The 54,034-nt window shown below is 40.8% G+C and overlaps 1 protein-coding gene across 2 annotated transcripts; it reads left to right on the top strand.

Moving 5' to 3' along the window:
* Positions 1-2,521: 2,521 nt before the first annotated feature.
* On the top strand, positions 2,522-53,345 carry PDXDC1 (pyridoxal dependent decarboxylase domain containing 1). 2 transcript variants are annotated; one of them, XM_044980397.1, is made up of 23 exons: positions 2,539-2,700; positions 18,032-18,105; positions 18,718-18,783; positions 20,578-20,661; positions 21,876-22,022; positions 25,996-26,185; positions 28,105-28,173; positions 29,073-29,151; positions 30,124-30,208; positions 31,046-31,094; positions 31,196-31,297; positions 31,514-31,639; positions 34,294-34,344; positions 36,962-37,025; positions 37,416-37,504; positions 39,827-39,932; positions 41,033-41,204; positions 41,937-42,055; positions 44,437-44,558; positions 47,594-47,686; positions 47,785-47,881; positions 48,811-48,915; positions 51,451-53,345. In XM_044980397.1, the coding sequence occupies exons 1-23, from the start codon at positions 2,680-2,682 to the stop codon at positions 51,720-51,722; spliced, it is 2,382 nt and encodes a 793-aa protein (XP_044836332.1). In that variant the 5' UTR covers positions 2,539-2,679; the 3' UTR covers positions 51,723-53,345. The 2 variants fall into 2 exon arrangements, with proteins under 2 accessions (XP_044836333.1, XP_044836332.1); XM_044980398.1 differs by lacking the exons at positions 41,033-41,204; positions 41,937-42,055; positions 44,437-44,558; ... (2 more) ...; positions 48,811-48,915; positions 51,451-53,345 and having other exon boundaries at positions 2,522-2,700; positions 37,421-37,504.
* The last annotated feature ends 689 nt before the right edge of the window (positions 53,346-54,034 follow it).

Below are 54,034 nucleotides of genomic sequence, written 5' to 3'. Positions count from 1 at the left end.
TCTTAAAGGCTAATGACAAAACATTATTTTATAAAATACAGTTTGTTTCCCAAAATCCATAATAATAATAATACTCTTCTGAAAAGGAGGTTGTCTTGTTTTGGTCTTTTGACAATATTATGAGCACCCTCAACAACATTCTCTCTCATGCTGGCAGTTGTGGAAGCACTAGTCAGGTAGGAGAATGGGGGGGGATACATTGACAGAAAGAAAGCTGCTAATATGTTATTGTTATATAATTATCATTTATATTTATATTATCATAGTACCTAGGGGCCCATATTATGGGCCCATCCACACTGGGGTTTAACAGAGTTAGTTTCTAAACACTGGATAGGCTGCACGGATGGCAACCAACCATATTAGAACCATGTTTTAAAATGTATTCCATTTAGATGGAAATATGTTTATGAAATTACTTTAAACATGGTTCCCAGTGTCTGTTTAAAGATTAGTGTACGTAGGGCTTAAAACAGCTCCTAGTTCTTGCATAATAAAATACATAAGCTAGGAAATGAAAATGTTTTGTTATTCATGATACAGTTACAACCATGTTAATTTCAGCTTCATTGCCATTACAGAGAGAGAAAAATCAGTGTTGCCAAATTTTGAGAGAGAATAGAATAACAGAGGCACCAATTGTAAAGGAATCCAAGTCGATAGACCCCGAAGGATGGGAAATATCTTCAGCTTTCAAAAAGTATGTTGCAAACCACAGCCCAATTTTGCAAAGATTCACACATGTGATTTTCCCACTGACTTCAATGAGAATATTCAGAGTGTGTAAAATTAAACAGATGCCTAAATATTGCAGGATCAGGCCAGATCCTCATAAGAATTGAGTGCCTGGAATATGAACTCAGGACCAGGCATTGAGGGATCAATCCTGTATTCCTTGCCATCCAAAACTACCTTTGAAGTCAACGGAAGTTTAGCCTACAAATTACAGAATTGGGCACAAACAACAAATTTTAAAATAGAAAACTAAAATCCATTATAAAATTATTCAATAGTGTCCTTTAAAATTACAATAAATGTTCTCCTTCAAAAAAACAGTAGAGCATAGCAATAAAACCTTGACACATTTCTGTACTTAATGACTTTAAAGAAAAGAATTCAAGCTTTTAAATGTTTGATAAAAATCTGCTAGAGACAATGCTTTCAGCCTATGGGACAAATCTCTTTTCTTTTTTTGGATTAAGTTATTATTTCAATTTAAACTATTCTAAATGCTCTACTTTGATCTAGCCCTTGACATTGTCTGCACAAGCTTTGAATGTTATGATTTTGCTAAATGCTGGATTAACTGCTCCAGAGGATCTGATGCATGGACAGCAAGTGTCACCTTCCCCAGCCAATGTGGGGCAAAATATGGACAGGAGGCAAACATCTGCAGGTTGAGAGGGATAGTTCAGTGTCTTGTTTCCCATTTAATCATAGGTACATAAGACTAGAAAAGATCACCTGGGTCACTGAGCCCATTTCCTTGTTATTGCAGGCGACTCCCTATAATCCACTTTATAAATCTATCAAACTCCATCTTTAAACTAATTAGAGCAGGGGTCGGCAATCTTTCAGAAGTCGTGTGCCGAGACATCATTTAGTCACTCTAATTTAAGGTTTTGCATGCCAGAAAACATTTTAACATTTTTAGATCTATTTCTCTAAATCTATAATATATAACTAAACTATTGTTGTATGTAAAGTAAAGAAGGGTTTTAAAATGTTTAAGAAGCTTCATTTAAAATTAAATTAATATGCAGAGCCCCCCCTGGACCGGTGTCCAGGACCCAGGCAGTGTGAGTGCCACTGCAAATCAGCTCATGTGCTGCCTTTGGCATGCAGGCCATAGTTTGCCCCCTGAATTAGATTAATCCCGGCATCCTCTGGGAATAGCAAGGATAGTACAGATTAATGCCGACTGCGGCAATGACAGTTTGTGCACTGACAAATTCATTACACACACACACACACCTCTCAGTAGCAACAGGTTCCGTGCAGGCTCCCCCTGGGCTGGGCGCCGGGGCGATACAAATACCTGTCTCCCGACCAGCAGCCGCCCCTCAGTCTCGGAGGGATTCACGAGAATCCCTGCAGCCCTTCGCCCCGTTAGTCGCACTGCCACTGCCACGACCACCCTCCCTGCCGGGGCTAGATTCGAACCGGCAGCTCCACGGGGCGCTCTAGAGCTTTTAGTGGCCGCTGCCTGCCCAGCAGCACCCCCGCCACCAGCCCGGTCCTGGGCACGGTGCACTGCAGAAGCGTTGCGCATGCGCAGGCATCCTCTCTTCGGCGCCGCTCGCCTCTGGAATGTTCCATTGTCTAAAAAGAGGGGGGGAGACAATCAGAAGTGAAGGGGTTACTTTTGGTGTTGAAGACGGAACTCAGTTCTTCCCGCATTTAGCCTGCTGGCATAGCAGCTTGTTTCCGGGTCCGCTGAAGCGCGGCTGCCCGGTCTGCCTTTTGTTCCACCCCTGTATTCTCCCAGCTTGGTACATCCCACGTCTGTCACAGACGACTACGGGTGCTTGGAAGGCCCTGTCCCTCCGTCCCCTCGGCGAGCGCGTTCCCTCCCTTTTCCCTCAGCTGGTCTCGTCAGCGCTGCCAGCGTGGAGCCGGCCGGCCGAGAAGCCGGAAGTGCCCGGAGGGGAGGAGTCGCACCCAAGAACTCGCCTGGCCATGGAGAGCTCCCTGGAGAAGGTCCGTGGGTGCGGGAGGGGGCACGGGGCGTGGCTGGGGGCGCCGACGCCAGGGGGCGCTGAGGGACGAGGGGGAGAAGCCTTGAGGGTGTGTCTAGTGTGAAGGGGCACGGGGGGGCCTAGGCCGGGAGGGCTGATACAAGGGGGGGGAAGGGAGACTGGGGGCCGGCCTGAGACGGGGTGAGCGGAGGCAGGTGGGGGGGGGGGGAGCCGGGCTGACACAAGGGGGGGGAGCCGGGCTGACACAAGGGGGGAAGGGAGATGGGGGGACCGGGCTGATACAAGAGGGGGCAGGGAAGGGAGGCTGGGGGGCGGGGTAGTGTTTTGCTAGTGAAGAGCGTATCCCCCCCACAGGGGATATACTGCCCTGCTAAGAGGCACTCAATGAGCAGTGGAAGTGCTTGGTAGATTAAGGTGCGGGGAGAGTCCTACCGTTTTTACAGGATTATCTTGCAAGCCACAGAAAAACATCCCCTCCTCCTTGGCTGAGAAGCCATGGAGCGTCCGGAGCCAGGGTGTGCAGGTTTATGGTGAAGGATGGGGAGAAAGGAGGGTGAGGATTCCCCCCTCCCCCCATTGCCTCCCTGTAACTAAATATAAATTAAATAATGTATTTACAAGCAAGAAGCCAGGGCTCATCTTTCATTCTCCCCTCAACAATGTATGTTGGAAGAAGAGGGGATTAATTGGGTGACTGTTGTTTGGTGTTTTGTTGTTCTGTGTGTCAGATGATCTGATGACACAGGGCCCTTTATGGTGTCCCAGAGCTACCTAGTCTTCTCAATGGAGAAAGGGTGAGTGACATTGGTTCAAGCGTACTCTAGAACAATGGCTCTCAACCTTTCCAAACTACTGTACCCTTTTCAGGAATCTGATTTGTCTTGTGTACCCCAAGTTTAACCTCACGTAAAAACTACTTGCTTACAAAATCAGACATAAAAATACAAAAATGTCACAGCCCACTATTACTGAGAAATTGTTTACTTTCTCAGTTTTACCATATAATTATAAAATAAATCAATTGGAATATAAATATACTTTTACATTTCAGTGTATAGTACATAGAGCAGTATAAACAAGTCATTGTCTGTATAAAATTTTAGTTTATACTGGGCTTTACTAATGGTTTTTATGTAGCCTGTTGTAAAACTAGGCAAATATCTAGATGCATTGATGTACCCCCTGGAAGACCTCTGCATACATCCATAGGTACACATGCTTCTGGTTGAGAACCACTGCTCTAGAAGGGACCACCTCAAACAAGAAATCATCACATACTCCCACAAACCAATGGAAAATATCAGGAAACCTACCTGGAGATCATGTAAGAAACCCCAAAATGCACTGGTCTCTCAAATATCCTGAGTCCAGTGCCATTGCAAACAACTTTGGTATGACAGTCAGTTCATGTCACGAAGCATTGAGTCACAGACAAAACAAAAAACAGTTTCCAGCCATGCTTCTTAGAGCTCAAAACACTTGTGAATCTGCTTATGTTTTGAGATACCTTTCACTATTCTTCCCCCTTTGGGAATATATCTGTGTGTGCACTTAAAAAGAGGTGACGCTTATTTCCTGAGAATGTTGGTCTTGAAGAACAGGATAGTGGTGGGAATGTTAGTTAATCCCTTTCTCCTTGTGCACTTGATGTGATGTTTTTTTCCTTTTCGTGCTTCCTGTTCTGCTGTCCTACATACTGAACACACAAGTGTGAACCCTGTAAAGCCCACAGGTCACTGTTAAGAAAATTCTATGCCCTCTGTCACAGTCTTTAAGTGGGTTCACCAAAATAAACCAGAAAGCAGGTCCAGAATTAGACTTGCTGGGGCTCAGGGCAGAAAGCTGAAGCCCAAGTCGCACGGGGTTGAAGCCAAACTTAGCTTTGTGGAGCTCTATGTGGTGTGGGGCCACAGGCAGTTTCTCCATTTGCTACCCCCTAATGCCAGCGCTGGCTTTTAATCTACTGGGTATGCAGAAAAACAGTTGTAGCACAGGTGGGCCGTGGAGATTTTTATAGCATGCTGGGGGAGGTGGGCTCAGAAAGAAAAAGGTTGAGAACCCCTGTTCTAGACCAGTGGTTTTCAAACTGTGAGTCACGACCCAATTCTGGAATGGAAGGGACTGGATCGCAGCTGCTCTGGTCAGCACTGCCTACCGGGCTGTTAAAAGTCCCATCAACGGTGTTGCCTGGCTAAGGCAGGCTAGTCCCTACCTGTTCCGACACCGCGCTGCGCCTCGGAAGTGGCCAGCAGCAGGTCCGGCTCCTGGGGCACAAGAGGGGGGGATGGCACAGGGCTCTGCATGCTGCTCCCACCCCGAGCTGGGGGGGGAACACGGTGTCTGCGGGCAAGAGCTGTGCAGAGCTGCTTGCGCGCCTCCACCTAGGAGCTGGGCCTGCTGCTGGCTGCTTCTGGGGCGTAGTGCGGTCTGCGGTGCAAGGACAGGTAGGTAGCTTGCCTTTGCACCCGTGCTGCGCCACTGACCGGGAGCCACCTGAGGTAACCCCACACCCCAATCCCCTGCCCCAGCCCTGATCCCCCCCCCAAATGTGGAGCCCCTTCCTGCACCCCAAACCCTTCATCCCTGGCCCCACCCCAGAGCCAGCACCCCCAGACCAGAGCCCTGACCCCCTCCTCTACCTTAACCCCCTGCCACAGCCCTGAGGCCCCCCTGAAACCCAGAGCCCCCTCCTGCACCCCAAACCCCTCATCACCAGCCCCACCCCAGAGCCGGCACCCAGAGCCCTGACCCCCTCCCACACCCCAATCCCCTGTCCCAGCCCAGAGCCCCCTTTCACTCCTTGAACCCCTCATTCCCAGCCCCACCCCACAGCCCTCACTCACCACAGCACCCCAACCCTCTACCCCAGCCCTGAGCCCCTCCCATACCCCAAACCCCCCATCCCCAGCTCCATTGGGTCGCAGGCATCAACAATTTTCGTCAACTGGGTCACCAGGAAAAAAGTTTGAAAATCACTGCTCTAGAAAACTACTACAGAGTAACACTCATGGTAGCATGGTACACCACTGAAATACAGCAAGTGCATGAATGGTAGCAGGAGACCTGTTCTACAAGTCACAAGGGAGTAATTGTATTACATGTTTAACCAGATGTCTTCATATCATTCACTGATATTTATCACCAGTTTTTGCATAACTTTATTAAGAATATTATATATTTTACATGTGGTTAAGAAAAGTGTAGGCAGTTTTTCTACTGCTATATAACATATACTGTATACACAACACAGTAACTTTGATACTTCAGTTTTATAGCTTGTTTGGGTATCAACTAGGTGAGTAAGGTAGTGAAAGCCAAAACATATATTTGTGGTGTTTGCTAAGTGTTCATTTCACACAATTTGACTATATTTTAAAATCTGTTGAGGAGAGTAATATTGTGAAGGTTATGTGGTAGGCCTGGAGAGCTCAACGTATTTATTCCAAAGTGCCAACAAAAATTACAACACTTGATCCTGGTTCTAAAGGATTCAAACTGCTTGAGTGAGGTTTAATTACAGTTAGTAGTTCATAATGCCATCTACTTTCTGCCTAAGGCTAGTTGACTGCATAGTAAACTATGCAGTTATTTAAAGAATGTGCCACATTATGACAGGAGTTTTCTTCACATCTTGTAAAGTCAATATCCTACACTACTGCCAAACTAATGGAAAACTTCTTTTTACCTTATTTATTATGCTACCACAGTAGAACCATAAAAAAGATAGTTTTGGGGTTAAATGTTAAAGGCTGCCATAAAGATGGTTAGAGTTTCTTCTGTATTTGTTTTTAACCTAAGGACTTGTCTCTACTGAGAGAAAGCACCATGTTAGAAAAAGTATGAGCTAAGATGTGAAAAAATTATCTAAGTTAACTCCTTATGGAGGACCCTATGATTAACCAGGACCAGTTAGTTCATTTTTAAACATAACCATCTGTACCCACATTAGGTTCAAAATCATGTTTAATAATGTGTTTACACAATGTGGGTTGCTTTTTTTCAGAATAGATGAAGTTTAGGAGAGTAATGCTCAGATCCTGTAAAGAATTAAGCTTGTGCTTAATTATAAGCACAAGACTATTCCCAAACCCTTCTGAAATCTTTCCATTATATATGTAAAAAAAAATTAGATTGATATGGAGAGTCTTACTCCACACTCCTCCTTTTGCATATCTTGTTTTCTTTTGTTGTTGTTTTTGCATGGTGAAAGCCCTGCACTCTTTTATGTGATAAAATCTTGTTTTCCCTGGCTTAAAACTTGCTGCTCTTCTTGGAAAACTTCCCAGTGGCCAGATAGGTAGAGAAGTCAGAAAATGGTGGATGAACAAGTTGTGTGTGCTTTGTTTAGATGTAATGGTAAATAGTTGTTAAAAACATATTGGAGCTGACCAAAAAAAACTTCGCAATTTGTTGATGAAAGACACATTTTCTACTGTACATTTTCACCAGAAAGTATTCCATTATTTGACCATCACTCACATATATAATATGGTAGTACTTATAGGCCCCAGTCTTGTTTGTGCAGGGTACTGTACAAACACAGATGAATCTCAGAGGCCAGATGAACAAACTTTAAGAACTGCAGAAATTGTCCTCTGGTGCTTCATGGGAGATCAATACAGAGTAGAGCCTCAGACACAACATGTAGAACAAGTAGGGTGACCAGATCACCCAGGTCAAATATCGGGACGCGGGGGGGCGGGGCGGGGGCAGAGGGGGAAAAAATGGCGGCAGAGAAAAAAAAAATCCCCCACCCCCGATTCCTCCTCCCTCCGCAAGTGCTGGAGGGAGGCCCGGGAGACTCAGGGGAGCACGGGGCCGGGGTGAGTGTGAGTCCAGCCTGGCCCCGAGCAGGCAGGACTCAGGCGCGGTATCTGGAGGGAGAGTACGGGGTGGCCTGCAGGGCCAGGCAGCGGCTGTTCTCCCCACCTGGGCAGCAGGACTTGGGAGCAGCCGCTGCTGCAGCTCCCACTGCTGCGGGGGGAGGAAGCGGCCGCTGGCCAAGCTCGGCAGCTGCGGCTCTGGCGCCCACGAACCCCCCGAGCCCAGGCCTGCTGCGGGGACCCAGCGCGCACGCTGCGCATACCCAGCCCCTGGCCACTCGCGTCTGGGCTGGCTGCCCAGCTGGTGCAATCCTGTGGGCGGCCTCGGAGTGGGGGCAGCAGGCCCCAGCCGCCGCATCCCGCTCGGGTCCTGCAGGGGAACGAACGGGACTGGGCTGCCGATGCCTCCGCCACGGGATTGCAACAGGTGGGCAACCAGCCCAGACGCGACTGGCCAGGGGCTGAGCGCAGTGTGCGCGCTGCCCCGCAGCAGGCCCGGGTTCGGGCCCGGGCACCAAAGCCGCAGCCGCCGAGCGCCACGTGCTTGGCCACTTCCTCCCCCCGCAGCAGTGGGAGCTGCAGCAGCGGCTGCTCCCGAGTCCCCTGCCCAGGTGGGGAGAACAGCCGCCACCTAGCCCCACGGGCCGCCCCCCTACTCTCCCTCCAGGTACCGCGCCCGAGTCCTGCCTGCTCGGGGCCAGGCCAGACTCACACTCACCCCGGCCCTGCACTCCCCTGAGTCTCCTGGGCATGGCATGCTTGGTAAGAGGCGGGGATTTGGGGAGGGAGACAATGGGGCAGTGAGGGGGCGGGGATGGGGGCGAGGATTTGGGGAAGGATCCAATGGGGGAAGGAGGGGGCGGAGTCGGGGCAGGGGAGGGCGCGAGCCCTTTGGGCTCCGGAGCCTTTGCTTGTTTGTCCAGTGTCCCGACCTAACATTGGTCGGGACGCGGGACAAACAAGCAAATATCGGGACAGACCCGATAAAATCGGGACGTCTGGTCACCCTAAGAACAAGACAAATGGACTTTTGGGGTGAGGAAATTCCCAGGAAAGCTGGGGGATTCTTTTGCTCTATCGTATGACACATTTCCTGAAAGATTTGCTGTTTGGAACCTCACAAGAAGTTGGGGTTAAACTTGGAAACATGCAGTGGGTTTAAAAAATAGTCTGACTAACACAAATTTGTAACTTTTTTCATTTGTACCTTGATTATTCCAACACTCTCCTCAAAATTTACCTTGCTAAAACTTCAGTCGTGACTGGTACACAAGTGGCCAGGTTCCTTTTGTGGGATTTTCACCTTCCTTTGTAGCTTCAGAGTAGGTGGCTCAGTAGTCTGTAACTATATGGCAATGTCTGTGTTTAGAATTGCTCATTGTTTCCCTAAACATGGAAAATGTATTTTGGTTCCATGTCCATCCTGTGACTTTTGACTCTTCTGTTTGTTATCACTACAATATCCTGGTAACTTTTGCTGAAAACTTGTGATCACAGACTTGGGCGTAGGAAAATAATAGGGACCAAAAAAACCCAAAATACACATAAGTAAAAGCAAAAAAAAAAAAGTCCGAATGAGCTTTAATTGTGAAGTAGATAGATTGGTTGTCTTCCCTTTCCTACCCTCCCCACCCCTCTCCCCCATTTCCCTGCAAGCTATTTTTCATGTACCTGCTTTGGTGGCAAACTTGACTTGGTCTAGTGAATAAACCTTCAGGATACTATGACTTTAGCTGAGAAACAGATCAATGTTATAAACAAAGCATCATTTATCATTGATGATAAAACAGAGAGTAACCATTTGCAAACAAGGCATTTCTGAAGAGAAAATAACATTATTTAATTAAAATAAATACAAATACACTGCATGTGTCACAAATTATGATGAATGGGTTTTTTTTGGAAGCATTTACAATACTACAGCTTGTTCTTATCTATATTCATAAAGGAATAGTTTGTGTTTTTATGAATTGTGTTGAGCAGTTCTAGGCGGAAATTCTGCTGGCCTGTCTAAAACTGTACTAGGAACGTAAAATGAAAAAAGTGAACAAAAATGAGAGATTGGCTTGACACACCGTGATTGTTTTTCACAAAGCTTAAGTCTCATCCCAATTAGAAAATAAGATTTCTCACACTTCAGCTGTTGCCAAGGGTCTGAGGCACTAGCTACACAGTTGGAAACAGTGTAAAGCCTTAAAGGAAGGCCAAAGCAGGATGTCTTTGCAGGAAATGCAGACATAAACAAAAACTGGATTATTGAAGCAGAGAATGGGATGATTATGATTTGAAGGAAACAAATGATAAAAGGCGAAATAGGCTATGAACTCTCTGTATTTTGGTGGACTGAAGGAGGAGGAAGGCTCCAAACTGTTAAAATCCCTGTTGAGGGAAATGGTAGTTGATGAGCTGTATGCTTTCAAGCTTCGGTGCTGTTTGTTATAACCCAAACAACTAGAGGGACAGAGACCTAGTATGATCAAAGTAAAATGCCTCTGATTCAAGGGTAAGGAATTTGGGCTGAAAATAACAAGATTTTCAGGTAGTGTGATCTGAAAGGGGAATCCCATTTTGACTTTCCCCCTAATAGCTATGATGAGACATAGACACAGATGCTGATCTCATTCTATGTGCACTCCATGTTTTTGTGACAGTAACAGCCATACTGGGGGAGACCACTGGTCCATCTTGCCCAGTATCCTGTCTTCCAACAGTGGCCAATGCCAGATGCTTCAGAGGGAATGAACAGAACAGGCAATCAAGTGATCCACCCTCTGTTGTCCAGTCCCAGCTTCTGGCAATCGGACGGTTAGGGACATCCAGAGCATGGAGTTGGGTCCCTGACCATCTTGGCTAATAGGTATTGATTGACCTATCCTCCATGAACTTAACTAATTTTTTTTTTAAGCCCATTAAATTTCTGGCATTCACATCATCTCCTGGCAGTGAGTTCCACAGGCTGATTGTGCATTGTGTGAAGAAGTGCGTCTTTTTGTTTAGTAGGCAGCAGGTTTAAAACAATTTCATTGGGTGACCTCTATTTCTTGTGTTATGTGGAGGGGTAAATAACCCTTCCCTATTTGCTTTGGCCATACCATTCATGATTTTATAGACGGCTATTGTAATCCCTCATAGCTGTTGTGACGGTGCTGCCCGTGGGAGCCAGCTGAGGTCACTCAATCAGGGTGAACTGCAAACCCCAAACGCTGGTGGTTATTCCAATACTTAGATTTACCAACCAGCACAAAACAGCTTCTCTAGTACCTTACTGGTTACTCAGAAGTCCAAACCACACAGTTCCCTTAAAGTGCCCAGCCTCAGGCCTCCATCCAGACACACCTGTCAGATATGAGAATCTTACTTCATCATATAAAAGAAAAGGTTCTTCCAATTCCAAAGGATCAGCCACACACCCAGGTCCAATTATAACTTAGATCTTACCCAAAATACACGCTATAGCCAATTCTTATTAACTAAGCTAAAATTTATTAAAAAAGAAAAGAGAGAGAGAGTGTTGGTTAAAAGAGCAATATACAGACAGACTTGAATTCAATTCTCGAGGTTCAGATACATAGTAGAGATGAACTTGTAGTTGCCAAAAGTCCTTTTAGAAATAGTCCATAGGTTATAGTCCAATTTCCATATTCAGGGTGGCTCCAGTCAATGACTGGGGATCTCAATCCTTATGGCTTAAGGTTTCCCCCTCTTGAAACCCAAAGCAGATCTGAGATGAAGAAGGATTCCTGTCCCAGGGTTCTTATACATTTCCAGCAGCCTTTCGGCCTGAGAAAACAATAGGCTTAACTCCGTCTCCCAAATATCCTGGCACTTAGCACAGAGTAATTTATCCATTAAACAGTTCAGATACAGGTTACCACAACCTTCAAAGAGACACATAGACAATACTACTATTTCACTCAAGTATCATCATAAATGTTAATATTCCTTTTTTGATCTTTGAATTAAAACTATAGCAATAGACAAGACTTGTTTGCTGACATCACAAGCCCTGAGCAAACATCTCCCCTTCTACGTCTAACAATGCAGACTTGCATTTCAAAGCTCTAGTCATTTACATATCTTCCTAACCAGTCCTCAAGGTTCACCCATGGGTCAGGTCAGTCTATGAGTCATAGACTCCCCCTGGCCCTGTCATTTTCCAATGAAATATTATATTACACTCATAACGTCACAGCTGTCTCTTTTCCAGGCTGAATAGTCAGTCTTTTTTTAATCTCTCCTCATATGGAAGCTGTTCCATACCATTTTTGTTTCCCTTCTCTGCACCTTTTCCAATTCTGCTATAACTTTTTTGAGATGGCTCAAACAGAACTGTATGCATATTCAAGACATGGGCATACCATTGATTTCTATAGTGGCATTACGATATTTACTGTCTTATTATCTATCCCTTTCCTAATGGTTCCTAACATTCTGTTAGCTTTGTTGATTGCTGCTGCGCATTGAGCAGTGGTCTACTCCGTTCATTCCTATATATTTTGTTCTCTGGTATTACCACATCCCATTTATCCTCATTTCACCAAGCTTTTGGGATGCCTATTTTATAAATATCCTCATTTAATGCCAGGCACTATAAACTTCTATCATTTGTATATAAGCACTTGCAGGGCCAGCTTTATGAAGGGCAGGGGCCTGATTTGAATACCTGGCAGCGGTCCAGGGCTTCGGCGGCACTTCAGCGGTGGGGGATCTGCTCCGGGTCTTCCATGGCACCGAAGGACACCCCTCTCCCCCACCGTTGAAATGCTGCCGAAGACTCCCGGAGCAGACCCCCCACCGCCAAAATGCCACCGAAGCCCCGAACTCCTGCCAGGGTAAGTAAAAATTAATTAATTAATTAAAAAGGCGCCTAAGGCGTGGGGCCCAATTCCGGTGAATCGGGCAAATCAGCCTAAAGCCGGCCCTGAACACTTGTACATTTTGTCAATCTGCGTTCATATTATAGTTACATGGGACTTTTACATTTGCCTGTTCATTACTAGCTCATATCTGTACGTTATCAACTTCTTTCCTATCCCCTTCACAAGGATATAGAGTTCCCCCTTTAAAAAATTGATCCCTGAGGGGTGGCGGCACTCTAACCGTGTGCTCCTCCACACCTATCAACACTTCTGCCAGCCCCGTTTAAAAAATCTTCTACAACCTTTTTAATTTTACATGCCAGCAGTCTGGTTCTGTTTTGATTTAGGTGTAGCCCATCCTTACTGTACAGGATAACTTTCCCTTCCATCAGAGGACCCTGAAGTGCTTTACAAACAGTAATTAAGATCCCTGTGAGAGAAATATTATTATACCCATTTTATGTATGGGGAAACTGAGGAACAGAAGTGTCTTGCACAAGGTCACACATGAAATTAGTGGAAAGAGACTCTGACTTTAGTGGGCTTTGGATGAAGCCTGTACTCAATCTGTGTCGGACTAAAGAAAAGAGCCCATGTTGGGCTTACTTCCAGTCCCATTCTCTGTTAGAGGACACGCTTGCCCATGTTGGAGAATGGGGATAAGGAATGTCATCACTGGATGTGGTTTCAGTGTCATTGGTAGGGAATTATGCTTGATTTTTCTGAATCATAATTGAGTAACTTTCTTTAATTTTTAATCTAAGTTTTGTATTGTTAAAATCACGTACCTAAAATATACTTTGAAAAGTTCAGAAAATAAATATTTCTTATCCAATTAGCAATCAAAATAAGCAATTGCGGATTTTAGTTCACAATGAAGTCCACTTAAAAAAACAAAGGCTTTTTGGCTTTTATGACATCTCATGTAACTTAGAATAACTTTTTTATTTCATGATGACAGAAAAGTAGCTGGAGCAAACACAAGACTTCACTGGCTACATAATCTACTAGTTGTACTGGCAAAAAGCTTGCATATATGATAGCTATAGTTGAAAAAAAGACAATGTGTTTGTGTGTAGGCAGGGGTGAGCTGGAGCCGGTTCGCACCGGTTCGCCGAACCCGTTGTTAAATTTAGAAGCGGTTTTAGAACCGCTTGTTAACTAGCTTCCCTGCGAGGGAAGCTTTGATGGGCTCTGCCTGGGAAGCCTGTAATTCCTCCTCCCGGCCGCCGGGGGGCGCTGCGCTGTGCTGCGAGAGCCATGTGAGCTGCCTCCTGGCCCTGTTGCTGCTCCTGCTTTTTGGACCTCTGGCCCTGGGGCTCCTGCTGCTGCTGCCTGGTGAGTCCCCGGCTGCCTCCTGCTGCTCCCAGCCGCTCCCCCTGTGTGAGTATCTGCGCCCCTCCCCCGCCTTCCCTGCCCCCACCCCCCAGCCACCCCCTGCCAGCCCCAGCCACCCCCAGCCAGCCCCAGCCAGCCCCTGCCCCCAGCCAGCCCCAGCCAGCCCCTGCCCCCAGCCAGCCCCAGCCAGCCCCTGCCCCCAGCCAGCCCCAGCCAGCCCCTGCCCCCAGCCCCGCCCTCTGCCCGCAGCCGCCCTCTGCCCGCAGCCAGCCTCTGCCTGCAGCCCCTGCCACAGCCACCCCCTGCCTGCAGCCAGCCTCTGCCCACAGCCGCCCGCAGCCACCCCCTGCCCACAGCCACCCGCAGCCCGCCCATCTGCATCACCTGCCCACAGCCAGCCCGTGTCACTCCCTGCCTCCAGCTAGCCCTGCCCCACGCCCCTATCTGCAGCCAGCCCCACATCCACTGGTGCCCTGCAGTTTCCAGGGCAGTAACCCTGCACACGTGCTTTAATGAGGGGGAGGCAGGGAGCAGCTGGGACCCACACATGTGCACACCCTAGAGTGACCAGACAGCAAGTGTGAAAAATCGGGACGGAGGTGAGGGGTAATAGGAGCCTATATAAGAAAAAGACCCAAAAATTGAGACTGTCCCTGATCACCACCCACACATTTGAAACGGAGCTCATTTCTAGTTCAGCCCCATCTTTTTAAAAAAGAACTTTAGGTAGGGTTAAAATACATCTGTATTTCCCTGGACATGTCAGGCTTTTCGGTTCTTAATCACCTCCTGGGAAAATATGGACATATGGTAACCCTATTGGTACAAAAAATACATGCTGTCGCACATCCCTTAAATCAGAACTTTTTATAGGGAACCCGTTGTTAAATCAGAACTTTATAGGGAACCCGTTGTTAAGATTTTGGCAGCTCATCACTGTGTGTAGGTGGAAAGGTAAACATTGCTAAGTTTTTACTTAACACATAATTGCAGCAGAGAATTTGTGAGCTGTTTTGTTTGTTTATAGCTCAGTATCACAATGGCTGTTACAGATCATTCCATAAATGTCACCATTCAGGACAGATCTGTTCAAGTATTTTGCATGCAATGCCAGAAAAAGATTTCTAAGGTTGTTTAACACAAATTATTTCCTTTCAGTGAGGTATTTTTAATGTTTTGTGAATGCCACTCAGGCTTTCATGACTCCAGTATATAGGCTTCTATAATCAATAATATTCTTCAGTCAGTTACTCTGCATAAATATTCACTTATGGATTTGGAAGTTATTTTATTTAAGTGTGCGAGATCGCTGCAAAAGTTTTTGGATTTGGTGCAAGGAATGCTATGAAAACATCAGTGGAGCAGCGTGGACGTTTTACTAGTAAATATAAATAGCATAACTGGATTCAATTGTTGTTTCTCTATCGTGACTCTTATGCCCATCTATTAATGTTATCTTAAAAACTTGACTACAAATCAACACTCTGATGTTTTGAATGTCAATTATGTGTCAGTTGCTATTTCCATGATAAAATTTTTGGAACTTTCATTTCATTTTTATAGGTGTGGAGTCTTTTACCCACTCCACCATTATCACTGCTTGCCTCCACATACGTGGGTTAAATACCTCTCTAAATATTGTCATAAAAGTAGTCTTTAAAATGAGATAACTGTAAACTGAATTTTTTCTGAGTTAGTCCTTGAGAAGGAAATGGCATACAACACATACAAATTAATATTCCATCCATCTTTTGCAGTAATAAACATGCCTGCATTCTGTTCTCCTTCCCCCACCCAAGTGTGCCAGTATTAGTGATGATGGTGGGCATGTACAAGCCAGTGGGAGTACTGTTTCTCAGCTACTGTAGCAAAAGAGTAAGAGTCAGTATATCCCTACAGTACTATTAGTACAAGATATTTGTTGTTGTTTTTTATTTTTATTTTTTTTTAATATCGCTGGATAAAAATGATGGACAAAAATGTTGAAGGCTAAACTACTCCAGTGGTGGAAGCTTTGAGCTCAAGACCAATTCTGTGAAGGTGGACTAAATCTCAGTTTTTAGATGATGCAGCTTTTGCCTATCATTTTGGGAGGGTGGGGATGGGAGTTGATAAGTTTGGTCTGCAGAGGAAAAGAGAGAGCCCCTGTTACAGGATCTCCCCAAGCTCAGCATCAAAACCTGTCTTTGCCTCAATTTCCCAGCTCATGTAATTTGGCTGGCTGGCTGGCTGCTTCAGTGAAGTTTTCACCAGTATCAGTGTTTCCTTTCCTTTTCCTAGGGATGCATATGTGGTTCAAAAAGAAACACAGTTTGGCATCAATCAGAACAGGTCCTGCCACCTGGCTAGTCCTCGGCCTCTGCCTAAGAGGGCTTCTGCTGCTGCTAGCTGGTGTGGGAAGCCCCTTTTCAGCACCTTTTTCTGACCCAGAGTCTGCTGCAAGAGCTTCCCCAATCCCATCCTTAATTGAGCTGTGTGTTGGCCTTTTATCTCATCAGGCTGTAGGCAACTGGCACAGTCACAGGTAGGGACTATAATCCGAAGGAACTTGGGCTATGTTTACATTGCCGCTGGGAGAGAGCCTCCCTGCCCAGATAAACTGATTTATGGTAGTTGGGCTCATGCTGGTGCACTAAAAAATAGCTGTGTGGACTTTGCAGCACTGGTGGAGCTTGTTTGGCTATCCCAAGTCTCTGCTGGTGCTTTAACGTCCACCCAGCTATTTTCAGCATGCTAGTGCAAATCTGTTTGCTTAGGCTGGGAAGTTCTCACAGTTGCAGGGTACATGTATCCTTAAAGGGCCTTTACACTCTGTGACAAACCCTTCCACAAACATCCATTGTAGGCTAATTCATGCAACAAGTTCAGGCTTTGTAGAGACTATTTGCCTATTCTGATAGGAGGAAAAGTATAATTACAACTGTTGGAGGATGAGACCACTCTGGCAATACTACTAGTCTTGGTTGGACCAGACGAAGATGTAACAAGTTCTTAGCCTTTGTCAACTAGAGGGAAAATCTCATACATAAATCAGCATTGAAAATCAGGTTAAGAGTATATCATGTTAAAAAATGCAAGGAAATAGAGTTAAGGTTTTTAGTCTGTTTTGAAAATTAGGGTAGTATAGAGGCACATACTATAATCTTTCAGATTTGTGTACGGCTTTTGAGCCGTAGTGTGAACTTAAGGACAGAGTGACAGCCTTAAATTGAAACTTCCTTTTTCTTTACAGTTGTTAAAATTAATATAAAAGTTTAGCCTCTTGTTTTTGACTGCCCCTATAATTGATAGCTTAGGCATGTTTAAGGGCCTCTCAGTTTAACTCTCAAACTAAATATATGAATAAGATTACGTGTGTGTGTGTGTGTGATTTTTTTTTTTTCCCCTGAAGTTGAAGTGAAACACTACAGTCAGATTTTCAGTCACTTACCAAAACTTTTAGTATTTGGGGTCTTCGGAGGAGGAAAGTTTCCTTTTCCTAGGGATGATGTTCATATATCCAGTGTTGTGTCTCTGATTCCCCTATTCCTTCTTCCTGTTGCTCTGAACCTCTCACTGTTGTATCATTAGTTTTTGGTGAGGGTGAGAGCCTGTGTATCTGAAACTAAGCTGAATTTGTTACTCTAGTTTCTATCCTAGATTTTGCAGAAATTTTATGATGCATATCCCTTATCAGGATTTTTCAACATGATATTGTATAAATTCTACATATAGACATTTTTCTGTAAATTATATGATCTTGCAAAGGCTTATATTTTTACTTTACATACACAGGTTCATAGAAGTTGTAAGTGAGAGGTTCCTGGGGCTACAGAATGACTGTCAATAATAGCTACAGTTGGGACTGAAGGATACCACAGAGATTAATTTGCAGATCCAAGCTATATACAGTGGGCCTGATTTGACCACCATGATCTTTCCTGAAGTTTTTTCAATCTGGATTTCAAACTAGCCTCCTCCCTCTGCTGCCTCTTCTTGCTCCACTCCTTCCTCCCCACCCCAAAAGACACAACCTGCAAATTTAAGTGTTTGGAATGAGTTTTGGTTTGCTTGTTGAAGAGAGGTTTGAATCTAGAGGTTTGCTCTGGATCTACCTGTAATAAAATCCATGTTGCTATCCAGTATAATTTTTTACTTCAATACACAAATATTTATTAATTTAGTATATTTTGAGTTGAAGATGCAATACTTGATATTTGTTACCGGTATGTAACTTTAAATCTGAGCTTATTCTGAGTGGTAAAAGCAACTGTGGGAGTAGTTAGTAAGAGTGACATTTGGGATTACTTTTTTTTCTCTCTCCCAATAATAGATGGTTGACCCTACCTTAGCAGAAATGGGAAAGAATCTTAATGAGGCCATGAAGATGCTAGAAGATAATCAAAGGTATCTACAAAGAATAATAGCTGGTAGAACAGCAGATATATGTTACACATGTAGATACTGATGCCAATGTCTTCAAGCAAGTGGAATGGGTTTTTTTCTACTAATTCTAGGACCGATCATTATCAGATATTTGTACTTAATTTCTGCCATATTCAAATCAAGAATGTTTCCTGACTGAGGGTGTTTGTTGTTAATGAATATTTTGCAGGGCCAATCCAATACATATTTTGTAGCATTCAGTCTAAATCCAACCAGGACACATTTTTCTAAAGGCTTTGACTTGTTCTTAGCATGTGAATCATGGCTCCACAAGTAACTTTTACTTCCATCTCACATGATCTGCTGATAAAGGTTTTCACCAGCCTTATAAAGCATAGTCTTTAAGTTTTTTCTTCTTAATCAAAGGAAAGTCAAATCAACAACTCTTTTTAAGGCCATCCTTAATTAAATCTTATGTTAGGCTTGTTGATCTATTCAAACTATATTCAGTGATTTTTGTCTCTTGTGAACATGCCAATGTATTTTTGAGCGTCAAACAGCACTAGGAATTTCGTTGCTATGCAACAAAAAGTTAAAATGTAAGTAACTCTTTTTCTTGTGTGTTTAAATTAGAAAAATGGAGGAAGAAAATGAAAAGAAGTATGTAAGGAACGATATTCCTGGACCACTCCAGGGGAGGTAGGTAACAATGTATTCTTCATATTTAGTGTACAAACTCCAGGGGCAGCTCCAGGCACCAGCACGCCAAGTGCGTGCCTGGGGCGGCAAGCAACGGGGGGCGCTCTGCCGGTCACCGCGAGGGCGGCAGGCAGGTTGCCTTCAGCGGCATGCCTGCAGAGGGTCCGCTGGTCTTGCGGCTTCAGCGGACCTCCCGCAGGCGTGCCGCCGAATCCGCGGGACCGGGGACCTCCCGCAGGCAAGCAGCAGAAGGCAGCCTGCCTGCCATGCTTGGGGCGGCAAAATACCTAGAGCTACCCCTGACAAACTCTTAAGTAAAACGTTTGCAATAATTTTGCAAGGAACTTATAATATATACTATCATGAAAATTTACTTGTCCAGCCACAAAATCTGGTCTCCTGACTATGCCCACGATTGATATATTTTATTTATGGATCAAAAAAATTACTTGCCCTTTGTGAGTAGGATTTTGTGTCACTGGTAGCTAATGAAGCATTAGTTGTTTGCAATGTTGTAGTTGTGTTGATCCCAGGATATTAGAGAGAAGGTAGGTGAGGTAATGTCTTGCATTGAACCAATTTCTGTTGGTGAAAGAGACAAGCTTTCAAGCTACACAGAGCTCTTCTTGAGTTCTAATAAAGCCTTAGAAAAGATAATTTAATGGAGTTTTATGTCTTTATTATATAGCATACTTTTTATGTAGATTTACTTTTAAATCTGAAATATTGCATTCAATGAGTTTGAGATGCACATTCAGACAGGAAATTCATACTTGAGAATGATATTCCACACTATGTGAGGCACAAAGCACCATGTTGAGGCATATGGTTGGCCTTCACAGAAAACTATACATCACTCAGCATAACAACCTGAAAGTTTACGTGCTATGATTTGTGCATTAAATTGACTATTGCATCTGAAAAATAAGATTCAGGATTGCATTGTCATAATCTTTTTTCTGCAAAATCATTCATGAGCCCAGACTAAGACTGCAGTTCAGTTTCCATTCTAATTTAACATGGGTTTAACAGCAGAAGAATATTGTGAACACACAACTTGTTTTTATTTAAAAAAACAAACAAACTTGTCTTTCATGGAAGTTAATGAAACTGGTATGAATCAATGAAGTTGAACAGACTTGTAAGAAGTTGGGAATGCTTTTTATTAGTGTAACTGTTACCTCTTTCATACTTGCATTATTTTTCATTTTATTAATATAGGTTTTAATTTGATACTATTTCAAGTTGGGTTGGTGTGTGGTGGCTTTTATTTTTGCACTTCTAGCATTTGTAAGGCAGCATAGTTCCAGAAATGGTTTCAAGAAACACTTTCTAGTCACTAAAACAGATGTTTGTAAGTAATCAGTGTATTTTAGAGATAATCATATTACTGAGAGATGTGCTCAACTTTGTGAGCTCGTGATTGGATCCTCTGAGTTTGGACATCCACTGGCAATGTCTTCACCTACAATCCAGCACTCCAGGGCTGAACGATTGCTTAGTTAAGCTTGTCAGTCCAAATCCTCAGATTTCAAGGGAGCCTCTATGTGGGCCAGTTCTTTAGGCCTGTTGAAATGCCCCATGCATAAGTCAAGAGGATCTGGACTCATTGATACAGCAGCCTTCCCACTATGATCCTGTTAGGTCCTCCACTGATAACTTTTCCCCACCATCCCAACATTCTACAGAGCAAAACCCTTGTGTCTTGTTGCAAAACAGCTGTAAGTGGCCTTTAGGATCTGTATCCTGAGGTACTAGAGTTGCTCATCTACTTACCATTTTTCCTTTTCCTAGTGGGCAAGATATGGTGAGCATTCTACAATTAGTACAGAACCTCATGCATGGAGAGGAGGAAGATGAGTCATCACAGTCTTACCGGTAACGCTAAATTGTATTGTTCTATTTGGAAGATTATAACTTGATAACTATATTTGCTGTGATAATTTTTGAAGCCACAAATTGTACACTTAAATTTTTTTTATTAATTTTAAATTTGCAACAGTGTAAGCTGTTTTAACTAAACCTTTGTTACATTATACACTGAACCAGGAGAAAAAGTAAAATGTGGAACATACCTAATAGGAATTTTTTTAATAGTCCTGATAGCAAATTGAAATTGGGTTGAAATTATGTAACTATCCATGACTTGGTGGTACTGTTTTCCTCAAAATAGCCACACTCTTTACTGCAGTGAAGTATTAAAAGCAGTTGTGTATAGCAGGGAATTATTCCTGGCTGACAACTCAATTTCTTTGAATTGTCCTCAACTTTATGAGCATTGCTTATGCTGCCTGCATTCTGTGGAAGCCTAATTTTTTGACTTACCTTCAGAATTTTTAGTTGCATCAGATATAGTATAGTTGTAAATTACAAGTTGCATAGTCAGCTCTGCATATGGATTTTTTTTTTGTTTTGTTTAAAGTGGGGTACTCTGAGCCTGGGAATGGGAGTCACTGAATTCTAATCCTTGCTCTGGAACTGACTTATTTGTAGCCGTGGGCAATACATTTAACCTCTCTCCTTCCATTTCTCCATAAAATGGTGATACTACTAGACTCCCTACCTGCACAGGAGTGTGGAAGATCAATATTTGCAGAACAGTTTGAAGATTTAAAATGTTATGTAAATAATAGTTATGAGAAAAGATATAGTTTAAACTTCCAAGTTTCATAGCGTCTACTTTCTTTTTTTGTGTATACCAGGCCTAGGCATATGTTTAATGCACACTAAAATCTTATTGTAAAAGGGCAGTTGCAGTTTTAATATGTTAGTAGGTTGAGATAAACTCTATGCTCCCTTTTAGGATTTATCTCAGGCAGCTAAAAGGTGTCTAAACTACAACTGCCGTGTTGTATTAATGTGTATTAATTAACACATGTTAATTAATGTGTTAAAATTCACCTTTTCTCCTAGTGTAGACATGGCTCTTTTATACGTCATTCTGGTATATATTTGAAGAAAATATTGCATCTTAACCAGTTCTATGACATTCTGGGCATATCCAGTAAAAGGAGAAAACATAAACCCATCCTAAATATGCATGACATGTATCAAGCTGACAGTTATTCTCATACGATGTTTCTGGTTTGCAGACTTCAGAATGTTGGAGAACAAGGTCACATGGCTTTACTGGGACATAGTCTAGCAGCTTATATTTCAGTGCTGAACAGGGAACGGCTGAGAAATCTTACAACTAGAATCCTTTCGGACACCACTCTCTGGCTTTGCAGACTTTTCAGGTAAGTCATGAATTGCTTATTTATTATGCAAGTTACATAGTAAAAATGGATTAAAAAAAAAAGTCTGAAGTACGATTTGTTATCTTGATAGCCTTATGCCTTAAATTAATGGTACAGTGAAAGATCTTAAATACAGCACACTTGTTTACAGGGTGCTGTTCTTGAAAGCCGAGAACTTGTCAATAATATACCAGTCATAAAAGTGTGTTTTTTTTATAAGGAATTTTCAATGGAGTTAGGGGTCAAAGTACAATAGTGGGTAGACAGATGGTTGAATATCCATTTATATAAGCATATATATGCTGTTGAGCCTTGTAGCGCTTTTAAAAGAGGTCTTCCAGCGAACCTCTCATTGGTTCTGCCTTAGACTTTGTTTAGTTTTTATGTATAGAACAGCTGAGGAATTTTCAGTGTAGCAAGTATATTTCCTGAAGGTCTACCTGAACTTGTAATTTAGATCCAGCACTGGAGGGGAAAGAAAAGTACAAGAAATACTTCAGGTGAAAAGAAACTTAGTCAAACAGCTAGGTTATTTCCTTGTACGGCTTAATTTCATGTAAGATTCTTACTCAAAGTGCCTTAGTCTTGAGATAAGCTTTAATATATGTGAAAACAATGCATTCTGGTGCCAGAGCTGGCTGATTTGCAGATTAAAATGAAATCTGGCTGCTGCTAATATGGGAAATATTTCCCATTTGGTAAAGAAATAACTTTGGGTGAGACAAAGCTTCACTGATATCTCATTTAATGGTAATCTAGAGGTATTCCCTGTCCCCACAGTTCTTTGAGACCTGGGTTGAATGACTAACCCTGGATTAACATGGTTTGGACATGATGTAAAATACAGGATGTTAATTTGCAGACAGCAGGAAGGGTAATGGGGATAGCACATGGTGTTCAGTGGGACCCTTGACGGAAAAGTATGTTGACTGGCTCCAAAGAGTAGCTTATGCCAGTCCCCTGTCATGAAAGCACTGGCTATTGTAGTATATGGCTATTATATGCTGTATGCAGTGGATGGTCAGTGACAAACTGATAACTGGTCTCTGTCCTGATAGGATTATAGTCTAGAGTGCTGACAAAGACAAATGGTACAACAAAGCGGATTTACACAGAGGAGTGATTAGCCATGAGTGTCTGCAAACTGAGTTTTAAAGTATTCATACTATAAAAGCCAAGGCAGCAATGGGACGGGAAATTAATGATACTCAGGGCTTTTATATGAACACGCACCAAGAATCTGAAGGGAGCTTTAACTTAAAACAAATGTAGTCAGGAACTGTTTCACTTTAATATCACAACGTTTTTTTAGGTTTTGGGGGCTCTTGATGGGAATCTTAGTCTTATGTGAAAAGGATATATTGTCCATTAGATGTCTCAATATCCAATCATTTGAGCCTTCCTGTAGGAGGAAGGAATGAGGCACGGGCGTTTCATTAAATTAACCGATGAAGCGATAAAGGAAATAACTAAAACTGACCCAGCCATAGAGCTATTAAAGTTACAAATTATCCCCATCTATAGATGATAAATGAAGGCTTGTTTTAGCTGCATACAGTGACAAATGGACCTTCTGTAGAGCCAATATAATCAGCATTCTCTAGTTGGTAGAATATAAGATGAATGAATATCTGTATTTAGCTATTTAGTAAACTCTTGTGTGACTTTAAAAGTTTTTGAAACCTTACATGGATATGAGGCTAGGTTTCATGATTCAAAGATGAGATGCAGATGGGTTAAGCAGAAATCCATCTATTTGACAGTTTATGTAGTGATGGTCCTAATACCCAGTCTTAGAGGACCAGTTGGTCCCATTCTGACACCTAATATGCACGTTAGCAGTGATTTCACATCAAGCGTGAATACCTGCTGGACCTTGGAACAAGTGTGTAGGGTAAAATGTGTGGTATATTTGGTTTTACAACTGCATTTATATGATATATCCCAAAGAGTCTATGAATAATTTTTAAAATGTTTCTAAACTTACGTTTAGCTTACCTTATAGTTCAGCTCCAAACAGGTTTCATGGCTACCATAAAGCATGATGGAATGTCACTCATTAGGAGTCATTTGGGTAATTTATGGTGAGGCTGGATGCTGCAGGATTTAAAAAATTTAAACTGAGGGATGGACTGAGCGACTCTTAGATTATTCAGGATTATTGATATACATACTGGACATAAATGATGTAGCAAAACTCCTACTTCCTTGTCACTTAATAAATCCTGACCTGTACTACTCTTCCTCTTGTTTTCCTTCATTTTAGTTAGGTGGCTATATTTCTTTACACTGGAACTGTCATACCTTTATTAGATACCTAATTCCACTATTGTCTCTTCTTGGCTTTTAAACATTAGTGTGCATATCACTGCTGAAGCTGAAATCCTTCGTTCAGAGAGATGAAAACAAATTAACTGCTAGTACAGATTTGTAGTCCAACTTCCTGGGCAGTAGACATGGCAGTGTACTAAATAAACTGCACTAAATGGCAGTCTATTTGTTTGTATTTCAAGGAGTGTTAACATAGGACATGAGTAACGTTGGGTATTATGGATTTGTTTGCTAGTGGCTTCATACTAAAGTTTGCAAGATCCTGTCCACGTTTAACTCTATTTAAAAAAAATCTATTTCACTCTGATTTTACAATATTGTGCTTTGAAACTGCATCCTCCTCACTGACTCATGATTCTTACAGATGTGAGCCATACCCACTTGCTGAGGTTTTTTTATAATGGAATTTTTTAAAAGTGTGAAATCTTTCCTGTTCCTCAAATGTTTCCATCTACATTTTATGATTTGGTGGCTTCACTCAGTGCATATAAGTCTGAGAAAATATCTTTGCAAACTTTGAGGATTTTAAAGAGTGGTTTTCTTGCCCAAGTCCCCTCATCAGGGGCAGCAAGCCGCAGGGGTCGGGCTGCTGGTCGCTGTGAGGGTGGCAGTCAGAAACGCCACCGAAGGCTGCCTGACTGCCATGCTTGGGGCGGCGAAAAACATAGAGCCAGCCGTGCCCCTCATCTACTTTGTTGAAACTGTAAATAGAAATAGAATGTAAAGTAAGCTTTCATAGTTACTAATCTCTGTCTGTGCCAACATAGTTTACTGTGCTCTCTCTTATCTTAGTAAATAATTTCTTTTTTCCTTTACCCCTCCAAAGGTCACTTCCACTATTTGTGTCAGAACCATGATCCACTGAATCTTTTTTCATAATCTTTGTCTCCTGGAGTCACAAACTCCTATGATATAATAACGTGTCTCTTGACTGGATGGGGGAGATCAAATTAAAACCTTATAAAACTAGAATTAACGATTTACCCTTCATCTGATTTCTATCTTGGCTTTGTTTTATTTGTAATGTTCTGGGCTTGGGTAGAGCTTCTAATTTAATGAGGAGCCAGAACATACTAACATATAACAGCACTTAGATACTTTTGTTTCAGATGCTATTTAAACCAATAAATGTAATATAGCAGAGACAAAGCAGAAGATTGGAAGCAAGGAATTCCTGAGGTCTAATTTTGACTCTGGTCTTGGGCAAATTACTTAGCTTTTCTGTGCCTCAGTTTCATATGCCCAATGATTATACTGATGTACCTCTTCATAGAGTATCTGAGGGCAGGTCTACACTACGGCAGGGATCAATGGCGATCAATTTAGTGGGTCTAGTAAAGACCCGCCAAATCAATTGCAGCTCACTCTCCAGTCAACCCCTGTACTCTACTCCCGACAAGAAGAGTAAGGTAAGTCGACGGGAGATTTTCTCCCATCGACCCCCCACGATGTAGACCTTGCGGTAACTCAACCTAAGGTATGTCAACTCCAGCTACATTATTCACATAGCTGGAGTTGTGTAGCGTAGGTCGACTTACTGTGGTACTGTAGACATAGCCTGAGATAGAAAGCACTTTTATAACTGCTCAGTATTTACACACACTAACTAAACTGGGACTGTTTCTGATGGTTTGTCTTACAGGTACGAAAATGGGTCAGCTTATTACCATGAAGATGATCGTGAAGGTCTCTTAAAAGTCTGTAGGCTTGTTATTCACTCTTGCTATGAAGACTACACAGTAGAAGGATTCAATGTGTTATATAATAAGCAGCCTGTTATATACATTAGTTCTGCAGCCAGAACAGGCTTGGGCCAAACTCTCTGCAATCAGGTAAGTAGTTTTAGTGTAAAGTTTGGAGTCTTTGCTGCATATAGAAACTTGCAGGTATCATCATGCCTAGTGGCATCCTAGCTAGATTTTGAGAATGGATCTAGAGGTTCACAGGTAGAAACTGGTATGTTGCAGAAGCAGCACATTTTTTGTGTGGGTTGTTGCGGGTGAGTAATGTGGAGGATTGCTTTTCCATCCCATTGTAACTAGAAGGTCCTTCATTTATCTCCATTCTGGAGCATCCACTGCTGACCTCTCATTGGGGCTTTACTCAGTTTGCCAGTGATACTCTGTCAACCAGAGAGGATCTTTTTGAGCAAAGTGAGGTTCTCTGACTCTCAGGCCACTGAACATGCTGTGTCTGCAACAGTGCTATTTGTGCATTCACATGGCTCTCATCATCCTGGTATCTGAGCTTCTTCCGAGTTGTTAAATAACAGAAATACCCTTCTCCCTCTCTCTTCCTTCCCGGCTTGTCCAAGAAATAGTGTTTCTAGAATTTTTTTTTAAAAGTTTGTGTATGTATGCGCACACTGAACTTAAGTTTTCTTGTACTATCCTAATGGTCCCATTTTTTTTTAGTTTTTTTTTTTAGTTTTTTAAGCACAATTTCCTTGATACTTCTAAATTTTATCTTTTAACCAAAATTAGTAACAACTGATGAATAAACAATGAAAGTCACAAATAAGATTGTCCTGAAGCCAGCCAAGGAAGGAGGAGAAACCATGCCCTGAAGCCAACCAAAAAATCTGCAAAAACAATAATATAAAACATAATGTTACGGTTTGTAAGACTGTTTTATTAATTATAAGATTCCAAAACATAAAAAAGAACATAAACATATTGGGAATAAACTAAAATAACCCAGAATGGAGCTATAGGGTTCTAGTTTACAATATACATCTGGACAGCAAGATGATGTTTTCTGATTGCACACAGTTTGTATATTCCAGCAGTGATGATGTGAGAGTTGTAGACAGGAATTTTCTGAACTTTTCATATGAAACAATTGCACCCGGTATCTTTTTTTAAGGATGATTGTTCCTGGTTTCATGTAGACATTTCAGTATAATAATAATTTTCTTTTTCATGACAAGCTTCTTGTTTGAAATGGTGGTATTATCACTAAAGCATTACTGAAAGATGTCTCAATTTACTGTTGAATTTTGCTTTTTCCTAGGAATATTTTTCTGCATCCAAGTTCTTTGAAAAAATTAATCTCACTGAATTTTACTTGGAATAGCGAGCTTGTAGATAGGTCCTGAATAAGAGAAATTGTGGTTTTTAAATTTAATCTTTGAAAAAAGGCCAACATTATCTACAACAGCATGTTGTAAAAATATATGCAATATATTGCATAAATTGTATGAAAATTGCTTGTCTTAACTCTCTACTATGCAATAATTTGCATAAGTGAATATATATATATAATATACACCTTCAATAGGCCTATTCATGTGCTTAAATGTTTGCTGGATTAAGGCCAAAGTGCTCTGGACTGGGCAGGATTGAGTCCATTGTGAGCAGCCTCATTTCCTTGGTGAAGATTAGTGTTTTATCTGTGCCCACTTGTAGTGCAGTCCTGCAGACAAGATACAAACTCTGAAAAATGTCCAGGTTTGACTTGTTGTCTACTTCCCCTTACTCATGTTAAAAGCTAACTGTTATTTTACAACTTTTTTGTTACTTTACAGTGGTCTCACTCTCTTCCTTTTCTCCACTCTTAGTCTGATCAGAAGTTCTAGCAGAAAACTCATTTTTAAAATGCAAGGAAAATCACTGGTAGCAGAGCCTCTGTCACTATGTGTTTGCTTCTTTCAATGGCTTTTTTTTGATCCCTCCTTGTAGTTCTGTGAGCAGTTTAAATAAGTAACATAAATCATGTGTGAGTTGTTCAAATTCCATCTTTCTCGTTGCAGCTTGGGTTGCCCCTTTCATGCATGTGCCGCGTGCCTTGTAACACCATGTTTGGATCCCAACATCAGATGGTAAGTTTTGGGGCATTGTCTTTTTAAACTGACCTTTTCTTTTTGCTTTGCAGAACACTTATTAAGGAATGATTTGAGAATGTTGTTAGGAAAGAGTGGTATATATTTGACTTTTTCATCCTCTGAGCTTTCTCGGTGTAGATGTAACAGAACATTGGCTATTAATTGGCCTTAATCTCTTAAAAGTAATCAAATCAGAAATATGTGTAGCACTTGTATCCTGAACTCGGTACTTATTATCTGCAGTGTGTATTTTGGTGCAGTTATTAAGGGCTTTCTAGTTTGAGTCTCTGGAAATATGTAGACCCTGAAGGTAAATTTTTAAAGGAGAAGTTTAGGCTTGAACACTAAACTTTTTTGTTGCTGTCTGACACTGTGATGAATGATTAAATTTTTCCTTGTGTTTTAATAGATTCACACAGATAAGAGTCCATGGAAGTTTGTTTTACAAAAGCCTGATTTTTAGAGTTGAAATATGAACCCTAAGTAGACCAGGACCCAATATAACGCCCATTGAAGGCAATAGAAAGACATTCTGAGCTTGTAGCATTGGAAAGTACTGTTGAGTCCATGCTTCATAAGAGGAAGACTATACATTAAATAGGTTTATTCAGTAGAATTATGTCCAGTGTAAATTCAAAACTCTGAATTTAAAAGCACCTACTTTATCTGTGTGTTTATGCTGTATTTGACCTTTTTTGTCTTTGGGGCTATGCGGAAACGGGGAAATTGAAAACTCAGACAAGAAGGTATTAAGAATTTAATCAGTGGATTAGCTTTTAAAATATCAGGATACTATCCTGTGCTACTTTTAGAAACCCCAATTTTCTAGTTCAACAGGAACATATTATGTACTGTCTGTCTAATGCAGTGTTTATATTTTTTCTTATTGGTGACAGGATGTTGCTTTATTGGACAGACTAATTAAAGATGATATTAACTCTGGAAAGCTGCCACTATTACTAGTGGCAAATGCTGGTAAGTATCCTGAGCAGATAGTAGTAAAACAGTATCCTAGAAAAAATAAGTATTTATTTTTTAGAACTTGGAATTGTAGATAATATTGATGACTTGTGTTAGAATAGATCTGTTCCTTGATACAGAATATCATAGTGACTGCATAATATTTAGCTGTCCAAGAAGTTATTTAAAGGAGTGACTTAGGACCAGATTGTACAACATTATTAACACTCATGAGAACTTACTCATAAAAGTAGTTCTATTTATGTCAGCGGGCGTGCTTGCATGACTTAAGGCTCCACAGTTTGTTCTTTAGTGAGCACAGCTTAGCTTTTGAAAAATGGGATTCTAAAGCTGACCAAAAACCTTTCTATGGTGTTGTACATGCCATTAACTTAAAAAATTAACTTTCTTTGAATGAATAATTGAGCAAATGTTTCAATTCTTCTTTAGTGACAAAAGTTTTTTGTTTGTTTTTTTGGTAAGTGGAGGTGGGAAGAAAGTGCTGTGCTTGCTTTTTCCTTTTAGAAATAATAAGGGTTTTCTTTATTTTGGCAGAGGTCATTCTTTGATGAATTAGGTGTACTGAACTTTTTTTAAATAGAAATGGCTGAGTTTCTGAATGCCTATGACATCTAGTCTCCCAAGTACTTTTAATTAAATAGATAAGAAAACACAGAGCTTTAAATACTATGAATAAAAATCACATTCTCAGTCAATCAAGTTGAACTTCTATGGTATCCAATGTCATAACTTCACTAGCGCTCTCTCCACTTCTTCATGAGTCCATTCAAGATAAGACCTGAATTTCTAATGAAAAGAAAAAAGACACCAAATGTTTTCCCCTGTCTCCCTTGCAGGTGACCTTTTAAACAGTATTTGGGGTTATTTATTCATGTTGAGCTAGCATTAAATGCACAATCAACGTTTATATGTTTGCTGAATTACACATTTGATATTTAAAGTGACTTTTCTTTATTTTCAATTCAGGTACACCAGGAGCAGGTCATACGGACAAGCTTGGGCGACTGAAAGAACTTTGTGAGCAGTATAACATGTGGCTACATGTAGAAGGGTACAGAACTTGAGACTTCTTTCTGTGTAATCATATTCACTAGTGAAACTTCTGATAATGGTGCAACTTGTAATTCCATAGCTAACATACTCTAATGTCCACAGCTGTTTTGCCATTATTAAATGTTTTATATGCCAACATAAATTTGCCACTCTACAAAATTTAGAGCCCTGCAGATGTCACTTTTTTGTTGTAAAAGGTTATTCATGTATATGTAATTATGAGCATGGAGTCAGTGAGTAACCTGCCTCTGCTTTGAAGTGCTTGGAATCTAAATGATACAAGACACAAGGTAACAGTTAATAGGGATTATTGAAGAGGTGAAGGGAGGCTGGAGTGCTTGAAGAGATGAAATTTAGAGGAGTAGAGGACATGTGGTGGCTAAGGAAACTGGTGCAATAGGCAGCATGATTGAGAACCGGAGTAACAGAATAAGTAGTGTTAATAGAGGAGCCCCTGCTTTTAGCCCTTGAGTCCCTCCGAGCAGAGCCTGTTACCTATTTGGCCCTGAGCTACCACTGTACACAGCTGTGTACCATACATTTATGACATGCTGTGAATTATTGACAGAATGCTACTGATGAAGCATGATTAGCACAGGACGGATTAATATCTCTAAAAAGTTGGACTGATATCTAGACTAAAATGAAATTTTAGTTTGAATTCTGGAATATTAAATTGCAATCTTTACTTCATGTATTTTTATTGCACATAAACAAAAATGACTTCCCTTTTATACAACTGCATGAAATATTTAAAATGAAGATTAAAGTGCTACCTTTTAATTGAAGAAAAGCTGTAAATAATTAATTTAGCTAAGACTGTTTTCCTTTCCAGAGTGAATTTGGCAACTTTGGCTTTAGGTTATGTCTCCTCTTCAGTACTGGTATGTACTGGTGTGTCATAAGTATAATGTTCTAGACTTTAAAGTTGTTACATAATTAAAATCTGGGTGGCCCATAATAAACTTGAATGTTTCCTCTTTAGGCTGCAACAAAATGTGACAGCATGACTCTTACTCTGGGTTCCTGGTTGGGTCTCCCAGCAGTACCTGCAGTGACACTCTACAGACATGAGGATCCTTCTTTGGTAGCTTTTTTTTAATGAACGTTTAGATACTAGAGACTTTAAACTGCAACCATGATATGATCCTTTGTTCCTTTATAGATTCCTAAATAAACAATAAGTTGCAAAAGATCCTTCTGTTAATGTTGTGACATGTTTTTGTGCTTTCATAGCGTTAGAATGAATCAGATTGTGTTGACATTTTAGTTATTCAATAACAGTATTCTTTCTTGCCTTTAGTCCTTAGCTGCAGGCCTGACGTCAAGTCAGCCAGTAGAGAAACTCCGTGCCCTGCCCCTATGGCTATCCTTGCAGTACCTGGGACACGATGGGATTGTACAGAGAATAAAGCATGCATCTCAGCTGGTAAGAAGTAGTTCGTCTTCAAATGATGCGCTAACTTTTGCTTTTCTGAGTGTGGGCAGGGGGATCTTATTAAGGATCTTTCTACCATCTTACTTGAATAAGTTCATTCTCCATACAGAAAGTTAGTTTAAATGGCAGTGTCTGGTTTGGTTACTGTCATCTGGGCATCAATAGCACTATATAAATACTCACCTCTTTATTTAAGACCACTTTAACCATTTTAAAAGAAATCTTTCAATATGATGAAGCATCTCAAAAACAGGTGCAGCAGATCTGAAATAAAGTGAGAATTGTTGCCAAATATGCTGAAGGTGTCATAGTAGTGCATACTGTACTAAGACCAGCCATGTTGACAGCTACAGTATTGGCACTTCTTTTTAGGCTATGTTCTCTTTACGGGGAGGGAGGGAAATCAGGAATTGCAAAGTGAAATCCTAGTGGATACAGGTCACGGGTAGTTTTTACCCTGACTAGCTACATCAAGGTAAAAAACCCAGGTGAGGAGTTAGGGGTAGACCTTGACAAGATACACTGAGATAAAAACTAACCGTGTCCTGTCTCCACTAGGATTTTGCATTGAGATCGCTATCTCAAGGTAAAAAAACACCACTCTTTACAGTGAGGCATTGCCTTAATATGCCCACTAGAAAAGGATCCAGATAGGCGGTTATAGGTTTTACATTTTTGTTGTTGTTGGACGTTGTTTAAGAAGCAGTTGTTAGTTATCAAAACTATTTAAAGGAATCTAAAGACGTAGTGGGATCCTTACATGCTGAAAACTTACACCAAGAATATGGAATCAAATCAGATTTTTAAAATTAATTGTAAAGTTTACTTTCAAGGCAGCCCTTGAGTATCTTTACTTTTAAAGGAAGGATGGCCTTTTGTTTTATGCACTGGATTAGGACTTAAAAGGGTCAGTGCCTGGCAATGCCACAGACTTCCTCTGTGACCTTAGGCAAGTCACTTAATCTCTGTGCCTCAATACCCCATCAGTAGATGAAGATAATCATTCCTTTCCCCCATCCTTTCTTTTCTATTTAGAATGTATGCTGCTCAGGGTATATAATATCTCTTACTATGTATTTGTACAGAGCCTAGCACAATGGGGATGCGTAGGCTTACTGTAATGCAAATAATAAGTAGTAATTTATAAATCACTGAGACAAGGGGTTCCAAATGGAAGTACTGAGGGTTTCTCAAATGCAGTGGCAAGAACTGTTTGGAAGTTATAGCTCTTCAGTGAAAACTGAGAGAGCCTCTCTCATGTATAGTATTTGACCATAACTAAGGCTGCGACTTTGTCACGGAGGTCACGAATTCCGTGCCGGTCCGTGACCTCCATGACTTTTTTTGCAGCGGCTGGTGCACCTGGTCAGGTGCAGGGGCTGCCTGAGCTGCCCCAGTCGCACTGGTCGCTGCTGGGGCAGTCTCGGGCCACCGCGCCCACCCCACTCCCAGCAGCAGAGTTTGGGTGTGGGAGGGGGCAGGGTGTTCAGGCACGGGACAGGGTGAGGCAGGCTCTGAACGGCGCTTACCTGGGGGGCTCCCCGGAAGTGGCGACATTCCCCTCGCTCAGGTCCTAGGCGGAGTTGTGGCCAGGCAGCTCTGCCTGCAGGCACCACCCCTGCAGCTCCTATTGGCCACGGTTCCCAGTCAATGGGAGCTGCAAAACCAGTGCTCTGGCTGGAGGCAGCACACAGAGCTGCCTGGCCACACCTCCACCTAGGACCTGAGCTAGGGGGATGTCGCCGCTTCCAGGGAGCCCCCCAGTTAAGTGCCACTCGGAGCCTGCCTCATCCTGTCCCGCGCCCCAACTCCCTGCCTCCTCCCATACCCAAACTCTGCTGCTGCTGGGGGAGGGGAGGTGCAGAGCAAGGTAGGGAGCCTGCTCCCAGCACCAGCGGGGGTCCCAGGCCATGTGCCGCTACCTGCCCCTTCCCTCCCTCCAGCACTTGGCTGGGGTCCCACGCAGCTGGCCGCGTGCCCTCCCAGCACCAATGGGGGACCCGCAGCCTGCCCCCCCCCACCGTCTCCCCAGCATTGGGCTACCCTTCCCGAGCACCCACGGCACCCCCGGGCAGCCCCTCCCCCAAGTTTTAGTCAAAGGTATATAGTAAGTCATGGACGGGTCACGGGCCGTGAATTTTGGTTTCCTGTCCGTGACTTTTACTAAAAATACCCATCACTGAACATAGCCTTAGCTGCAACCAATTCATTACTATAATCTTCCTTCACATAGATGCTAATTCTTCTCAGGTTTTTGAAGTTGAAGTTAATGGGAGCTGAATACATGCACCCAAAGGCTGACTGTTGGCCATAGGTGCTAATCTATCCCATTAGTATGTGGGAATTTATACATCCAGTCTTTTGAATGGACTAAATAAAATGTAAATTGTATCTACAAAGCTTTAGGTGTATACATATATGCACATGTTTGAGTCCTACAATAAACTATTTTCCTAAATAATATACTGTTACAATTCCATGATATTGGTAATATTAATTAGACAGAGATTCTTGTTTGTAGCATCCTAAATTTAAACTTTGTAAATATAAGTTCACATTTATGGATGTTGAGTTAGTGTTGTCTCTGTCCGTGAACAGTAATTTTTAAACCAAAAAATCTTTGTTTTTTATCCTTTATTTTTCAGAGTCAGAGATTGCTGGAAAACTTGAAGAACCTGGATTTCATTAAAACTTCGGTACAACCTGCCTTTCATACTTGGAGTAGTTTAGCAACTGGTGGTTATTAAATATCAAAAATTGTGTGAAACAAATTATCTTAAAAAAAAAAAAATGTGACCCTGCCCACAGCCATGGTGGTGGTATCATTCTGACTACTGAAATTACCCCTTAAAGTGTTAGTGGAATTGTATAAATTTATTCGCATATAGCAGGACTTGGTCCCTAGATTGTGTTCCTTGTCCCATTGCCGTTTCTCTCTATGCACACTCAAGCTATGGATATAATGCTCAGAGGCTGCCTCTGTGTTGCTGAGAAGCGCTTAATATATTAAAACTTATTCAATATTCTTTTATGGTGCACTTTTTTATATTTGAAATTCATTCTTGACTATGGATTTAGCAGCACCCTGGCCAGATGTTGATATAGTGTGGATGTTCTTACATCTGTAGACAAAGTAGTTGTCCTGCTGTGAGGGTGTTATGATACAGGAGAGTGATGTTTGTTTGTTTTTTTAAAAAAAAAACAACAAAAAAACACTGCTCTTAATTGAACATTCTAGTTTTTAAATTAGTTATGTCTAATGCAGCTGCTTCTAATCCAGTTTCAGTCGAAAAGATGCCCTGTTCAACAGATATTTTTATTGATCTGACCCTTGTGTATTAGAATAAATACTATATTCACGCTAGTTTTCATGGAAAACAAATGACCACAGATCACTGAGTGACAAAGTAATTTTATTTGTGAAAATAATCTTTTAGAACTCATGAGTTATGGAGATCCACTGTAGCCATTCCACCTTCCCATTATATATATTCTTGATAGCTTCTACTTATGTCATTGAACAGCTCAATTATCTGTTCAGAGAGATTTATGCAAGAAACTTTGTTCATAGAGCACCAAGGAAAATTAAAGCTATTTAAAAAAAAAATGCCTGTCAGTGAATGTATTCACATTTTTCACTTTATAGTGCCCAAAATTCAGTTGTATGTAACTGAAATAGAATAAAATCCCTTTTTATGTGAGGGGTAATTTACACAAACATGGCAAAGTATATATTGAGAATATGAGTGGTTATACTGCCAGGGGATAGCTCAGTAGTTTGAGCATTGGCCTGCTAAACCCACAGTTGTGAGTTCTATCCTTGAGGGGGCCATTTAGGGAACTGGGGTAAATATCTGTCTGGGGATTGGTCCTGCTTTGAGCAGGGGGTTGGACTAGATGACCTCCTGAGGTCCCTTCCAACCTTGGTATTCTATGATTCCAACTAGCCCAGTAACCTGTCTTCTAACAGTGGACAGTGCCAGATGCATTCAGAGGTAATGAACAGAACAGGGCAATTATCAAGTGATCCATCCTTCGTCATTTAGTCCCAGCATCTGGCAGTCAGAGGCTTAGGGACACCCAGAGCTTGGGGTTGAATCCCTGACCATCTTGGCTAATAGCCATGGATGGTCCTATCCTTCATGAACTGATCTAGTTCTTTTTTTGAACCTGGTCATACTTTTGGGCTTCACAACACCCCCTGGCATCGAGTACCACAGCTTGATCATATTGTGTGTTGTACACCTCTACCCCGATATAACGCTGTCCTTGGGAGCCAAAAAATTTTACTGTGTTATAGGTGAAACCGCATTATATCAAACTTGCTTTGATCTGCCAGAGTGCACAGCCCTGCCCCCCCCCACCTCCCCGGAGCGGTGCTTTACCGCATTATATCCAAATTTGTGTTATATCGGGTCACATTATATCGGGGTACAGGTGTACTTCCTTTTGTTTGTTTTAAACCTGCTGCCTATTAATTTCATTGATGATCCATGGTTCTTGTGTTATGTGAAAGGGTAAATAACACTTTCACTTTCTCCACACCATTTATGATTTTACAGATCTCTGTCACATCCCCCTCAGTCAACTTTTTCAAGCTGAATAGTCTCTTTTTAATTTCTCCTCATATGGAAGCTGTTCCATACTCCTAATCATTTTTCTTTCCCTTCTCTGTACCTTTTCCATTTCTAATACATATCTTTTTGAGATGGGGCAACACGAACTGCATGCAGTATTCAAGGTCTGGGTGTTCCACGGATTTATATAGTGGCATATTTACTGTCTTTTATAATCTATCCCTTTCCTAATGGTTCCTTATATTCTGCTTTTTTGACTGCCACTGTACATTCAGTGGAAGTTTTCAGAGAACTATCCACAATGACTTCAAGATCTCTTTCTTGGGTGGTAACAGCTAATTCAGCCTCCATCATTTTGTATGTATAGTTGGGATTATGTTTTCCAGTGTGCATTACTTTGCACTTATCAGCACTGAATTTCATCTGCCATTTTGTTACCCAGTTTTGTGAGATCCCTTTGTAACTCTTTGCAGTCTGCTTTGGACTTAACTGTCTTGAGTAATTTTGTATTGTCTGCAAACTTTACCACCTCACTGTTTACCTCTTTTTTACAGAAAGTTTTATGATGAGTTAATTTTTTGTTAGTACTGAGTCAAAACATTACGGAACCTAGAACATTGTTAATACTGACAAAACCAAATGATGTGGTGGTCTCTACTGTCAGTTTTGTATCTACAACAATAAAGCTGTTTTAAGTGTTTTCATAACAACATGGATTGTTTAATTCCATTTTTAGGTTGAAGATGAACTTAGCTCTCCTGTAGTGGTATTCAAGTTTTCCCCAGAACTTCAAAATATAGGTGTGTAATTTGTAGACAAAACATGATGGTTCCAGATCTATTAATTCAATAAGCTAGTTGTATTAGGTACATTACATTGTGCACTTTTTCTAATTAGTCTGAACATAAAACAAGTTTTGTTTAAATTGTACTCTTGTTGCAAAATTCCATTGCATTGAGACAATGGAAGGTGATTACAAATTGTTGGAACAAATACATTTCAGTGCTGTCATTCCAAAAGCAATTATATCTTTTTAAATCCCATGTTTGCCCTTTTGATGTCAAATAGAGTTTAATTTTCCTAGATTTCATAAAATTTCATTAAAATGTTGTTTGTCTCAAAAAATTGCCTTTTGCTTTAGTTAAATAAATGAAACTCTGTCTCTGCAATTTTTGTCTCTTTGGGTTCAGATCAGATGCTACATGCTGGACCAGCATCTATAATTCAACCCCCTATAACCAGCAATGAGAGACACATTTGTGACACCTTCAATCAGTGGGTAAGATTCAATGTTCATTTCTCTTAGGAACTAAAATGGATGTTCTTTAAAACAGAGGAGGATTGGGTGCCTCAGAGAATTATATAACCTAGAACAGACTAGGTCAGTAGTGACAGTTGCCACCAAATGGCTATTTGGTATCCTATGTGAAATCAGCCTGGAAAGTTTTTGGGATTAAAAAGATTGTTTTAGTCTGAAGCACTGACATTTGTTCATATGTTTTAAGGTACAAAATAATTATGCTGAATTTTAAACCCTGATGAAAACATTGATTCTCTTAACTCTTGCATACCTCAAGAGGTGTGTGTTCGTTTCTTTAGGCCACTGAGATTAAATAAATTTAGTTTTTCCTCAGGCATTTTAAAAAAAAAAAGGCAGATCTGAGAGTTATGTTGCTTTCACTTTGCAACAGTTATGTCTCCATTTTAAGTTGGTACTTTCGAGAAGTGAGGGATGTCCTGTATTAGGGAGTCCAATATCCTAGGAGAGGAGTGAGTGTCTCCTCCCTCTTGCCACAAAAACTTGTCTAGGATTCTACTGCTCAGAAGTGGAGTAAACTAAAATTTAAGGTGTTAAACTGCTTACTAGTAATTTTGACACATCAAGAACTACAGCAAGATCTGCTGATTTACTTTTGACATACATTTGAAATGTCAGTTTCCACTCAATCTTAGAAACTTGTATCTACTTCCCTACTCCAGTCTAGGTTTATGAATCTTTTTACTATACAAGCACTAGAGGAAGGGGGAAACAAGACTACCAAGTGTCAGGATCTTCTTTCCCTACCCAAAACAACTTCCTTATTCATGCCTTGCCTTGTGTGAAATCATGTGTGCCTCTTTTTTCCCCTCACATTCAGAGTGGGAGCAACGGTTGTATTATGTGTTATGAAAATGCATCTCTCTAATTGCATAAAATATGCATACTCTAATTAATAATTATTTGAACTGTTATGCATTCCCAACCTGTTTGTGACCCCAATAACAAAGGCAGCCCTAGGTTCTATTAGGGATCCTATGAAATGGAACACATGTAGAGGGACTTCGTTCAGGAACCTTTCCACCTGTTACTTTTTCCTTCCACCTCTATGTACTCATGACCTCCCTTGGTCACTGCCCACCTGCAGTTGTTTCCCTAACCTATTTGAGGCTTTGAGCCACCTGGAAATCTAGTTGGACTAGAAAGTCAAGAGGCGGAGCTAAAACACAACTTTCCAAGCTGGGAAACATGATAGCTGAGAAACAAGACAGCAGGAAGGAGAAATTATGCTGCATGTTTCTGTCACACTTCCCTGTAACACGTAGTCCCACTGATTGGTGACAGCACGTAGTATTAGTGTGGGGTGACCTTCCTTTTGAATTTTTCATAACCCATTTATACTCAGAGTCAAGAGTGGCAAGAAATTCAACTTAGAGATCCTTGGCAAACACAATTCCTTTAAAATAAAAACAATAGAAAGTACTTCTGGCATGAATTGGCAGAAATTTTGTGGTTTTGTAACTGATTTTATGAATGAAGGATTTGGGTATCTTCAGAATAGAGACCTTGCCATTATAAATAACAGTGAATCTTAGTTGTATTAACAGGATGCTGCCAACTTAAAAATTACACTGTTTTGTCTACTATTGTTACAAATAAGACCAAAAGATGACAACGTTTTATTTGATGCATTTACTTAATCAGCCCTTGTTAGTGTAATATTTTCACAGACCAACAGGGAGAGAGAAACTTTTTACAATCACTTAAAAAAAATCACAAAAATTAGCAAATGGACTGAATGGCAGCTTAAGTATCTGAAACTACTTTTAATTTTTTTTTAACTGAGTAGATTTCTGGCTTATAGCCTCCCTTTATATACTGCAATTTCAGTATTTTTCTCTAGCTGCTACTAGTAGAACTCCTACTAAAATGTACTTTTAAACAAACAAGTGCATGATTTTGTTTTTAAACTCATTATTTTGGAAGTAAACATATTCCTGCTTTATGGGAGAGGAGGTAACCATCTTGCAATAACCACTGAAAAAATTACACATTTTGTGGTTTGCTTAGAAATTGTGAAGTAGGTTTTCATTTTGTTAATATAAGTGTGCAACTTTTGTTTGTTTTTATAGGTGGTGCTTTGAGCTTGCTCAGCTAAAATTTTACTATGCTTCAGGGAATAATGAATAGTTAACTTTTAAGAAGTAAAGAGAGTGAAACCTTACTAGGGACAATTTAACAGACAAATGGTTCATTGAAACTACGGGAACAGTCTAATGCAAGTTGGCAATAATGAGAAATTAATGCTCAATAAATTCCTCTAATTTTGCCTTGTCCCTTCAGCTAGGTGAACAGTTGGCACAGTTAGTGCCTGCCAGTGGAGTTGATGTGGTAGAACTAGAAGATGAAGGCACATGTGTACGTTTTAGCCCATTAATGACTTCTGCAGGTAAATGAGTCACTTAATTTAGCCACTTCCATAGATATTTCATCCTGAGGTGAAAAAAATTGGAATTTGCTATTTAAAATTGTAAATATCCTGCATGTGTAAAACATCTGTATGTTTAAATCTGTTCTCCTTGGGTTTGCTTTTTTCCTTATTTTTATATTGAGAGGATGTTTTAACACTACAAAAACAACTTCAGTATTCTATTGTGCCTTGGTAGCAGTTACGTTAGAAGTAGCTGAATTTCCCGTAGCTTTGTCATCTTGTATAACATTATGTTGCACCACATCTGTAAAGCCTTTTACTTTATACTGTCTACATTTACTGGTGAGAACAAGGTACGAAGCTGAGTAATGTTCCTGTCTAAAACTGTCAGAATACAGAAACATTGGAGATGAAATATCTTTGCCTTTCCCTCTCTCATCTACTTACAGAATGAAGAAAGAATTTGGCCTGCTTATTCAGATGATTAGACACAGGAACTGAGCCCATGTTTAGAATATAATAAACTAATTGGAAGAAGAAAATAGTATCCATTAAAGCTTGGTTATTTTTATTAGTACTGTAAAGAAAACTTTTTTCCCTCTCTCTCCAGAAGAGGGTGTAGGCTCTGAAGTTACAGAGAGATGGAGGGTAGCTACTGGGAAGAACTTTTAAATTAGAAATTAAACGACAGAACAAGGGATTCCAGTTTAATGAGTAGTTGGTGATACTGAACTTTGTAATTAAAACTGAAGCTGATTGATCTTTTTTGTAGCCTTTTGGCTGTAGAGAGAGGGATTTCCTGGTGCTAACTACCATTATTACTTTAGAATATCAGAAAATCAATTTCTTGGTATTACGATTAGCTTTTTTTTTTCCTTAATATTTGACTCCAGCCATTTTGATGTGTTAAGTGTTTTCAGTGAATGGCAAGCTGAAGAAAAACAGCCTTCAGCATACAGATTAAGATAATTCAAAAATGTTAAAAAATCATATTTAGGATTGGCTTGTAAAGTGGGTTATCTATAAATATAGGTAACCATGGCACCTGTCTTACCGTATGTAAAATATGAAAACTCTGTCAGTTCAGTAATTCACATGCTAATTCATTAGCTCTTCAGTTTTAGGAACTGAAGTACAAGATGTAGATCAGTTGGTGGACTGCTTGAAAATGAAGATACCAATACTGACATGCACACTGCAGCTAAGAGAAGAATTTGAGCAAGAAGTGAAAAGAACAGTAGGCTTGTCATATATTGAAGACCTCAGCTGGCCAGGACTAGGTGTTGTAAGGTAAGTGTTAGGTAGCTCCAGACATGACATTGCTTGAGCTTTACTTCAAGAGATATTTGGATAGACAGTACCTTCAGCAGAGAGAACAAGTGCCCTCTTCACTAGTGATCCTTTGGACCAGCAAAATCTGGTTTATGGCACAGCTGCAATTTTCTTAACTGACTTGTGAATAAACTTCACTTTCTTAAGAGGATGTGTGAATTTTGTGAAATTACTTAGAGGAGTTTGGAACTTCCTAGAAATTAAAGACCTGGTTTGCCAAAATAATTGAGTTAACAAATAGAATTTAAGCAGCCTTGTGGATCATTTGTAGTAAACGTTAATGTACCTATGTACCTTATGCATTTAGCCTACCACTGCAGTCAGTTTATCTTTAATCAGTAGTAGAATTTATTTGTCTCTTTTGGCAAATGCAGTGCTGCTCATATATTGGAGATCATTATCATTAAGGTTCCTATGTGATCAGAAAGAGCTGAGTCATTATCAATACAATACTTCCAAAAAGCTATTAAAGAAATTTTTCTGTATCCAAAAATGCTTTTCCTTCAACTGCAAACGTTACCAAATTTTCTCCAACTTGGTTGGTTGCTATCACTATTCAGACTTACCCACTACACAAGTTTACAGGCACATGTAGGTAAATTGTTGAAAGATGTTAGAAGTGCAGATTTGTTCTGTTTTGTTTGTATTGTAAAATAAAATGGCTTGCTGTCCTCTGGCTTGATTTTAAAGGTATGAGTATAACAGTGATAGGAAGAATGATGACAAACAAGAGAAAGAAGCAGAGAAAATTAACACTGGACTTTTGAAAAAATTAAATGAACTGGAATCGGATCTCACTTTTTCTTTGGGTAATTATCACTGTTGGTAATATCAGTTCTGTAAATAATCAGGTTAATGCCCTCAATTCTTTTTTTCCCCAAACTGTATTATAAATCTCACTACAAGTCATATATCCATGTATTATTAAAAAGTTCTGTCTGCTTCTACGTTAAACAGTAGATGTGTTTCTACAAATATTGTTTCTCTGATCTTGCTTCCTTCCCCACTGCTCGTTTCAGTTGAGGCCTACTAGAAAGCAGTAGTGTTGCTTGTCAGCAACAGCTTCAGCAGAGTACATCCATTGTTCCCAGAGTACTCACCAAACCTCAAGCATGATTATACTAAACTGAGAAGTGTTTTCATTCTAGAAAACCCAAATGTTATATTGCTTATGTTGACAAAGTTCTGACTTATATTTTGTTTTTGAGGAGAAATGTTTTCTTTGTGGCTTAATTGGGAAAATTCAAAAATTTGCTGTTCGTTTAGGAACAGCAAAGAACATTTCTTAATGCAGTGCTTACCGGTGGTCCCCCAACCCTAAGTCTATTTCTGATTGTTACAGAGGGGGCATATGCTAGACAAAAGAGGCATCCAGTCATAAACATGTTGAACTTAATGATCATTAATATCAGTACTGCATTCTCAGCTATAAGTTGATTGTGCAAGTGAATTACCCACCACCAGGTATGTTTATAATATGTGCCTAATTGGAGGGGTGTCTGCCTCAGTATTGTACCTAATGAAGCAGGATCTTAATCTCAAACTGGGCTGTTTACTGCATTCTGTGACTAGGTTAGATGTTTTAGGTGACTCTGGCTATAATATATAACTGAAACACTCAGTTACATTTTAACCACTGTATTGCATGAGTAAATGAATGTCTTGCAATATGTTTTGATTGTCCTTGAAATGGTAGGAATGTGTGGCATTTTGATACATGTAGTGGTTTCCAGTCTTACTGTAACTAATTAATAAAGCCACTCATCTAGGCCACTTGCTTTTAAAAAATTAAAAATGTCATGTGTGAATGTGCTTAAAGAAACAGTTGTCTAAAACCCCACTAGAGTGATATAAAATCAGTGAAACATGAGATTCTGCAGAAACTTATACAGTGGCCTCTGTGCACACATGGAATTTCCAGGTGAACCTTGCCTGGTCCGCTCAGTGCTACTTCTGCTTTAAAAAGACTACACACAGCACTCAAGAGCATACCTACAGCTGCTGCATTTCAGCTTTCTCTCAACGGTGAAATGGGAACATTCAAAATATAGCAAGTGAACATTTTTAGATGGTTTTGCCATGAGTTAGTAATGATAAGAAGGGCCACATTTCGAGAGGTGCTAATCAACAGGTGTCTAGCCCTATTGATTTTAGTGGAAGTTGAACATTAGCCATACCTTGAAGGAGGTGCTCACCACTTCATAGGATCATGCCCTTAGAGCTTTTAATTTCCTAAGAACTACGTAAACATAATTCAGTAACCATCCCTACGAGGTGGGTATTTTAATTTCCCTCATACTGAGGTTAAGTGACTGCTCCAAGACATGAACTCGGGAATTTCTGTCTTCCAGATTTTTGACAGTTTTAAAACCCCCAATCCTGCAGACCTTAGGCAAAACTTTTTTTTTTTGCTCATTAGGCTTTATCATGCTCATTAGGCTTTGGCTTTGTGGAAGCCACTTAACCTGTTTTTTTCCATCTGTAAAATGAGAATTATAATGCCTACTACACAAGTGTTGTAAGGATCAATGGTTGTAGACTGCTTTGAAGATGAAAATCAGTAAGTGTCGCTGTTACCTCTACTTAAGGCAGTGCGACTATAGCATTACTTTTCTATTGGAGAGTTCTAATCTTCCATATTCATCTTTAAGAATAAGTTGAAATGTGTCAGTTATGGATCCATGCTGTTGAAAGATGTCCCAGAATAATGTGGCTCTTTAGAAGGTACAATAATGTGCTGTTTAAGTGTGTATATACAGTATTCATTGTAAAAATGCCTCATTAACCCATCTATATTCAACAATTCCTCAGAACACCACAGCTTTTGGAATAGAAAACTTCTTCTTATATAGTTGTATAAAATATCTACTGTATTACTTCCTGTCTAAACTTAGTTATGTTGTTCCTCTTTGGAGAAGTGCAATGCCAAGTACTTAAGTTTGCTTTCAGTGAATTGGGCATATGCAAATATTACACTTAAGTACTAAAACAAAAATATGGTTGGATTCCCTGGCACATAAGTGTGAGTAGGGTGCCTGTTGTAAGGTTATCTTCCTCTATGAAGCTAAATATTGTTCTCTTTTTACTAACTACACAATCTACTACGTTTTGTCATTTTAAACCTTGTTAAAGAAGCACTTAGATTTTGCTGCAAAAGTGTAAAAATATGGAATCTCCATTCTGTTCACAGGCCCAGAATTTGGCGGGGAGAAGAACTGTGTGTATATCGGCATGGTAACTGAAGATCTGGATGTGTCTGAGCTGGTAGAAACTATTGCGGCAACAGGCAGAGAAATTGAAGAAAATTCTAGAGTATGTATTGAAATCTTACCTATTTTAAAAATTACAAAATGTTTTAGCATTAGTTTTCTCCAAACTGGTGTCAGGGTAACCTCTTACTCTTTGATGTGAAAGAAAATTGCATGTATATATCAGTGAAACATGAGATTCTGCAGAAATTTATACAGTGGCCTCTGTGCACACATGGAATTTCCAGGTGAACCTTGCCTGATCCGCTCAGTGCTACTTCTGCTTTTAAAAGACTACACACAGCACTCAAGAGCATACCTACAGCTGCTGCATTTCAGCTTTCTCTCAAAGGTGAAATGGGAACATTCAAAATATAGCAAGTGAACATTTTTAGATGGTTTTGCCATGAGTTAGTAATGATAAGAAGGGCCACATTTCGAGAGGTGTTAATCAACAGGTGTCTAGTCCTATTGATTTTAGTGGGAGTTGAAGATGAGCCATACCTTGAAGGAGGTGCTCACCACTTCATAGGATCATGCCCTTAGAGCTTTTAATTTCCTAAGAACTATATAATGATTTGCATCTACATGGTGAGAAAACTTCACGGTATTATGACTCTCTCATGATACCTTGGTTTAGGTTTACATGTTTGTGTTTATAACTCTTCTGCTAGCATTAGACACCTTTCTAGTGCGGAAACAGGCAAACTGAGTGACTGTACAGTTTCCATAATGGTTTAAGCCATCAGAAAAAAATTTCCCTTTTTGAATGATCTGGGGCAGATCATCAACTGGTGTAAATTGTCCCATTGAATTCAGTGAAACTATGCCAACACACCAGCTTGAAAATCTGCCACTTAATGTTTTCCATTGATTTTATTTGTTAAATCAACAGCTTGGAAATTGGATTTACAATGTCTTTATTGCTAGTAAAAACGTTGGTGCTTATACAGGATTACCTGAGACGCTTTGGTTACTATCCCTAATATCTGGCCTATTGAAGCTCTCATAACCAAACCTTCAGTAAAAAGGAAAGTGATGGTTATCTGAACAACACTGCACCCACAGAATAAATCCGTGTTCAAGTGTACTCCGAATATTCCCGCTTCTGGGGATGTGCTGATTATGTAACTGTGCCTGTGGAACCATTGATAGCAGTGCCTGGTGGAGTGCTACTGTGCCTCTCCTGTTCCTTCCCTCACTGTTCCTGAACATTGAGGGTGAGACTATAAAAGAGGGTATTGGCTCTCTAGCCACTTCAGTTCCTTCCAATTGCTGCAGCGGATAGATCAGGAACTGCATTTGGACAATTAGCCTGAATCCCATGCTTAGATAGTGCTCATTAGGCTTAGCATAGATTTAGCTTAGTTTTCTTGTGTTAGGAGGTTTTTTTAAAAGGAAATATTAAATTTTCTAAGTAGTTATTAGTTCATCTCTGGTTCCACTATTAGAATCCAATGGTGGTTATGAAGAGCTAGAGATCAGCTATTAAGAGGTGCACCTTTGCCCTGCATTTGATGCTTATGAAATGCCCGTCAGGGAGGGACATTGTCCCTTAGGGGTTCAATCTGAAGTGCTTTCACCCCAAGAGTATGGGAAGAACAGCAGAACAGACTGCAAATGGTCCTGCTGTCAGGAGGCTTTGACAGACAAGCCCTCTGGATATTGTACATATCTGTGAGCAAGCAGACGGACCCTGATACTACTTGAGAGAAGAGGCAGCAGAGACCTCTGCATAAGATGCCAATTTCAGTTGAGATCTCCAAGAAATCTATGGTACCTGAAAAGGATCCTGATCCATTGGATCTGAAACTGAAAAGCAGAAATAACCTGTTGGTGATTGGCTTTGCTCACAGAGCCAGTCTGCAGGAGTGACACCTTCCTTGGAACCAGGAACTTTGGTGGAGGCGGGACTCAGGGTGCAAAGAAGGACTCTGTCAGCAGAGCCTCGGGAGTCAGTGGATGTGTCTAGAGCCGTCTGTCACAGATCTGGTTGAGCACCCCAGTTGGACACTTAGCATACTGCTGTAAGGGGGTCCAAACACTGACCCACATGTGCCCTTAGCTTGCTGGTGCTGAGCAGAAGTTAGGCACTGTCCCTGTCTAACGAAGCAAACAGCTGTCATTGCTGATACGCTGGGTTCAGTTCTCCATTCTGAACTTCCTCAGTAACTGACCATGACAGTGGTAGCTAAGATCTACCATATGGATCCACAACCTCAACTTAGGTCAAATCTGGAAGGGAGCAATAAGGACTCTGAAAAGAAAAGGAAGGCTTCTTCAGATCCCCACACTGCTGCGTCTTTGACCTATATTAGACATGACAAAACTCAACTCCTTTATCAGGAAGTTCTGATTCTATATCTTTAAACTGGCATCTATAATACCTTCCTTCTTTATACAAGGTTGGTTTGCTGTTCTCAATTTGAAGGCTATTTCAATCAGATCATTGTACTGCCAATATCTTTGCTTCCTAGTAGAGGAGAATTATTTTCAAATCAAAGTCCTTCCCTTCAGCTGTTCTATTGCCTCCAGAGATTTATACAAAGTGCCTCAGGGAGGTGGCAGCACATTTATGGAGACAAGAGATCCACATATACCTGTACTTGGATGACTGTTAAATCAAAGTTGCCAGAACAAAATCTATCCAAAATCATATCCTTCACCGATGCTCCCTACTTGAGCTGGGGCTCTCAGAAAGTTCAGGAACAGTGAGAGGAGGATATAGGTGAGGGTGCAATAGCGTTCCAACAGCACTTCAATCAAAAGGTTCCACCAGCACAGCTGCATCACTGGCATATTCATGAGTGTGAATATACAGAGGACACTCAAAGAATTCTGGCTAGAGGTGAGTAGCTGACATCTAAGTAAGAGAAATTCATGCCATTGCTATTAAAGGTGTAACATTCTGACTTCAAGATCCATGTAAAAAAAATCCTACTTTCAATCTATAGTTGTCTATTTATAGAATTAAATAAATGGCATTAGTCAACTGCTGACCTAATCTAGAAAAATACACAAACGTCCCCATTTAAATTTAATCTTCATGTAAGGGACCAAGACGACAGTTTAAGTGCATGCTCTTCCATTTTTAATTAGCTGCTGGAAAACATGACTGAAGTCGTTAGAAAGGGGATACAGGAAGCGCAGGTTCAGCTTCAGAAAGCAAATGAAGAAAGACTTCTTGAAGAGGTAAGAATTCCAAAGTAATCTGTTATCTACATCACATAACTCTGTTACACTTAGGTGGCTCATTCACTAGAATGATCTTTTAATGACATGTTTTACAGGGCCTGCTACGACAGATTCCTGTAGTTGGCTCTGTGCTGAACTGGTTTTCTCCATTTCAAGCATCACCAAAGGGAAGAACATTTAACTTAACAGCAGGTAGGAATAAATACATCTGCAGCAATAGTACAGTATCAATAATTCTGTAAAATGTGGAAACCTTTACAATGTTACACAAATTTCTTGTTAACTGATTTATAAGACATCCAAATTAAGTGATTAAAAAGGAACTCTTAAAATCTAAAGGAACATAGTCTACCCCTTAAACACTGAATAAGAAAATATCTGCGGCCACCATCTGTCCAGTTCCCTTTAAATCTCAATACTTACAATTTTCAAGTCAAATTAAAGTGATTTGCTGGATTTGGCTGCTGTTCCCGCCACTGTATTACAAGAAAGGGCTCTTCAAATCATCTGTGCAAATTCCAGATGTGTAAGTTGGAAAATTGGATTTCTGCTTATTGTACAAAAAAACAGCAGGATGGGGAGAGCTTAATAGTGTCATAAGAGCATTCCTCCAAGTGTATAATATATACTAGCACGATATATCTACATGTGTATCTATATGTATGTGTACATAATGAAAATTATATATTATGGGGGCACCAAATTGACCTCCATGCTCTAATTAAATTAATTTTTCTATTTGAGTTCTTGGTTCAGGTGTCCTCTGACCTGTCATATTCCCAACCTTCACTAGTCTGCACAGTAAGACATTAGTAGTCTGGGAACAGCAGGTTAGAACTGAATTGGGACTAGCTCTCGACTGTGGTGGGTATAGTGTGAACATGGCTATGTGGAGGGATTCCATGGCAGTGTAAAAGAGTGAATGGAAAAGTTATTCTAATTGGATTCCACTTGTACCTCATGCAAGTCATTGTGGAGTAAGTACTAGCCTAGTTTTCCCTGAGAGCACCAGAAAAGGTTTAAAGTGTGTACTTCGTTAACGTTACCTGGTTCTAATATTATTGAGTGGTGTCAATAAAACTGTCTCCTTTAAAGACTTTTTCCTCCCCCCACCTTGGCAGGCTCTCTAGAGTCCACAGAACCCACATATGTATCAAAAGCGCAGGGGACTGGGACCACCCCACCCCCCACTCCGACTCCCAGTCGCATTAAACAAAGACTTCCTGGTAAGTTTCCTCCAGTTCATGTTAATAAATGTGCAGTTTGACACTAAAGAACACTCTGCTTTGTTCAAAAAGCTAATCAGCACATAATGGAGTTTTATTGCCTAATCAGAGTGTGAGTTTTGCTTTATCTCCACATACAGTAACTCCTCGCTTAACGATGTAGTTATGTTCCTGAAAAATGTAACTTTAAGCGAAACGATGTTAAACTAATCCAATTTCCCCATAAGAATTAATGTAAATGGGGGGTTAGGTTCCAGGGAAAATTTTTTCACCAAACAAAAGACTTGGTTTAAAAAATAAACAATTTAGTACTATACACAGCAATGATGATTGTGAAGCTTGGTTGAGGTGGTCAAGTCAGAGGGTGGAAGAGGGTGGGATATTTCCCAGGGAATGCCTTACTGCTAAATGATGAACTAGCACTCAGCTGAGCCCTCAAGGGTTAAGCCATTGTTGTTAATATAGCCCAAGGGTCAGCAACCTTTCAGAAGTGATGTGCTGAGTCTTCATTTATTCACTCTAATTTAAGGTTTTGCATGCCAGTAATACATTTTAACGTTTTTAGAAGGTCTCTTTCTATAAGTCTATTATATATAACTAAACTATTGTATGTAAAGTAAATAAGGTTTTTAAAATGTTTAAGAAGCTTCTTTTAAAATTAAAATAAAATGCAGATCATCCCCCTCTCCCCCCCGGACCGGTGGCCAGGACCCAGGCAGCATGACTGCCACTGAAAATCAGCTCATGTGCCATAGGTTGCCTACCCCGATATAGCCCCTCACTCTACAAGGCAACACAAATGGAGGGAGGGGAGACAGCGTGGCAAACAGAGGGGAGGCAATGTGCGTCTCTAAGTACATTGCCTTTTTAAATAGATCAAGTTGAGACAGCCACTGCTCCCAGAAAGCTTCCTCCCATGTCCTCCTGCTCTATGGAGATGGGGTGAGCAGGGGGAAGGGGGGACACCCTGACATTAGCACCCTTCTCCCCACCCCCCACACAGCAAGCAGGAGGCTCCAGGGAGCAGCTCCAAGGCAGAGGGCAGGAACAGCACACGGCAGTGGGGGAAGGGACAGCTGAATTGCAGGCAATTAATGGCCTGCTGGCAGGGGCGGCTCTAGGATTTGCGCCGCCCCAAGCAGGGCAGCACGCTGCGGGGGGCGCTCTGGTGGTCACCGGTCCCGTGGCTCTGGTGGACCTCCCGCAGATGTGCCTGCGGAGGGTCCGCTGGTCCCGCGGCTCCGGTGGACCTCCCACAGGCACGTCTGCGGGAGGTCCACCGGAGCCGCCTGCCGCCCTCCCGCAGGACGCCGCCCCAAGTGCGCCCTGGGGTCTAGAGCCGGCCCTGCCTGCTGGGCAGCTGCTGCACAGGGAACTTAGGGGAGCAGGGAGCAGATGGTGGTGGTGGTGGGGGGGTGTGCCGGGTTCCAAGCCCCCACCAGCTAGCTCCAATGGGCTGCTCTTTCTGCAAGCAGTGGACAAAGCAGGCGGCTGCCAAACAACATCATAAGGGACCATGGCACCCCTTTAAATGAGCATGTTCTCTGATCAGCAACATAACAAAAACATTAACCAGCGAGGAGTTACTGTACATTACTTTCCTGATCAAGTCAAACTAGAGCACTAATCTTGCTTGTAATTGTACCTGTCGTCCTGTTGATTTTGAATGACCAGTGCAGCAGTCAATAGAGCTAAACATTCCATGGAGCACCATTCAAATCCATCTTTTCCCACCCCCATTGTGCTCTGAAGGAATAATTCCTGGGACTGCAGGGGAGGTAGCTATCCTTTTAAACAGTAATAACTACCTCTGACCACAGGGCTTTTTCCTCTAGAAAATATTGTAGAATTGTAAGTTCTCTAGTTCACAGTGAGGGTTACCGAAGTTTGCAAATTAGCAAGAAAACAAACCCAAAACTGCAAAAAACCAAGGACAATGTATTTATTTTATTTTGGACACTGCAGGTTTTTTTGCTGTACTACACAAAGGTGGTATTTTGTGTGATTTCATGCTAAGATATCATTGCTTCCACAACAACATAAATCTGCTCAGGAGAGGCAAGATGAGCTTTTTTCCTTTCACCGTGTAAATGAGTTGATTAGCCAAGTGCAGGCTGGCAAAGCTATACTGACAGTCGTGTCCTTTTTCCTCTGGTCAGATTTAAGTTTGAATTTAGTTTTGGACTGTCAGCTTCTCTGGTTGGTCATTAATCCTCTGAAAATCCCTTTGGAGCACAGTGACCTGTTGTAGTAATTTACGCATCCAAAACAGACTTATCAAGTAGTGTGTCCCTTGGCTTGCCAGCCAAGCCTTCTCTGGGTTACTGTTTACACAAGGGGAAACAACTACTGGTGCAGATTACATCAGTTACACATCTGTGCTTGTATGTCTAAATGAACTTAAATGCTGGTGCTAAATTGCATCCACAGCTTTAAAAATAGAGGCCAGCTTTTTAAAATGTGGCTTATCCTTTGTATAGATTCATCTGTGCATTTACTGCCTTCTAATGCTATATTCATTAAACATTTTCACAGGTCAAAAGCTTTTTAAAAGATCTTTAAGAAGCTCTGATGGATTTAGTGAGACCAGTTCAGTTAGTCACACTGATGACTTGGAAAAGATGGAGCAACGATCCCATTCTGTGTCTACTGTACAAGAGCAAGGGACTGTGGAGACAGAGAAAGCAGAGCAGCAGACTGAGATAGCACAGGTAACAAATGACAAAACTGAAGACCTGCAAAGTGACAAATCACAACGATCAGGAAATGACTGCACTAAAGTAGAGGAACAAGAAAGTCTAAGATAAAAACCAGATTTTGTGAATGAAGACTTTGTATAATAACCACATTCCCTGTATGGCAGGGAAGTTTATGATGTATTCAAAATGTGAACAGTGCCACACGTTAGTACAGTAACTACTACTGTAATTCACAATTTAACAGGGATTTTGCACAAAAGCAAGTTAAAAACAAAGCTTTTTCCCCTAGGGGCCAGTTAACTTGTTTTATTGTACACTTAGGACAATTGTTTCAATCCTATATACATTATCTCCAAAGTGATATTAAAATACCTGATTTATTTTAATGGCTTATAAACACTTGCCTGAAGGAATATTTTTTGGCAAAAGTGACAGTTATTGTATGAATCCAGGTGGCATTATAGTGCTTAATGAGTTGATCATACATTTGCGTTAAGGTTAAGCACCTGGTGATATTTGTAAAGTGGTCCTAATTTAAAAATATTCAATAAACCTACTAGTTGCTCACCTTTATATTTTAAATCAGTTTAATCTTTTTAAAAAAAAGCACAATAATTTAGGTAGTCATGCTATCTGTGATGCATGTCATCTCATTGCTTTTTTAATCTCTAATGTTCATTAGAAATCCATTGCCTCTTACTAAAAAGGTTGTGATGCAATGAGTGATAGGGATGTATGTGTGTATATGTAAATACTACTTTGCCATCAACTTTTTTTGCTGTTGTATGAATTGGCCAACTCCTTAACACAAGCCCTGTAAGATTGAGTTTAACTCTTTTAGAAAGTAATAGTGCCTCTGCATGACAGTCATTTCTTGCCTCTATCACTGGCAAGAAGCATTGATTCAGTTCTATCCTTATTTACTGCTGCACACCCTCTATAACCAGATCCAATGAACAGAGTTACAGGACTCTTTTTGGTAATGTATTTTTAAAGATACTTGTTAGTAAAGCTTGAAAAGTCATGTTGGTGATGGTTTCTACACTATTCTGATTTTTGAGTAACTTTTAGTACCAGATCCCTAAGTGGCCTCCTCAAGTAGATATTGTACATATTGAAATTATAGGTTACATACACTACAGCACATAGCTCCTTTATAATCTGTTAACTTGTGATATTAGACAAGTATTTTCACCTGCAGAAACTGATTTTAGTGTAGAAGCAAAACAGATACACTAAAAAAATTGATCCAGCCCTACAAAATTGACTTATCCTATTTATGAAAAGGGAATACTGGTGATAGTGCGTGTAAATTACTACCTTGTGCAGGTCATAATGGCTCTAGTGATAACAGGATTGGATAGCATTGTGATATTTTTAAGGATTTTTCATTGATTTATATGTATTGTCAACTTTTCAGTTTTTGATTCTCTGGGGCTGGGGAGCTGAAGTTAAAATATATTAAGTCAAACTTTGTGTATAATTTCAGATATTTCTCAGATAAAACAGAGTGCAATTTTTCTTAAGTATGAAAACAATTAAGTCAACTAGTCTTCCTTATTAGTTTATTTGGTAATGAAGTACATTAACATGGGTATATTTGTGGGAGGCAAAATTAAATTAATTTAATATTTTTATATTTGGAATTGCTGAACTAGGGGTTTTGTTGGATGAGAGCTACATACTTTAGATATTACCCAAATGTTTCAATAAAGATTCTTCAAATTACAACATCTGAGAAGTCAATTACCATTGAAGAAAGTTGCACTAAAATCTGTGCTGTAGTTTAAGAACAGGTGTTTGACTGATGGGGGGCGGGGTGGGTATGCTTCTAGGTACCACTTGATGACATAAGCCAAAGAAAAACTGGAGTATCAAATACCTCTCCTACAATCTCTAGCCATATATTGCACAGCCTGTATTCCAACTGTTGTTGCTACTTCCAGTTCATATGAGACTCAGCATTACAGTGGGGAGGACCCAGGATGTTTAAGTTTCAAGCCTGGGGCAGGACAGAAGTTGCTATTGAGTTTGGTTAAAAGATTCCAGAGAGAAACCCTGGGCCCACTACACTCATACGGTGGAACAAAAGAGGAGCTCTGGAGGGGAGAAAATGACAGGCTGGTGACCAATGTTGTGTGGGATACTGATACCCCAGAGTAAGGGAAGAGACTTTAAAACAGACCTGGCCAGAGGGCACTCAGTGACAAGTGCTGTTATGCCATGCCTGGCACTGCAAGCAGTGAATCCATTCTTATTGGACATGGAATTAGAATTATAGGCCTCATGTATTCTACTGGAATGGTTTAGTGAAGTTGCCCTGACTTAACAGGTAGATGTACAAAAAGAAAGTGAAACAATAGTTGAGAGATGAAAGTAACTGCAAAAGTCACCTGAAATCCATAACTTACTGTATTTTG

This window comes from Mauremys mutica, chromosome 11 (assembly GCF_020497125.1).
Source record: "Mauremys mutica isolate MM-2020 ecotype Southern chromosome 11, ASM2049712v1, whole genome shotgun sequence".
NCBI lineage: Eukaryota > Metazoa > Chordata > Testudines > Geoemydidae > Mauremys > Mauremys mutica.
Note: the sequence above shows the minus strand (reverse complement) of the source record. Positions and strands in the feature narration are given on the sequence as shown.

Coding starts and splice junctions, on each gene's coding strand:
- PDXDC1 (XM_044980397.1), top strand. CDS start 2,680: ATGGAGAGCTCCCTGGAGAAG. Junction 26,186..28,104: donor GCCAAACTCTCTGCAATCAG/GTAAGTAGTTTT, acceptor TTCTCGTTGCAG/CTTGGGTTGCCCCTTTCATG. Junction 31,298..31,513: donor GACATGAGGATCCTTCTTTG/GTAGCTTTTTTT, acceptor TCTTGCCTTTAG/TCCTTAGCTGCAGGCCTGAC.